Source organism: Leucoraja erinacea, chromosome 3 (genome assembly GCF_028641065.1).
Source record: "Leucoraja erinacea ecotype New England chromosome 3, Leri_hhj_1, whole genome shotgun sequence".
Lineage (NCBI taxonomy): Eukaryota > Metazoa > Chordata > Chondrichthyes > Rajiformes > Rajidae > Leucoraja > Leucoraja erinaceus.
In genome coordinates this window covers 12,657,212-12,719,303 of record NC_073379.1, presented here as the reverse complement: position 1 = coordinate 12,719,303, position 62,092 = coordinate 12,657,212, and the positions used below count along the sequence as shown (strand labels likewise).

At 46.1% G+C, this 62,092-nt stretch overlaps 2 protein-coding genes across 2 annotated transcripts; both read left to right on the top strand.

Moving 5' to 3' along the window:
• The first annotated feature begins 1,494 nt into the window (after nt 1-1,494).
• LOC129695296 (uncharacterized) lies at nt 1,495-20,934 on the top strand. Its single transcript, XM_055632116.1, has 4 exons — nt 1,495-8,332; nt 10,228-10,608; nt 16,893-17,318; nt 18,971-20,934. The coding sequence occupies exons 1-4, from the start codon at nt 8,272-8,274 to the stop codon at nt 19,126-19,128; spliced, it is 1,026 nt and encodes a 341-aa protein (XP_055488091.1). The 5' UTR covers nt 1,495-8,271; the 3' UTR covers nt 19,129-20,934.
• An 11,780-nt stretch (nt 20,935-32,714) lies between these two features.
• LOC129695295 (uncharacterized) lies at nt 32,715-41,478 on the top strand. The gene is made up of 4 exons (XM_055632114.1): nt 32,715-33,091; nt 36,809-37,234; nt 38,551-38,650; nt 40,496-41,478. The coding sequence occupies exons 1-4, from the start codon at nt 32,731-32,733 to the stop codon at nt 40,509-40,511; spliced, it is 903 nt and encodes a 300-aa protein (XP_055488089.1). The 5' UTR covers nt 32,715-32,730; the 3' UTR covers nt 40,512-41,478.
• Nucleotides 41,479-62,092: the final 20,614 nt, after the last annotated feature.

Sequence of the window (62,092 nt, the reverse complement as noted above, 5' to 3'; positions counted from 1 at the left end):
TGGGCTGAACCTCCGGACAAACGACCAATATACGTGCCCCATGTTAAGTTAATCACCTGTTTCGTATATTGATGTCCACCTCAAATGTTGTTGTCAAACGCTGACATTGACAATAACGTCTCCCCTCTGGAGAATTCCCTTCAAATCTCCGAATCACTTCACATATTTAAATGACGGCTGTGAATGGAGATGCCAGGAATGGTCTTGTGGGACAATTACTGAGGCTTGTTTTAATTGGTCTTGTTGTGTCCGCAGCAAGCGTGAAGACTGATCCATCCGTGGAAGCTGAGCAGACCAGTGTTCCGACTGCAATATAACCTGCCTCGCAATGAAGTCCGCCGATCCCACCTGCTTTTGCGGTCTGGCTGATTTTGTCGACCTATGGTTGTCAATCATACTAATTATCCGACTCGCTTTTAATATTTGTGTAATATAATAAAATGCAGTACTTCTAGTTCAAAGGAAAGGTTCTGTACACCGAGAGGGTTTGATATCTGGAATATGCTAGTAAACAAAGTGGTGGAAATGAGATACACCAACATGTACAATAGACGTTTAGACGCATGAACAGGCTCTTAATTAGGAAATAGTTGGAAGGATGGGCAAAGTGCTGCAAATTCCCAGTTGGTTAGAAGGGGACCGGGCACGAAACGTCACCTATCCACGTCCTACAGAGTTGCTGCCTGATCCACTGACTTACGCAAGCACATCGTGTCTATCTTTGGTAAACACCGGCATCAGCAGTTCCCTCTTATTACAAGTTGGAAGGATATGGATCTAATTGAGGCCAACGGGATGCATGTACATAGACAAAGATGGTCATATCGACATGTGTGTCCGAAGGCCCAATTTCTTCACTGTACAATTCTCTGACCCATTGACTCCAGAAGCATGTCCAAACCTCCCTGCTGTGGCAACCCCTGGATCCTGACTAATCTATTTCGAGTCCTTTGCTTTGTAGTGCTCTGCTTATAAATCTCAAATGATGCATTGAGCACGCAGGGAATACAACCTTATTATTAATGCAGTTTGCTTAATTTAATATATTTACAACCTTCGAAGTATATTTTAATGGAAGGGCGATAAATCGAAAATGCTAATTAAATTTACTTATGCAATACATATAGAACATAACTTTAATTTTGAATTCAGTGTGCTTAATTTCGTATATGTATAAATCTCTCAATATATTTGAATGAGAGAGCAACATGGAACAACGTGTATAATGGTTATTAAATTCAGATATACAATAATTATTTGGTTTGCTTTATTTTAATTTTAATACAATGACGTTCTGAATTGCTTGTAACATTTCCAAAGGACCATTCGGCCCATTGGATCCATGGCCACATCGAGCATTTGACTCATCTCCAGTTCTGTTTCTTTGTTACCTGTTATCTTGTACAAATCTCAGTCCATTCCCCGCCATTCTCCAGCCAATCACCGTAGGGATGTCAGGACTGTCTTATGAAGAAAGACTGGATAGACTTGGTTTATAACTCTCTAGAATTTAGGAGATTGAGAGGGGATCTTATAGAAACTTACAAAATTCTTAATGGGTTGGACAGGCTAGATGCAGGAAGATTGTTCCCGATGTTGGGGAAGTCCATGACAAGGGGTCACAGCTTAAGGATAAGGGGGAAATCCTTTAAAACCGAGAGGAGGAGAACTTTTTTTCACACAGAGAGTGGCGAATCTCTGGAACTCTCTGCCACAGAGGGTAGTTGAGGCCAGTTCATTGGCTATATTTAAGAGGGAGTTAGATGTGGCCCTTGTGGCCAAGGGGGTCAGAGGGTATGGAGAGAAGGCAGGTACGGGATACTGAGTTGGATGATCAGCCATGATCATATTGAATGGCGGTGCACGCTCGAAGGGCCGAATGGCCTACTCCTGCACCTAATTTCTATGTTTCTATGTTTCTAGCGCTTGATCTTAGTTTACAGATACAGCATGGAAACTCCTTCGGTTCACAGAATCCACGTCCACCATCGATCTCCCGTTCACACGAGCCCTATGTTATCCTATTTACTCATCCACTCGCTGTACATTAGGTGAAATAGACAAAGGCCAATTGATCTACAGGCCCGCACGGTCTTGGGATGTGGGTAGAAGCCGGGTCTCCCGGAGAAAATCCTCCCGGTCACGGGCAGAACAGCACAGACAGGAGCTCAGGTTGACAAGTTGGTGCCTGCTTTTACAATCATGGAACATGCAAACAGGCCTTTCGGCCCCACTCGTTGATGTTGCCCAAGATGCCCCACCTAATTTGGACCCATTTGCCTGCGTTTGACCCATTATCCTTCTAAATATTTTCTACCCATTGACCCATCAATCACTCACCCTTTCATATATTAGTCGTTTGTGTTTCCCAGGCTGAGCAGGTACTATGGGAATACGGAACCCTAGTGTTTAAATGGAGTGTGGGACCCGTACCCGGGTTAAAATAAAGGATCACACAAACCCGGGGCCTCTGTTTGTCAGAGGTATTACGAAAATGTGGGTCTTGGTGTGTTAACAAACTTTGACCCGTAAACGAACAAAGCAAATTCCAATCAAACTCAAATCACTAATCCCGTGTAAATCCAGTCACACATGTGTCAGTCCCAACCCAGACCTTATATTTTAGAGATATAGCGTGGAAACAAGTCCACGGCGTCCCCGCCGACCAGTGAACCCGGTATTAACACTATCCTGCACATCGGAGGAAACCAACTCGGTCACAGGGAGAACATACAAACTCCGTACTGACAGCACGCATAGTCAGGATGGAACGTGTCGCTGTAAGGCAGCAACTCCACTGTTGCTCCACTGTGCCGCCACAAACTCTTCTTCAAACTTCCGAAGATGGGGTCCAGTGACATTTCCCCCTCTGTCATTGGATCTTCCACTTCCTGACCCATGGACCACAAGCAGCGAAGATATGCGACAAAACATCCACCACAATAATTCTCAACACAGTTGCCCCGCAAGGATGTATTGGCATTCCCCTACTATTCTCCCCATAGTCGCGGTTGTGCGGACAAACTCTGCTCTGGATCATCTACCAGTTTGGAGATGACACCATTGTAGTGGGACGATGTCAAACAATGATGAGCCGCTGGAAGTAGATGAAGGCTCCCGGTTCCCTAATAATTTGCCCTAAGGAACTGTCCTTAGGGCAAATATCGCCAATAATGTGTCCTGGACCAACCACCCTGAAGCTACAGCCAAAGAGGCAGAGAATGGAGGGATATGGATTAAGAGCTGGCTGGTTAGAGTAGGTCTTGGCATCGTGTGCAGCACAAACCTCTAAACCCAATTCTACTGCCTTCTCCTCATAACCCATGACACCCGTACTCATTAGAATATATCCATCTCCGTCTTAAATATATAAATTGACGGCGATCACCAGCCTTCCCTGGCCACGAATTCCATAATTTCTAGAGGTACGTGCTCTTATTCTGGTCCTAGACTCTCCCACTAGTGGAAACATCCTCTCCGCATCCACTCTATTCAGGTCTTTCACTATTCGGTCAGTTTTAATGAAGAGACCCCTCATCCTTCTAAACTTCCCGTTTCCTATTGTCCCGCTGTTTTCCGATTACTGAACGATCCTCCCACAAACTAGGTCTTTTGTCCCGATCTTACAAGCTAGATAAATGTGGACATATTCTCACAATGACGCCCGCCGATCCCACCTGACTTTATCGAACTTTGGTTGTCAATCATATTAATTCTCCGACTCGTTTTTAATTTGTTAATGTCACACAGCCGTTTACTAATTTCTCCAGTTTACCCAGTCAGTTTCAGGGGGGCACTTTAATGTGTCCCCCAGTGGGTTTAAAGGGAGCGAGGGACCTGGGGTCCGGTGAGTTTAAAGGGAGGGCGGGAACAGGAGCTCAGTTTACCAAGTTGGTGCCTGTTGCTCGAGTAATAGAACTTGCAAAGAGGCCCTTCGGACCCACCCTTTGATGCTACTCAGGAGTCCCCGTCCAAGATACACCCATTTGCCTGCGTTTGACCCATGTTGCTCTAAATCATTTCTACCCATCACTCTCAACCTTCTCTTTCTGAGTCCGTTGTGTTCGCCCAAGGAGGTACCATGAGAATACAGAGCCTCGGTGCGAGAGCGAGGGAACCGGTTCCAGGGTGTCTATAATGGGACACTGAACGTCAGAGAAAACTAAATAATCACTGCGCAAAAAGACACAAAGTTCCGGAGCTACTCAGCGCATCAGGCAGGCACCTCTGGAAGACGTGGATAGCTGACGATTCATGAAAAGAGGTGTGTACTCGATAGGCGAATGAACTAATTCCGTTGCTGTGTCTTATAATCGTATGACGTATACATATATGTCGAAATGCCGTTTGGAAGTCATAATCGCATCTGCTTCCATAGCTTCATCCCATATGCAGACGAATGTCTGTGAAAATATTATTAATCGATTCCCTCTTACATCTCTCCAGTCTCACAACCCTCTGCCCTCTAGTTGTAAGATCATCTGTCTTGGTATAAATACTGCGAGCTTTAGTTAATCCACAGGTTTGACACGCTTCTGGAGTCAACGTGTCAGGGAATTGCAGTGGTTTGAAAACTTCAAATTCCCATGAGTCAATATCCCCAGCAACTTCTCCTGGACCACCCATATTGAAGCAATGACCAAGAACGCACACCAGCGCCTCTACTTCCTTAGAAGGCTTAGGAAGTTCGGCAAGTCCCTGACAACTCTCACTAACTTCAACAGACGCGCTTTGGGAAGCATTTTATCATGTGCCGTCGCAGCTTGGTTTGGGAACAGCTCCATCCAAGATCGCCAGAAATTGCAGGGAATTGTAGACGCAGCCCAGACCATCAAACAACCCATCTTCCCTTCTATAGACTCCATTTATACCTCACGCTGCCTGGGCAAGGCCAGCAGCATAATCAAGGACGAGGCGCACCCTGGCCACCTTTTTCTCCCCTCTCCCATCAGGCAACAGTTAGAGGAAGTGTGAAAACGCACACCGCCAGATTCAGGGACAGTTTCTTCCCAGCTGTTATCAGGCAACTGAATCATCCTACCACAACCAGAGACCAGGACTGAACTACTATTTACCTTTTTTTGATGAACCTAGGAGTCTCCTTGGCCGGAATTTGCTGGCTTTACATTGCACTAAACGACGTTCCATATCACGAATCTATACTCTGTAAATGGTTCTACTGTAATCATTTATTGTGTTTCTGCTGACTGGTTAGCATGCAACAAATGTTTTTTCACTGTTCCTCGGTACACGTGACAAACAACTAAACTAAACTAAACTAAACTAAACTAAACTAAACACGCACATCAATGTCGGCCACTAGGAATAGCATCCACTTATTCCCCTGTGTGGCTTCCCTGCTGCCAAGGTAGGATTCCACTGAAGGCAAAGTTTGCTGCTGCGCCTTTCATTCCTAAATAGACTTTGCTCTCTGTTCTGCCTCCTTCCTTTGAGTGATGAATGCCAGTGTTGTAGTTTAGCGGTGTTTGAACATTTTGCAGCAAATGAAGAGAGCAACTTCTACATTTCAGAACCAAGAAAAGAACATTGCGTGAGATCACCGATTTAGCTGTTGGTGAGGAAGTGACTGTGGGGTTGTCTTTGCAGAGTTGTGCTGTCGCTCTCACTGCAGCTTGACAGCGTTTGATTCATTCTTTAGATTCACTTCCTCACAGAAACTGCAAAGTCCAGAAACAATGTTCACAGCCTCGGGGTGAATAGAAACAAACAGGGATGACGGGTACCCGGGAATGAGATACAGCCTGTATTGGACTGAATGGGATCAATGTGGGCTCAGTGTGAATGGTTGGCTGGTGGCTGGTGATGAAACAGGCTTCAACCAAAAATGGCTGCCTCCATCAAATGTTGTACAATAACATTTCCCGTTGTCCCAATGGAACATGGAGCAGAGGGGTCACAGGTGGATGGGGTTACCGGGCAACACAGGGAAATAAAAAAAGCAGAACGCACTCTACCACCAAAGAGGTTCGTTCCATACTCCACGCATCCTCCGCATAGCATCTGTTCATGCAAACAGTAGTGTTGCATGCAACATCGTGCACAGCTTGAGTTGCACTTTTGACCACATCTACACATCTGGAAGATTGAAATTGTGCAAAGTCCAATCTTCAACGCCCGCCGTCTTCCTTTATGCTGGACTTCTACTTGTGCGTCCATGGGGATTCTTCTTGAGGGGGATTAAGTTCAGTCAAACCTGTTTGCCGGATCTATGTAAGTAAATCTGACTCCTTAAAACACGTTCTAATCCTCCCCGTACTTTGTTGAAAGCCTTACTCGCCAAACTTCAACGTTCTCCCATCCCCATCCATTTCCGCTTTCCGTAGAGACCACACTCTCCGCAAACCTTTGGTTCGTCCAACCCTTGAAGGGCTGTAACATAAAGCCGCACTTATAATATTGAAAGTGCTGCCCAATGACAGCAAGCGTGCCATACTCCTTCTTCGCTACAGTACCTAACTGTCACCCCAAAGGCACAGTGTCATTGTACCTCTGGATCTGTCTGCTTTGCAGCACTCTCCGGATGAGAATGTTTCCACTAGTGGACCAGAGGCTGTGGCCTCTAAATAGCAGGACATGCCTTTAGAAAGCAGACGAGAAGGGATATATTTAGACAGAGGTTGCTGAATCAGTGGAATTCGTTGCCACCGAAAGCTGTCGATGCCGTCAATGGATATTTTAATGACAGAGATGGATAATGTATTAGTGCGGGTGTCAGGGTTATGGGTAAAAGGCAACAGAATGGGATTGAGAGGGAAAATAGATCAATTGATGTCAATGGATGAGTTGGGGCGGGTGGGGAATGTGGTGATATTGTCCATACCTAAGTGTCCTTCAGAAGGTGGTGGTGAGGCGCCCCCTTGACCCACCGAGCCGTTCGTGAAGGTTATCTGGTCACGGCTAAGATGGAGGAAAATGCGTATGGAGACCGCCATTCATAAAACAGAGTGAGACACGATAAGCAAGAGGGCAAACGTTGACAGAGAGCCGGCGGGGATATGGAGAGAGGTTTGACAGCAGATCAGCCGCGATGTTCTTGACCGGAGGTACAACCTGGAGGGGCCGACTGGTTTCCAGTCGGGAGAAGATCTAATGGAGGGATTTAACATCGCCTACAGAGAGGATGTTCCCATTGGTGGACAGAGAAGAGATGGTTGGGGGTGATGCAGGGAGCCTAGTTTTGTAGTTTAGCAACTCCTGAACATTGTGCAGCAAATGAAGAAAGCAAATGGGTCTAGAATTAAACAGCCGTGAGAGAGGTGGTTATAGCACTGAGGTGTTGGTGAACAAGTGTCTGTGGGGTTGTCGTTGCTGGGTCCTGCTGTCGCTCCGATTGCAGGGTGACAACGGGTGATTCATTCTTTACATTCACTTCCTCACACAAACTGGAAAACACAGAAGCAGATTTCACAGCCGCAATATCCTTGGAAACAAAGCGAGATGACAGCTACCCTGGAATGAGATACAGCCTTTGATGGGTTGAATTGGATTAAGGTGGGATTAATGTGAATGGGCCACATTAATCCTGCCTAAACCTGCCACACACCTTCCTCGCCACGCTGACTACCCGTGTCGCCAATTTCTGGAAAATGTTAACTTGTGTGCTATTGGGCTCTTTGTTTTCCAGCACTCGCCAGGGCCCCGTCGTTCACAGTGTGCGTCATTACTTTTGTTAAATGACTGGCCTTCTATTCCTTAGCACATTTTCGCAGTTGATCTAGATGATCATTAATTTTGTCTGCCTGTGCTATTACATGTAAAGACTCTCTGACGTTCTTTGCATTCCTCGAGGGTCACTAGGATTATGGGATGGATACTTGTTGGCACATTGTACGCATGCCGGGTTAAAAGGCCTGTTCCTGCACTACACCGCTCCATGGCGATAATGCTGGGGACACGAACATGCAGATCCGGAATCTTGTGCGAAAACCAAATTGCTGGAAAAAGATCAGCGGTTCAGGCAACGCCTGTGGAGGAGAATGGGAAGACGACGTGCCGGGTCTTGACCTCTTTATTCAGACGCCGTCTGTTAATGTCCCTTCACGGATACTGCTTAACCCGCTTAGTTCCTCCATGACTGATTTTTGCTCAGGACCCTAACCCTGCTCAGTATGAAATGACTAATTATCAGTACGTATAGCAGTTCCTCGAATCTTTGCCGGAAATGTAGAAATACTTGGAGCAAGTTCCGCATTTCAGCGTCAAGAAGCTCACAGCTGTGGGTGAGGTGGACTCCACACTGAAGTGTTGGCGATGTGGTCTCTCCGGGGTTGTCTCTGCACCGTCCTGCTCTCCGTCTCAGTCCACGGTTACAGTAGGTGTTTTTGTTGACCTTGTTATCTCCTCATTGTCTCGTCATATCTCCCAATGTACCGGTTCGCACTCTGTCCGCGCTCCTGCCGTTTGTACTTTGGCTGAGGTCTGTCAATAGATGAGATGGGGCGGGTGGGGATTCAGGTGATATTATCCATACGGCAGAGTCTTTCAGAAGGTGGTGGTGAGGCGACTTCTTTACCCACCGAGCCCTTGGTGTAGGTTATCTGGTAACGGCTAAGATGGAGGAAAAATGCGTATGGAGACCGCCATTCATAAAACAGATTGAGACTCTCGATAACCAAGAGGGGAAAAGGCGACAGAGAGCAGGCGGGGACGTGGAGAGAGAATTAACAGCAGAGCAGCCGTGATGTTATTTTCCGGAGGTGCGAGCTGGAGGGGCCGACTGGTTTCCAGTTCCTAACACTGAGGTCGAGAGAAGATTTAATGGAGGGATTTAACATTGCGCACAGGGAGGTTGTTCCCATTAGTGGACAGAGAAGCGATGACTATACAGTATGGAGGTGATTGGCCAAGGAACCAAGTGTGTTGCTGAGGGACATGAGTCCTCGCAGGGAGCGGTTCCACTGGGACGGGGACGGAGAGGGGGCCGGGGGGGGGGGAGGGGGGGGGGGAGGCGGAGACGGGCAAATTTAACCGACGGTATGTGTAAGTAAGGAAGTTGCAGGGCTGTCTGGAGGTTCGACTGGCTGGATTGATGTTACATTGTGTTAGCATATAACCGATGGAACGAATGGCCGTCTCCACTATGCATCTATTATGTGACAGTGATAGAATCCGAAGAATCCATCTCCGTTCCCGTTCCTGAAAAATGTCCAAACATTTCCCCTCCCCAGAATGTAAATAAATCAGCAACATTATAAAAAAACAACTCATAAGTTCATAATTTCATGTTCATAAGTTCGTTTATTGTCACATACACCAATTGGTGTAGTGAAATTCACTGGCCAGGTCAGTCATACAATTTAAAAAGCAGCAGACTCAAAAAAACAAATGTTAACATAAACATCCATCACAGTGACTCCTACATATTCCTCACTGTGATGGAAGGCGAAAATAAAGTTCCAAGTCCTTTCCTTCTTGTTCTTCCTTGGTTGGGGCCTCGAACCCTCCGTTGACGGGATGGTCTTGAGACCTATAGCCGGCGGCGTCGAGGCGTCCAGCTCCTGCAACGGGAGAAGTCAGCTCCCCCGCGCCGGGCGATGTAACCTCGCGTCGGGGCTGGACAAACCTTCTGCGGCGTTGGAGCTCCCGACTAGCCTCTCCCGAGACTGCGAGCCCTTGATGGTAAGTCCGCAGGCCGCGGTGGGAGCGATCCCAGGCAAGGGATCCGCTCCGATGGTAAGTCCGCGCCCCGCGGTGGGGCTCACGACAGTCCGAGGCGGCTCCCAGCTCCAGCGATGGTAGGCCGCAGAGCCCGGAGAATGTGATCCTAAGGTTGATCACATCTCCGGGAACCGCCCCCCCCCCCCCCCCCCCCACCCCCCCCACCCCACCACCCACCCCCCACACACACACACACACACACACACACACACACACACACACACACACACAACACACAGAAGAACTTAAACAAACGCTAAAAAAACCCAAAAAGGATGAAAAACGAATAGACTGCCGGCAGGGCTGCCATCTCCCTCCTCCGGCACCGCCTTGTGCTGACCCGCGGAACAGACGTGATTACACACCCATGAATTGTTGATTATATCCCCGCCCCCGTGTTGATGATTCAGTCCCAAATCTGAAGACATCGCTTGTGACAACCACCCGGGGACAGTGTGGATTTGGAACGCGCACCTGTACTCGTTCCAATATTAACCTCTCCCCCCCACCCCCCCCCCCCTCTCTCTCTCTCTCTCGCTCTCTCTCCAGATGTTTCCTACATTAATTGGTCAATGTCCGGTGCTGATGGGGTGTCTGCCGTGGAAGGGGCCTCCGCTGTGTTGCCGTGTACATTCACCCACCCAGGCATTAATCACAACCTCAGCGGCTCCGTGCTGTGGTACAAGAGGACATCATTGTATCCCAGCATTGCGTTTAACTGCACATTTGCCGGTCCCGGCCGCTCCCAATGCGATGAAGTGACACAGGAGGCCGGAAGTCGGTTCAAATTCGTGGGGAACCTCAGAGAGGGAGATGCCTCGATAATGGTGGAGCCACTGAGACGGGAGGACAGGGATAAGTACCGGTGCCGCCTGGAGCTCAATGTTGGGAATTTTCAATCTGTGATTCCAACGGAGCTGACTGTGGAAGGTGAGAACAATGTTCAGAGACTGTCGCTGCCCCAGAGCTCACGGACCGCGGGTTCCCCCGGTACAATGCTGATCAACACATGTTGATAGTTCAATTCAATGATTCAATGATACTGTATTCTCACACGTGCCTAGGTACAGTGAAATACGTTGTTTTGCAGACAACCCAGAACAATCATGTAGCGGACGTCACCTTGACAGTACACAAGTGTCGCCACGTTTTGGCGCCGACAGCTGCAAAGATTCACCGCAGTTCTCTCTACTGCCTGCTGCCGCTGGTGGCATCGGCCCCACCTCCCCCTCACTGTCATTCTCGGCTGCCCTCCTCGCCCCCCGACGGCCCAACTCACTCTCCGTCGACCCTCCACACTATCAGACGACCCTCCTCACTCTCCGACGGCCCACCTTCCTCTCGGCGGTTGCTCCCGGGTTCCTCTTCGTTCTTGCGGCGCGGGTCCTGTCGTTAGGTCCGCGGTCGGCGAGCCGGTCCTAAAGTGGGGCCAAGCCGGAGAACACTCACAGCCGCGCTGCTGGGCGAGAACCATCGCCGCCTGGCGTCGGGTGGTGTGGGGGTGGGGGATTGAAGTGCCTGAGTTCCTACTCCTGATTCCTCTCCAGTTAATCCGTCTGGCCAGTGCGCTCCTGGAGTAGACGAGACGCCGGCCCTGGTCGACAGTCAAATACAGGTGGGCTGTGTAATCCGAGAAATAGGAAGGTGACGTTATAGACATTAGACAATATGTACATGCATAGAAACATAGAAACATAGAAAGTAGGTGCGAGAGCAGACCACCAGGTCCATCGAGCCCGCACCGCCATTCGCTCATGGCTGAACACTAAACAGACACACTTACCCACAAACAGTAGACACAAGACACAGAACACAAGACACTACCCTCCCCTTTATACCGCTATCACCCCTCTCCACCCCAAGAACCTCGTGATCTCCTGGGGGAGGCAAAAAACCGGATAAAAACCCAGGTCCAATTCGGGAAAAAAATCCGGGAAATTCCTCTCCGACCCCAATCTAGGCGATCGACACTTGTCCAGGAGATCACTCAGGTCTTACTATACTAACCATACCTAGGTCCATATCCCTGCCCTCTCCCCGTAGCCCCTTATCCCCTTGGCAGCTAAAAAACCATCTATTTTAGTCTTAAATATATTTAAAGTTTCTGCTTCCACTGCTCCCTGGGGCAGTGAATTCCATAAATTAACCACCCTCTGGGTGAAGAAGTTCTTCCTCATCTCAGTTTTAAAAGAGCCCCCCCCTTATTCTGCAACTATGTCCCCTAGTTCTAGTTTCCCCGATCATTGGGAACATCCTCGGTGCATCCACCCGATCAAGGCCCCTCACGATCTTATATGTTTCAATGAGATCGCCTCTCATTCTTCTAAACTCCAAAGAGTAGAGTTCCAGCCTACTTAACCTTTCCTCATATGTCAATCCCCTCATTGCAGGAATTAATCTTGTAAACCTTCGCTGCACTGCCTCCAGGGCTAGTACATCCTTTCTTAAGTATGGACCCCAGAACTGTACACAGTATTCCAAATGTGGTCTCACTAATACTGTGTACAGCTGCAGCAAGACCTCCGTCTTTTTAAACTCAATCCCCCTAGCAATAAAGGCCAAAACTCCATTGGCCTTCCTGATTGCTTGCTGCACCTGAATACTAACTTTCAGTGATTCATGTACTAGTACCCCTAGATCCCTTTGCGTTGCATTACAACGCAGCTCCTCCTCATTTAGAAAATAACTTGCCCTATCATTTTTTTCCCCAAAGTGAATGACTTCACATTTATTAGTATTAAATTTCATCTGCCAAGTTGTTGCCCACTCACCTACCTTATCTATATCCTTTTGCAGACTCTTCCTATCCTCCTCATCCCCTACTTTTCCTCCCATTTTTGTATCGTCCGCAAATTTTGATATATTACACTTGGTTCCCTCCTCCAAATCATTTATATAAATTGTGAACAACTGGGGTCCCAGCACCGACCCTTGCGGAACCCCGCTAGTTACCGGTTGCCATCCCGAGTATGAACCATTTATCCCCACTCTCTGCTTCCTATTTGTTAGCCAATCCTCTACCCATGCTAATATATTACCCCCAATCCCATAATTTTTTATTTTTAGCAATAGTCTCTTATGTGGCACCTTGTCAAAAGCCTTTTGGAAGTCCAAGTATACCACATCCACCGGTTCCCCTTTATCCACCCGGGTTGTTACTTCCTCAAAGAATTCGAGCAGATTCGTTAAACAGGACTTCCCCTTCACAAAACCATGCTGGTTCTGTCCGATGAAGTCATGTTTATCCAAGTGCCCCGTTAGTGTTTCTTTAATAATTGTCTCTAACATTTTAACCACCACCGATGTTAGACTAACCGGTCTATAGTTACCCGCCTTCTGTTTACTTCCTTTTTTAAATATAGGTGTTACATTGGCCATTTTCCAATCCACTGGGACCGTTCCTGCCTCCAGGGAGTTTTGGAAAATTATCACCAATGCATCCACAATCCCCACCGCTATCTCCCTCAAGACCCTTGGATGTAATCCATCAGGCCCAGGGGATTTATCCTCCTTCAGTCTCATTAATTTCCCTAATACCACCTCCTTGGTGATCTTAATAGTATTTAGCTCCTCCATTCCTACCGCCCCCTGTTTATCCAGCGTTGGAATATTTTTTGTGTCTTCTATGGTGAAGACTGATACAAAATACTCGTTTAATGCCTTTGCCATTTCCATGTTCCCCACCAACAACTCTCCAGTCTCACCCTCCAATGGACCAACGTTCACCTTAGCCACCCTTTTTCTTTTTATATAGCTATAAAAACTCTTACTATTAGTTTTTATGTTGTTCGCTAAATTCCTTTCATAGTCTATTTTCCCCGTCTTAATTAATCTCTTAGTTATTTTTTGCTGACCTTTAAATGCTTCCCAATCCTCTACCCTCCCACTATCTCTGGCTACCTTATATGCCCTTGCCTTCAGCCGAATACTATCCTTTATAGTTTTACTGAGCCATGGCTGACTGTTCTTACCCTTACCCCTTTTTTTCTTCATAGGAATAAATGCGTAGGCCATTCGGCCCATCGAGCCAGCAGCGCCATTCGATGGGATCATGGCTGATCATCCCCAATCTGTACGCCCTTCGTGCCTTCTCCCCATATCCCCTGACTCCGTTATCTTTAAGAATCCTATCTAGCTCTCTCTTGAAAGTATCCATAGAAACGGCAGAGAATTCCACAGACTCACAACTCTCTGTGAGAAAACGTGTTTCCCCGACTCCGTTCTAAATGGCTTACCCCTTATTCTTAAACTGTGGCACCTTGTTCCAACACCGGGAACATGTTTCCCGCCTCTAGCGTGTCCAAACCCTTAATAATCTTATATGTTACAATATGATCCCCTCTAATCCATCTAAACTCCAGAGTATACAAGCTCAGCCGTTCCATTCTCTCAGCATATGACAGTCCCGCAATCCCGGGAATTATCCCTGTAAACTTACGCTGCACTCCCTCAATAGCAAGAATGTCCTTCTTCAAATTAGGGAACCAAAACTGCGCACAATACTCCAGGTGTGGTCTCACTAGGGCCCCGTAAAACTGCAGAAGGTCCTATTTGCTCCTACACTATTGTTATAAAGACCACCTTGCCATTCGCTTTCTTCACTGCCTGCTGTACCTGCATGCTTACTTACATAGACTGATGAGCAAGGACCCCCAGATCTCGTTGTACTTTCCCTTTTCCCAACTTGACACCATTTGGATAGTAATCTGCCTTCCTGTTTTTGCTACCAAAGTGGTTAACCTCACATGTATGCAAATTAAACTGCATTTGCCACGGTCAGCCACGGTCGCCCCTTATTCCCCTTGGAATCTTTCTTCCTTTTTGGGATGAAATAATCCCGCACCTTCTGTATTATTCCCAGACATACCTATCATTGTCGTTCCACTGTCATCCCTGCTAGAGTATCTTTCCAGTGAACTTTGGCCAGCTCCTCCCTCATGGCTCCATTGTCCCCTTTATGCAACCGTAACACGGAAACCTCCGATCTACTCTTCTCCCTCTCCAATTGTAGATTGAACGACCATATTAGTCACTTTCTCCTAACGGCTCCTTAACCTCAAACTTCTTTCTCAAATCCGGTTCATTACAAAACACTAAATCCAGAATGGCCTTCTCCCTGGTAGGCTCCAGTACAAGCTGCTCTAAGAATTCATCACGGAGGCACTCCACAAACTCTCTTTCTTGGGGTCCAGTGCCAACCTGATTTTCCCAGTCTACCTGCATGTTGAAATCTCCCATAACAATCTTAGCATTACCTTTGCTACATGCCAATTTTAATTCCTGGTTAAACTTGCACCCTATGTTCAGGCTACTGTTTGGGGGGCTGTTGACAAGCCCATTGGGGTCTTTTCACCCTTACAATTCCTTAGTTCTATCCATACTGACTCCACATGTCCTATTTCAATGTCACCCCTTGCAAGGGACTGAATTTCATTCCACACCAACAGAGCTACCCCACCTGTCCAACAGAGCCCAGCTGTCTGTCCTTTCGATAGGAGGTATACCCTTGAATATTCAGTTACCAGCCCTGGCCCTCTTGCAGCCATGCCTCTGTAATTCCTACAAAATCATACTTGCCAATTTCTAACTGAGCCTCAAGCACGTCCACTTTATTTCTTATACTTCGTGCATTCCTATACAACACGTTGACCTCCGTATTCACCTCCCCCCTCGCACCGCTAGCAATTGACCCAGACATTCTCTTATCCCTTTTCGAACTTTCCTTCCCGAGAGTCTTTTGTAATTTCCCCTGTACCAACTTCCCTACAACCGCATCTTTATACTCCCAATTTGACAATCCCTCCCACCCACTATTTAGTTTAAACCCACACGTGTGACCCTAGCAAATCTTCCTGCCACAATGTCGGTCCCCCTCCAGTTAAGGTGTAACCCGTCCCATTTGTACAGGTCACCCCTACCCCAGAAGAGATCCCAGTGGTCTATAAATCTAAATCCTTGCTCCCCGCGCCAGCCCCTCAGCTACACATTCAGATCCCCTATCTCCCTGCTCCTGTCCTCACTAGCACAAGGTACTGGACAAAATCCAGAGATAACCAGCCTAGAAGTCCTGCTTTTCAGTCTGCTTCCTAACTCTCTTAACACGAGTTGCAGAACCTCCTTCCTCTTCTTCCCGATGTCGTTTGTGCCGACGTGCACAACTACTGCGGGCTGTTCACCTTCTCTCTCGAGGATGTTCTGAATTCGGTTCGTGACATCTTGAACCCTGGCACCAGGGAGGCAACAGACCATCCTCACATCTCGCCTGCCTCCACGGAATCTCCTGTTCACAACTCGGATAATGGAGTCACCCACCACTATGGATCTGCCCGACGTCGGTCTCGCAAGTCGAGTCCCATCTCTAGGATTGGAGCCACTGCTCGGACTGGAAGCGTCGTCTCCCCCAATAATGTGTATATATTTTCATTAGGCACAGCCACCTTGGTCTCCTGCACTCCATGGTTACGTCCCTATCTCACAGTCTTGGTTCTTCCCGTAACCTTTGCGTGGCTACCTCACTGTAGGTCCTGTCCAGGAAACTCTCGTTTTCCCAGATGGCCCTGAGGTCATCCAACCGCTTCTCCTGTGCCGCAAAACGGTCCTTCAGGAGCTGAACCCGGACACACATGCCACAGTTGTAGCAGCCAGAGGCTCCATCCATGTCGCTGGGCTCCCACATTCTGCATCACACTGTCTCATCTTCCCCTTCATGTGTTCACCGCGTCCCGTCATCTCCAGCTTTTTGCGTAGTCTCCTCTCCTCAGCCTCCTCACCGAAGAATCTCGAGCCAAAGACTCACACTTTACTCACAAAGCCGCTCCCTCACTGCCGCCCTCCCAGAGCAGCCTTGCTTCTATTGACCAATAAATTGCCTAATTTACAAATCAAATTCCTTAGTGTTCACCGTGTTGGAATCCAACTATCAATGGAAACCGAAGTGTCCAGTGTTAAAGGAGGTGTCGGTGCCCGGTGCCCAATCCCGTGTGAGCGGGTTTCCCTCTCGGTGTGGACTTCACCGCTTCACATATTGAATATTTCCCGTGGAGAACAGTGTTGTGATCCGGGTAGGCGCGGTTTCGCTGTGCCTTCAGCGACGACCAATGACCCCTGATGCAGAGCCATGGGCACCGCCTCCACCCACTCCCACAGGGAGAGGTCGGTACAAGACGATTCACCCACAGAACGCTGATACATTCCGGTGTCTATCCTTCCCTCAGCTCCCGGCGGGGATGTCTCAGTGGTGAATGGGACTGAGGGGGGTTCGGCCACGTTACCATGTGTGTATCGGCAATCCCCGCATTACCCCAGGGCCCTCACGGTCACATGGATGAGGAAGGATCCCTACCGACACATCGTCACGTTCAGACCACAAGCTGATGGATCCTGGGCGGCGGAGAACGGAGCAACTCGGTTCGAGCTGGTCGGGGACCCAGAGCTGGGAAACGCCTCAACCAGGATAAAGCAGCTGAGTGTGGAGGACAGTGACGGCTACCTGTGTCTGGTGGAGTTCAACAAAACTGAAAACGACGATGCGATAAACAACATCCACGAACCGTTCAAGAGCAGCGTACACCCCCCGTATACCCATCAGTACCAGCGTGAGGTCCAGCTGCAGGTCCAGCTCCGGGTGCGGATCACACCCGGTAAGAAACTATCGCCACATTCTGCCGTGTAGAGCGAGGGTGCAGAGGGAGGGAGGAGAGCAGGAACAGGAAACCCTGTCTCTCAGGACTCAGTGGGCGCAGCCTCGCATCTAGAGGGTCAGATACAACTCCAGAGAAAAGTCAACCATAGTTGATCAATGTATTGGAGTCTATTGGCGAGGTGAGGAGTTGAATGCCCGAGAGGGAACAAGGTGCTGTGGTAGGTTTGGATTCTCAGAAGGATCTAGGTTGGGTCCCAGCCAGGAGTTTGGGGAACCAGGTGCGAGAAGGCGGCATTAAGGCAACGCACTGTCAGGGATTGAGAAGCTGTTATCGAGCAGAATGTAGAATGAAATATCTGGATCTCTGTCATGTTGAGAGTCTGCGGCTGGCGAGGGAGGTACTTCACAGTTTGGTTCTTGGTCTCAGCTATTCACAGTCTGCATCAGTCAGTTTGATTGAGAGGGGGGGGGGGCATTGTCAGGTCTGATGATGGTGGTAGTGCCGTGGGACTGAGAGAGGGCAGGAGGACGCGGAGATTCGGGGACCATAGTTGACAAGCTGATTGGAGTCTATTGGCGAGGGAGGAGTTGAATGCCCGAGATAACAAGGTGCTGTGGTAGGTTGGATCTCAGAAGGATCTAGGTTGGGTCCCAGCCAGGAGTTTGGGGAACCAGGTGCGAGAAGGCGGCATTAAGGCAACGCGCCGTTAGGGATTGAGAAGCTGTTATCGAGGAGAATGTAGAATGAAATATCTGGATCTCTGTCATGTTGGGAGTCTGCGGCTGGCGAGGTACTTCAAAAGGACCAGGTCTCAGCTTGTCTGCTCAGTGTCATTGGGGGGGGCAATTGTCAGGTCTGATGATGGTGGTAGTGCCGTGGGACTGAGAGGGCAGGAGGAGTCGAGAAGGGGGTGGGAGCATGTGGAATAAAATGGGCAAATTGTCAAATTATCCGCATCGGGTGAGAGAGTGTTTATTAAATGGTCAGAGATCGGGTGGTGTGGATGTTCAAAAGGACCATATTGTGCTTGTTCTCGTGTCAATGAAGGGTGGAAGAGTCGAGAAAGGCTATAGTTGTTCGGGTTTTGTCAAGAGAGGATTTATATTCAAGGATTGAGATATTTCACCGAGGTTATATAAGGATCTAGCGGGACCTCACCTGCAATACTGGGTCGGACTTTGTTCTTCTTAACTACAATAAAACCACGATTAGTGTGGAGGGAGTGTAGTGAAGATTCCGCCACTGTTTCCCAGAAGGGCAGGTTGATTGAAGATCAGGGGAGATTGATTAGACCGGAGACCCTGGAGAATGCAGGCACAGGAACATTGAGCAGAAAAAAAAAGTTACTGGAGGAACTCGATCGGCCAGGTAGCATGTCTGGAAGGAAATTGCCGAATGACAATTCAATTCGAGATTTGCCTCAAAACTGGAAGGATTCCCGGACAAAACGACGTATTTGGGTTTCCTTCGACAGTTGCCTGACTTCCTGAGCGCTGTCAGCAGTCTGTTATTTCCTCCAGCAGATTAGACCTGTATTCTCTAGAGTGTAGAGAATAAGAGGTGATCTTAGTGAAGCATACACCATTTGTACATTGTCGATCGCTCCACTTTCCAAGTGACCACTCTGATCTCTCTCACTCTCTCCTCAGTCACACAGAGTTACAAGGTTCTGATCCTGTGGATCCCTCTCGGATTAAAAACCATTGTCCTTTTAGTGATGTGTGTTATCTTCTACCGTGACAAACTCAGGTACGTAATGTTGCGTTTCTATGCCTGGAATATAAACTCAATGACCTTTGGGGTGTGATTGAAAACTGTGAGGCTTCCTAGGCCGCGCCAACCATCATCATCCATGCATTAGTTCTATCCTGCACTATAGGGGGCGTTTGCAGAGGACAATTACCCTACAAACCCGCAAGTCTTTGGGATATGGGAGGGACAAAAACCATGCGGTCACGGGGAGCACGTGGAAACTCCGCACAGACAGCACCCGTAATCAGGATCGAACCCGGGACTCTCCGCTGCAAGGCAGCATCTCTACAACTGCGCCACCGTGGTACCCCTGTCACGTTGGCAATACATGGCTCAGGTGCATCATGTACCTACAGATGGAAGAACAGTTTCTTACGCGCTCAGACGCTTTGAGAAATCCCTCAAAAGATAAGAATGTATTCCCGATCCTCCAGTCTACCTTGATGGGGCCCTTGCCCTCTGCCCTTTCTCTGTAAGACTATATTCTGCACGGTTTGGGTCTATGGAATAATTTATCTGGATGACACGCGAAACAAAGTTTTTTTCCTCCTATCTGTGTCAAGGTGACGATAATAAACCAATACCTTGCTGCAGGTCAGACAATCCTCCTCACTGTGAACACAACGAACAATATACGTGTCCCCTGTTAAGTTAATCACCTGTTTCGCATATTGATGTCCACCTCAAATGTTGTTGTCAAACGCTGACATTGACAATAACGTTGACCCTCTGGAGAATTCCGTTCAAATCTCCGTCCGAATCACTTCACAAATGTAAATGACGGCTGTGAATGGAGATGCCAGGAATGGTCTTGTGGTATAATTACTGAGGCTTGTGTTAATTGGTCTTGTTGTGTCCGCAGCAAGCGTGGAAGACTGATCCATCCGTGGAAGCTGAGCAGACCAGTGTTCCGACTGCAATATAACCTGCCTCGCAATGAAGTCCGCCGATCCCACCTGCTTTTGCGGTCTGGCTGATTTTGTCGACCTTTGGTTGTCAATCATATTAATTATCCGACTCGCTTTTAATATTTGTGTAATATAATAAAATGCAGTACTTCTAGTTCAAAGGAAAGGTTCTGTACACCGAGAGGGTTTGATATCTGGAATATGCTAGTAAACAAAGTGGTGGAAATGAGATACACCAACATGTTCGATAGACGTTTAGACGCATGAACAGGCTCTTAATTCGGAAATAGTTGGAATGATAGACAAAGTGCTGCAAATTCCCAGTTGGTTAGAAGGGGACCGGGCACGAAGCGTCACCTATCCACGTCCTACAGAGTTGTTGCCTGATCCACTGAGTTACGCAAGCACATCGTGTCTATCTTTGGTAAACACCGGCATCAGCAGTTCCCTCTTATTACAAGTTGGAAGGATATGGATCTAATTGAGGCCAACGGGATGCATGTGCATAGACAAAGATGGTCATATCGACATGTGTGTCCGAAGGCCCAATTTCTTCACTGTACAATTCTCTGACCCATTGACTCCAGAAGAATGTCCAAACCTCCGTGCTGTGGCAACCCCTGGATCCTGACTAACTTATTTCGAGTCCTTTGCTTTGTAGTGCTGTGCTTATAAATCTCAAATGATGCATTGAGCACGCAGGGAACACAACCTTATTATTAATGCAGTTTGCTTAATTTAAAATATTTACAACCTTCGAAGTAAATTTTAATGGAAGGGCGATAAATCGAAAATGCTAATTAAATTCACTTATGCAATACATAGAGAACATAACTTTAATTTTGAATTCAGTGTGCTTAATTTCGTATATGTATAAATCTCTCAATATATTTGAATGAGAGGGCAACATGGAACAACGTGTATAATGGTTATTAAATTCAGATATACAATAATTATTCGGCTTGCTTTATTTTTGTATTAATACAATGACGTTCTGAATTGCTTGTAACATTTCCAAAGGACCATTCGGCCCATTGGGTCCATGGCCACATCGAGCATTTGACTCATCTCCAGTTCTGTTTCTTTGTTACCTGTTATCTTGCACAAATCTCAGTCCATTCCCCGCCATTCTCCAGCCAATCACCGTAGCGCTTGATCTTAGTTTACAGATACAGCATGGAAACTCCTTCGGTTCACAGAATCCACGTCCACCATCGATCTCCCGTTCACACGTGCCCTATGTTATCCTATTTACTCATCCACTCGCTATACACTAGGTGAAATAGACAAAGGCCAATTGATCTACACACCCGCACGGTCTTGGAATGTGGGTAGAAGCCGGGTCTCCCGGAGAAAATCCTCCCGGTCACGGGCAGAACAGCACAGACAGGAGCTCAGGTTGACAAGTTGGTGCCTGCTTTTACAATCATAGAACATGCAAACAGGCCTTTCGGCCCCACTCGTTGATGTTGCCCAAGATGCCCCACCTAATTTGGACCCATTTGCCTGCGTTTGACCCATTATCCTTCTAAATATTTTCTACCCATTGACCCATCAATCACTCACCCTTTCATATATTAGTCGTTTGTGTTTCCCAGGCTGAGCAGGTACTATGGGAATACGGAACCCTAGTGTTTAAATGGAGTGTGGGACCCGTACCCGGGTTAAAATAAAGGATCACACAATCCCGGGGCCTCTGTTTGTCAGAGGTATTACGAAAATGTGGGTCTTGGTGTGTTAACAAACTTTGACCCGTAAACGAACAAAGCAAATTCCTATCAAACTCAGATCACTAATCCCGTGTAAATCCAGTCACCCGTGTGTCAGCCCCAAACAGACCTTATATTTTAGAGATATAGCGTGGAAACAGGTCCACGGCGTCCCCGCCGACCAGTGAACCCGGTATTAACACTATCCTGCACATCGGAGGAAACCCACGCGGTCACAGGGAGAACATACAAACTCCGTACTGACAGCACGCATAGTCAGGATGGAACATGGCGCTGTAAGGCAGCAACTCCACTGTTGCTCCACTGTGCCGCCACAAACTCTTCTTCAAACTTCTGAAGATGGGGTCCAGTGACATTTCCCCCTCTGTCATTGGATCTTCCACTTCCTGACCCATGGACCACAAGCAGCGAAGATATGCGACAAAACATCCTCCACAATAATTCTCAACACAGGTGCCCCGCAAGGATGTATTGGCATTCCCCTACTATTCTCCCCATAGTCGCGGTTGTGCGGACAAACTCTGCTCTGGATCATCTACCAGTTTGGAGATGACACCATTGTAGTGGGTCGATGTCAAACAATGATGAGATGGTGTACCGGATGTAGATAGAGAGCGTAGTAAAACAACCCTCACGCCCACACCCCTCCCCCGCGCCCACACCCCTCTTTCAATATCAACAAGACAAAGGAGCGGAATGTTTCCGATGCGAAATGTCAGCGATCCACGTCGTCCACAGACGCTGCGTGAGCCGCTGGAAGTAGATGAAGGCTCCCGGTTCCCTGATAATTTGCCCTAAGGAACTGTCCTTAGGGCAAATATCGCCAATAATGTGTCCTCGACCAACCACCCTGAAGCTACAGCCAAAAAGGCAGGGAATGGAGGGATATGAATTAAGAGCTGGCAGGTTAGAGTAGGTCTTGGCATCGTGTGCAGCACAAACCTCTAAACCCAATTCTACTGCCTTCTCATCATAACCCATGACACCCGTACTCATTAGAATATATCCATCTCCGCCTTAAATATATAAATTGACGGCGATCACCAGCCTTCCCTGGCAAGGAATTCCATAATTTCTAGAGGTACGTGCTCTTATTCTGGTCCTAGACTCTCCCACTAGTGGAAACATCCTCTCCGCATCCACTCTATTCAGGTCTTTCACTATTCGGTCAGTTTTAATGAAGAGACCCCTCATCCTTCTAAACTTCCCGTTTCCTAGTGTCCCGCTGTTTTCCGATTACTGAACGATCCTCCCACAAACTAGGTCTTTTGTCCCGATCTTACAAGCTAGATAAATGTGGACATATTCTCACAATGACGTCCGCCGATCCCACCTGCTTTTGCGGTGTGACTGACTTTATCGAACTTTGGTTGTCAATCATATTAATTCTCCGACTCGTTTTTAATTTGTTAATGTCACACAGCCGTTTACTAATTTCTCCAGTTTACCCAGTCAGTTTCAGGGGGGCACTTTAATGTGTCCCCCAGTGGGTTTAAAGGGAGCGAGGGACCTGGGGTCCGGTGAGTTTAAAGGGAGGGCGGGAACAGGAGCTCAGTTTACCAAGTTGGTGCCTGTTGCTCGAGTAATAGAACTTGCAAAGAGGCCATTCGGACCCACCCTTTGATGCTACTCAGGATTCCCCGTCTAAGATACACCCATTTGCATGCGTTTGACCCATGTCGCTCTAAATCATTTCTACCCATCACTCTCAACCTTCCCTTTCTGAGTCCGTTGTGTTCGCCCAAGGAGGTACCATGAGAATACAGAGCCTCGGTGCGAGAGCGAGGGAACCGGTTCCAGGGTGTCTATAATGGGACACTGAACGTCAGAGAAAACTAAATAATCACTCCGCAAAAAGACACAAAGTTCCGGAGCTACTCAGCGCATCAGGCAGGCGCCGCTGGAAGACGTGGATAGCTGACGATTCGGGAAAAGAGGAGTGTACTCGATAGGCGAATGAACTAACTCCGTTGCTGTGTCTTATAATCTTATGATCGTATACATATATGTCGAAATGCCGTTTGGAAGTCATAATCGCATCTGCTTCCATAGCTTCATCCCATATGCAGACGAATGTCTGAAAATATTATTCATCGATTCCCTCTTACATCTCTCCAGTCTCACAACCCTCTGCCCTATAGTTGTAAGATCATCTGTCTTGGTATAAATACTGCGAGCTTTAGTTAATCCACAGGTTTGACACGCTTCTGGAGTCAACGTGTCAGGGAATTGCAGTGGTTGAAAACTTCAAATTCCCATGAGTCAATATCCCCAGCAACTTCTCCTGGACCACCCATATTGAAGCAATGACCAAGAACGCACACCAGCGCCTCTACTTCCTTAGAAGGCTTAGGAAGTTCGGCAAGTCCCCGACAACTCTCACTAACTTCAACAGACGCGCTTTGGGAAGCGTTTTATCATGTGCCGTCGCAGCTTGGTTTGGGAACAGCTCCATCCAAGACTGCCAGAAATTGCAGGGAATTGTAGACTCAGCCCAGACCATCAAACAACCCATCTTCCCTTCTATAGACTCAATTTATACCTCACGCTGCCTGGGCAAGGCCAGCAGCATAATCAAGGACGAGTCGCACCCTGCCCACCTTTTTCTCCCCTCTCCCATCAGGCAACAGTTAGAGAAGTGTGAAAACGCACACCGCCAGATTCAGGGGCAGTTTCTTCCCAGCTGTTATCAGGCAACTGAATCATCCTACCACAACCAGAGAGCAGGACTGAACTACTATTTACCTTTTTTGATGAACCTAGGTGTCTCCTTGGCCGGAATTTGCTGGCTTTACATTGCACTAAACGACGTTCCATATCACGAATCTATACTCTGTAAATGGTTCTATTGTAATCATTTATTGTGTTTCTGCTGACTGGTTAGCATGCAACAAATGTTTTTTCACTGTTCCTCGGTACACGTGACAAACAACTAAACTAAACTAAACTAAACTAAACTAAACAAAACACGCACATCAATGTCGGCCACTAGGAATAGCATCCACTTATTCCCCTGTGTGGCTTCCCTGCTGCCAAGGTAGGATTCCACTGGAGGCAAAGTTTGCTGCTGCATCTTTCATTCCTAAATAGCTCTCTGTTCTGCCAAGAAAAGAACATTGCGTGAGATCACCACCGATTTAGCTGTTGGTGAGGAAGTGACTGTGGGGTTGTCTTTGCAGAGTTGTGCTGTCGCTCTCACTGCAGCTTGACAGCGTTTGATTCATTCTTTAGATTCACTTCCTCACAGAAACTGCAAAGTCCAGAAACAATGTTCACAGCCTCGGGGTGAATAGAAACAAACAGAGATGACGGGTACCCGGGAATGAGATACAGCCTGTATTGGACTGAATGGGATCAATGTGGGCTCAGTGTGAATGGTTGGCTGGTGGCTGGTGATGAAACAGGACTTCAACCAAAAATGGCTGCCTCCATCAAATGTTGTACAATAACATTTCCCGTTGTCCCAATGGAACATGGAGCAGAGGGGTCACAGGTGGATGGGGTTACCGGGCAACACAGGGAAATAAAAAAGCAGAACGCACTCTACCACCAAAGAGGTTCGTTCCATACTACACGCATCCTCCGCATAGCATCTGTTCATGCAAACAGTAGTGTTGCATGCAACATCGTGCACAGCTTGAGTTGCACTTTTGACCACATCTACACATCTGGAAGATTGAAATTGTGCAAAGTCCAATCTTCAACGCCCGCCGTCTTCCTTTATGCTGGACTTCTACTTGTGCGTCCATGGGGATTCTTCTTGAGGGGGGATTAAGTTCAGTCAAACCTGTTTGCCGGATCTATGTAAGGAAATCTGACTCCTTAATACACGTTCTAATCATCCCCGTACTTTGTTGAAAGCCTTACTCGCCAAACTTCAACGTTCTCCCATCCCCATCCATTTCCGCTTGCCGTAGAGACCACACTCTCCGCAAACCTTTGGTTCGTCCAACCCTTGAAGGGCTGTAACATAAAGCCCCACTTATAATATTGAAAGTGCTGCCCAATGACAGCAGGAAAAATAGATCAATTGAAATGTCAATGGATGATGGTTGGGGCGGGTGGGGAATTTCAGAGGAAAAATATCAATTGATGTCAATGGATGAGGTTGGGGCGGGTGGGGAATGTAGTGATATTGTCCATACCTAAGTGTCCTTCAGAAGGTGGTGGGAATATAAATTAAATAAAATGTATTCAGAACAAGTAATAAAACTTTATCAAAAAACCAAACAATTACATTTTGAATTTGGAGACAAACCACAAAAACTATTAGCACGCCAGTTACGAAAAATGGAAGGGGAAAAAATAATTCATAAAATTAGAACAGAGACAGGAGAATTATTAAAAATGCCCAGGGATATAAATGATAGATTTCTCCAATACTATCATAACCTTTATTCAACTAAAACCGTAGCACAATCAGAAGGAATAGCAGATTTTTTAATAAAATGTATTCTAAAAGGTTTAGATTCAAACGATAGAGAACTATTAGAAAGGGAGATTACGATAAAGGATATTGAGGAGTCTATTAGCTCTCTAAAAATGGTAAAGCAGTAGGACCAGATGGTCTAGGTTCCGAATTTTACAAAAAAATTATGATTTGCTTTGCCCACGTTTACAAAAACTGTATGAGTATATCTATACTGAACAGAAACTTCCAGACACATTAAATGAATCTATAATAACACTTATTCCTAAAGCTGATAAAGATCCGGAAGACCCGGGATCATACAGAGCAATTGCACTTCTGAATACAGACCAGAAAATATTAACTAAAATACTAGCGCATAGATTAAGTACAGTGATGAATAAATTAATACACCCTGACCAAACAGGCTTTATTCAGAAACGGTACTCATATTATAATCTAAGAAGATTATTTAATATTATATATTCCAAGAGAATTATTAATGAAGATCTAGCAATAATCTCACTTGACGCTGAAAAAGCATTTGATCAGGTCGAATGGCCTTATTTATTTTCGGTGATGGAAAAGATGCAGCTAGGGGAGAAATTTTGTACATGGATAAAACTGTTATATACAAATCCCACGGCTAGAATATTTACTAACCAAAGGTTGTCATCTAAATTTAGTCTATCTAGAGGTTGTAGACAATGATGCCCGTTATCTCCATTATTATTTGCACTTGCTATTGAGCCACTGGCAGAAAGAGTTAGGGGGCATCCGGAAATAAACGGGTATAACACTAAGGACACGGCGAATAAAATTTCTCTATACGCAGATGACGTATTAATTTACATTACAAAACCAGAAATTAGTATCCCAAACTTATTAAAGCTAATAAACCAATTCGGTGCACTTTCAGGATACAGAATAAATTGGAATAAAAGTGAAATTATGCCAATAAAGGAACATAACAAACAGATAATACAACAATTTCCATTTAAAATAGTAAATGAAAAATTTAAATATCTAGGTATTTATGTAACTAAGATATATACATCATTATTTAAAGCAAATTTCCCCCCATTACTGAATAAACTACATAAGAATATCCAATACTGGAAAACACTACCTATTTCAATGGTTGGCAAAATTAATGCCATAAAAATGATTTTTTTACCGCAAATATTATACCTTTTTCAGACGATTCCGATATACCTGGCAAAAAACTTTTTTAAAAAAAATTGGACTCTATTGTTAATGATTTTATCTGGGATTATAAGAATCATAGGATAAACAAAAGACACCTGTGTAAATCAAAAAGTAATGGAGGCTTGGTTTTACCTAACTTTTTGTTTTATTTCTGGGCAGTTAATATTAAAAATATGAATTTCTGGTTGGAAGAAATAGATCAGCAACCAGACTGGTTAAAAATGGAAAAGGAAGATTGTCTACCTTTTGATATTGGTTCGATATTATTTGCTACGTCTAAATTAAACAAAAAAATTTATAGGGAAAACCCTATAATATTTAGTGCTATACGAATTTGGAAACAATTAAAAAAGACATTAAAATTAGATAGCTTATCACTTTTTCTTCCAATTGTGAATAATCCTTTGCTTAAGCCTTCATGGTTAGACGGGGGTTTTACACAATGGAAGAATTATGGAATTAAAAATATGGGACAACTTTACAAGGAAGGCACCTTTCTGACATTTCAGGAGTTGCAACAGACTTATGGACTTCGAGGAAATGATTATTTCAGATATCTTCAACTTAGAGATTATGTAAAATCGAACTCTCACAATTTTCGAATTAGAAACTCAGAAATTCTTGATGAATGTTGGAACAAACATCCTAATACAGAAAAATTAATATCTTATATATATAATATCTTATTAGACAGTGACATTCCTTCGACGGACTTACATAGACAAACATGGGAAAAAGAATTAAATCAAGTAATAACGAAAGACACTTGGGAAGAAAGTTGACAACACATACATCAGTGTTCATTAAACGCCAGACATTCTCTAATACAATTTAAAGTAATACATAGGTTACATTATTCAAAAACAAAACTACATAAAATTTTTCAACATATTTCACCTATATGTGATAAATGTCAACATTTAGAAGCTACATTATCGCATATGTTTGCAAACTGTACAAAAATTAAAAAATTCTGGGTAAATATTTTTAGTATAATATCTAAAGTAACCAACACACAATTGGAACCAGATCCAAAATTAATAATACTCGGAATATTAGAATTAAATCAAACATTTAGAATAACACAAAGAAACTTTATTGATTATAGTTTAATAACAGGAAAAAAATTAATTCTAAAATTTTGGAAAGGCCCTACGGCCCCCACAATCAAAACGTGGATTATAGAAATGACGGAGACCTTAAACGTGGAAAGAATCAGATTTTCCCTGTTGGATTTTCCCTGTTATTCGTTGGAACATGGTCTCCTTTTATTGATTACTTAAAGGGTCAGAATAGTTCAGCACAGGAACCTGACTAGCACTCGGACTATAACCATATAACAATTACAGCACGGAAACAGGCCATCTCGGCCCTACAAGTCCATGCCGAACAAATGTTTTTTCCCCTTAGTCCCACCTGCCTGCACTCGTACCATAACCCTCCATTCCCTTCTCATCCATATGCCTATCCAATTTATTTTTAAATGATACCAATGAACCTGCCTCCACCACTTCCACTGGGAGCTCATTCCACACCGCCACCACTCTCTGCGTAAAGAAGTTCCCCCTCATATTACCCCTAAACTTCTGTCCCTTAATTCTGAAGTCATGTCCCCTTGTTTGAATCTTCCCTATTCTCAAAGGGAAAAGCTTGTCCACATCAACTCTGTCTATCCCTCTCATCATTTTAAAGACCTCTATCAGGTCCCCCCTTAACCTTCTGCGCTCCAGAGAATAAAGACCTCTTATTCAAACTAAAGATTGGATGAAATACTACACTCTGAAATGTACGAACATATCTCGAACGATGTTTTTAATTTTAATAAATTTTTCCATTCTTCTTTAACTATCTCTTTCCCCCTTTTTTTTTGTGTTTTTCTTGTTTTTGTTTTTCTTTCCTTTCTTCTCTTCCTCTACTTCATCTATCTCTTTAGTTCTATCTAGTTTTTAAAAAATGAAGAAAAAGGCAAAAAGTATTGGAGACAATGTAATAATAACTGACAATATTATCAATTTAAAAATGTAAGACAGTAATGATGTAATTGGTTATGTACCAATCTCCAATAAAAAATATTTTCAAACAAAAAAAGAAAAAAAAAAGAAGGTGGTGGGAAGGCGCCCCCTTGACCCACCGAGCCGTTCGTGAAGGTTATCTGGTCACGGCTAAGTTGGAGGAAAATGCGTATGGAGACCGCCATTCATAAAACAGAGTGAGACACGATAAGCAAGAGGGCAAAAGTTGACAGAGAGCAGGCGGGGATATGGAGAGAGGTTTGACAGCAGATCAGCCGCGATGTTATTGACCGGAGGTACAACCTGGAGGGGCCGACTGGTTTCCAGTCGGGAGAAGATCTAATGGAGGGATTTAACATCGCCTACAGAGAGGATGTTCCCATTGGTGGACAGAGAAGAGATGGTTGGGAGTGATGCAGGGAGCCTAGTTTTGTAGTTTAGCAACTCCTGAACATTCTGCAGCAAATGAAGAAAGCAAATGGGTCTAGAATTAAACAGCCGTGAGAGAGGTGGTTATAGCACTGAGGTGTTGGTGAACAAGTGTCTGTGGGGTTGTCGTTGCTGGGTCCTGCTGTCGCTCCGATTGCAGGGTGACAACGGGTGATTCATTCTTTACATTCACTTCCTCACACAAACTGGAAAACCCAGAAGTAGATTTCACAGGCGCAATATCATTGGAAACAAAGCGAGATGACAGCTACCCTGGAATGAGATACAGCCTTTGATGGGTTGAATTGGATTAAGGTGGGATTAATGTGGATGGGCCACATTAATCCTGCCTAAACCTGCCACACACCTTCCTCGCCACGCTGACTACCCGTGTCGCCAATTTCTGGAAAATGTTACCTTGTGTGCTATTGGGCTCTTTGTTTTCCAGCACTCGCCAGGGCCCCGTCGTTCACAGTGTGCGTCATTACTTTTTTTAAATGACTGGCCTTCTATTCCTTAGCACATTTTCGCAGTTGATCTAGATGATCATTAATTTTGTCTGCCTGTGCTATTACATGTAAAGACTCTCTGACGTTCTTTGCATTCCTCGAGGGTCACTAGGATTATGGCGATGGATACTTGTTGGCACATTGTACGCATGTCGGGTTAGAAGGCCTGTTCCTGCACTACACCGCTCCATGGCGATAATGCTGGGGACACGAACATGCAGATCCGGAATCTTGTGCGAAAACCAAATTGCTGGAAAAAGATCAGCGGTTCAGGCAACGCCTGTGGAGGAGAATGGGAAGACGACGTGCCGGGTCTTGGCCTCTTTATTCTGACGCCGTCTGTTAATGTCCATTCACGGATACTGCTTACCCCGCTTAGTTCCTCCATGACTTTGATTTTTGCTCAGGACCCTAACCCTGCTCCGTATGAAATGACTAATTATCAGTACGTATAGCAGTTCCTCAAATCTTTGCCGGAAATGTAGAAATACTTGGAGCAAGTTCCGCATTTCAGTGTCAAGAATCTCACAACTGTGGGTGAAGTGGACACCACACTGAAGTGTTGGCGATGTGCTCTCTCCGGGTCTGTCTCTGCACCGTCCTGCTCTCCGTCTCAGTCCACGGTTACAGTAGGTGTTTTTGTTGACCTTGTTATCTCCTCATTGTCTCGTCATATCTCCCAATGTACCGGTTCGCACTCTGTCCGCGCTCCTGCCGTTTGTACTTTGGCTGAGGTGTCAATAGATGAGATGGGGCGGGTGGGGATTCAGGTGATATTATCCATAACTAAGCGTCCTTCAGAAGGTGGTGGTGAGGGGCCCTCGTACCCACCGAGCCCTTGGTGTAGGTTATCTGGTAACGGCTAAGATGGAGGAAATGCGTATGGAGACCGCCATTCATAAAACAGAGCGAGAATCCCAATAAGCAAGAGGGGGCAAGGTTGCCGGAGAGCAGGCGGGGATATGGAGAGAGGGTTAACAGTAGAGCAGCCGCGATGTTATTTTCCGGAGGTGCGAGCTGGAGGGGCCGACTGGTTTCCAGTTCCTAACACTGAGGTCGAGAGAAGATTTAATGGAGGGATTTAACATTGCGCACAGGGAGGTTGTTCCCATTAGTGGACAGAGAAGAGATGACTATACAGCATGGAGGTGATTGGCCAAGGAATCAAGTGTGTTGCTGAGGGACATGAGTCCTCGCAGGGAGCGGTTCCACTGGGACGCGGCGCCGGCGGTGGGAGAGGGGAGGGGGGGCGGAGACGGGCAAATTTAACCGACGGTATGTGTAAGTAAGGAAGTTGCAGGGCTGACTGGAGGTTCGACTGGCTAGATTGATGTTACATTGTGTTAGCATATAACCGATGGAACGAATGGCCGTCTCCACTATGAATCTATTATGTGACAGTGATAGAATCCGAAGAATCCATTTCCGTTCCCGTTCCTGAAAAATGTCCAAACATTTCTCCTCCCCAGAATGTAAATAAATCGGCAACATTATAAAAAAACAACTCATAAATTCATAATTTCATAAGTTCATAAGTTTGTTTATTGTCACATACACCAATTGGTGTAGTGAAATTCACTGGCCAGGTCAGTCATACAATTTAAAAAGCAGCAGACTCAAAAAAACACATTTTAACATCCACCACAGTGACTCCTACATATTCCTCACTGTGATAGAAGGCGAAAATAAAGTTCCAATCCTTTCCTTCTTGTTCTTCCTTGGTTGGGGGCCTCGAACCCTCCGTTGACGGGATGGTCTTGAGACCTATAGCCGGCGGCGTCGAGGCGTCCAGCTCCTGCAACGGGAGAAGTCAGCTCCCCCGCGCCGGGCGATGAAACCTCGCGTCGGGGCTGGACAAACCGTCTGCGGCGTTGGAGCTCCCGACTAGCCTCTCCCGAGACTGCGAGCCCTTGATGGTAAGTCCGCAGGCTGCGGTGGGAGCGATCCCAGGCAAGGGATCCGCTCCGATGGTTAGTCCGCGCCCCGCGGTGGGGCTCACGACAGTCCGAGGCGGCTCCCAGCTCCAGCGATGGTAGGCCGCAGAGCCCGGAGAATGTGATCCAAAAGTTGATCACATCTCCTGGAACCGCCCCCTCCACACACACACACACACACACACACACACACACACACACACACACACACACACACACACAGAAGAACTTAAACAAACGCTAAAAAAAACCCAAAAGGATGAAAAACGAATAGACTGCCGGCGGGGCTGCCATCTACCTCCTCCGGCACCCCTTGTGGTGACCCGCGGAACAGACGTGATTACACACACATGAATTGGTGATTATATCCCCGCCCCCGTGTTGATGATTCAGTCCCAAATCTGAAGACATCGCTTGTGACAACCACCCGGGGACAGTGTGGATTTGGAACCGCGCACCTGTACCTCCTCTCTCTCTCTCTCGCTCTCTCTCCAGCTGTTTCCTAAATTAATTGGTCAATGTCCGGTGCTGATGGGGTGTCTGCCGTGGAAGGGGCCTCCGCTGTGTTGCCGTGTACATTCACCCACCCAGGCATTGATCACAACCTCAGCGGCTCCGTGCTGTGGTACAAGAGGACATCATTGAATCCCAGCATTGCGTTTAACTGCACATTTGCCGGTCCCGGCCGCTCCCGATGCGATGAAGTGACACAGGAGGCCGGAGGCAGTCGTTTCAGATTCGTGGGGAACCTCAGAGAGGGAGATGCCTCGATAATGGTGGAGCCACTGAGACGGGTGGACAGGGATAAGTACCGGTGCCGCCTGGAGCTCAATGTTGGGAAATTTCAATCTGTGATTCCAACGGAGCTGACTGTGGAAGGTGAGAACAATGTTCAGAGACTGTCGCTGCCCCAGAGCTCACGGACCGCGGGTTCCCCCAGTACAATGCTGATCAATACATGTTGATGGTTCAATTCAATGATTCAATGATACTGTATTCTCACACGTGCCCAGGTACAGTGAAATACGTTGTTTTGCAGACAACCCAGAACAATCATGTAGCGGACGTCACCTTGACAGTACACAAGTGTCGCCACGTTTTGGCGCCGACAGCTGCAAAGATTCACGGCAGTTCTCTCTACTGCCTGCTGCCGCTGGTGGCATCGGCCCCACCTCTCCCCTCACTGTCATTCTCGGCTGCCCTCCTCGCCCCCCGACAGCCCTGCTCACTTTCAGACGACCCTCCACACTCCCCGACGGAGGTTGCTCCCGGGTCCCTCTTCATTATTACGGCGCGGGTCCAGTCGTTAAGTCCGCGGTCGGCGAGCCGGTCCTAAAGTTGGGCCATGCCGGAGAACACTCACAGCCGCGCTGCTGGGCGAGAGATCCGCGGTCGGCGAGCCGGTCCTACAGCAGGGCCAAGCCGGAGAACACTCGCAGGGGCTGAAGTGCCAGAGTTCCTACTCCTGATTCCTCTCCAGTTAATCCGTCTGGACCGTGCGCTCCTGGAGTAGACGAGACGCCGGCCCTGGTCGGCAGTCAAATACAGGTGGGCTGTGTAATCCGCGAAATAGGAAGATGACGTTATAGACAATAGACAATATGTGCATGAATAGGCCATTCGGCCCATCGAGCCAGCAGCGCCATTCGATGGGATCATGGCTGATCATCCCCAATCTGTACGCCCTTCGTGCCTTCTCCCCATATCCCCTGACTCCGTTATCTTTAAGAATCCTATCTAGCTCTCTCTTGAAAGTATCCAGAGAAACGGCAGAGAATTCCACACACTCACAACTCTCTGTGAGAAAACGTGTTTCCCCGACTCCGTTCTAAATGGCTTACTCCTTATTCTTAAACTGTGGCCCCTGGTTCCAACACCGGGAACATGTTTCCTGCCTCTAGCGTGTCCAAACCCTTAATAATCTTATATGTTACAATATGATCCCCTCTAATCCATCTAAACTCCAGAGTGTACAAGCCCAGTCGCTCCATTCTCTCAGCATATGACAGTCCCGCAATCCCGGGAATTATCCCTGTAAATTTACGCTGCACTCCCTCAATAGCAAGAATGTCCTTCCTCAAATTAGGGGACCAAAACTGCACACAATACTCCAGGTGTGGTCTCACTAGGGCCCCGTACAACTGCAGAAGGTCCTATTTGCTCCTACACTCTTGTTATAAAGACCACCTTGCCATTCGCTTTCTTCACTGCCTGCTGTACCTGCATGCTTACTTACATAGACTGATGAACAAGGACCCCCAGATCCCGTTGTACTTTCCCTTTTCCCAACTTGACACCGTTTGGATAGTAATCTGCCTTCCTGTTTTTGCTACCAAAGTGGTTAACCTCACATGTATCCAAATTAAACTGCATCTGCCACGGTCAGCCACGGTCAGCCACGGTCGCCCCTTATTCCCCTTGGAATCTTTCTGCCTTTTTGGAATGAAATAATCCCGCACCTTCTGTATTATTCCCAGAAATACCTATCATTGTCGTTCCACTGTCATCCCTGCTAGGGTGTCTTTCCAGTGAACTTTGGCCAGCTTCTCCCTCATGGCTCCATTGTCCCCTTTATGCAACCGTAACACGGCCACCTCCGATCTGCTCTTCTCCCTCTCCAATAGTAGATTGAACGACCATATTAGTCACTTCCTCCTAACGGCTCCTTAACCTCAAACTCCTTTCTCAAATCCGGTTCATTACAAAACACTAAATCCAGAATGGCCTTCTCCCTGGTAGGCTCCAGTACAAGCTGCTCTAGGAATTCATCACGGAGGCACTCCACAAACTCTCTTTCTTGGGGTCCAGTGCCAACATGATTTTCCCAGTCTACCTGCTGTTGAAATCTCCCATAACAATCTTAGCATTACCTTTGCTACATGCCAATTTTAACTCCTGGTTCAACTTGCACCCTATGTTCAGGCTACTGTTTGGGGGGGGGGGGGGCTGTTGACAAGCCCATTATGGTATTTTCACCCTTACAATTCCTTAGTTCTATCCATACTGACTCCACGTCTCCTATTTTAATGTCACCCCTTGCAAGGGACTGAATTTCATTCCACACCAACAGAGCTACCCCACGTCCAACAGAGCCCAGCTGTCTGTCCTTTCGATAGGAGGTATACCCTTGAATATTCAGTTACCAGCCCTGGCCCTCTTGCAGCCATGTCTTTGTAATTCCTACAAAATCATACTTGCCAATTTCTAACTGAGCCTCAAGCTCGTCCACTTTATTTCTTATACTTCGTGCATTCCTATACAACACGTTGACCTCCGTATTCACCTCCCCCCTCGCACCGCTCGCAATTGACCCAGACATTCTCTTATCCCTTTTCGAACTTTCCTTCCCGAGAGTCTTTTGTAATTTTTCCTGTAGCCACTTCCCCGTCAACCGCATCTTTATACTCCCATTTGTCGATCCCTCCCACCCACTATTTAGTTTAAACCCACACGTGTGACCCTAGCAAATCTTCCTGCCACAATGTCGGCCCCCCTCCAGTTAAGGTGTAACCCGTCCCATTTGTACAGGTCACCCCTACCCCAGAAGAGATCCTAGTGGTCTATAAATCTAAATCTTTGCTCCCCGCACCAGCCCCTCAGCCACACATTCAGATCCCCTATCTCCCTGCTCCTGTCCTCACTAGCACAAGGTACTGGACAAAATCCAGAGATAACCAGCCTAGAAGTCCTGCTTTTCAGTCTGCTTCCTAACTCTCTTAACACGAGTTGTAGAACCTCCTTCCTCTTCTTCCCTATGTCGTTTGTGCCGACGTGCACAACTACTGCGGGTTGTTCACCTTCTCTCTCGAGGATGTTCTGAATTCGGTTCGTGACATCTTGAACCCTGGCACCAGGGAGGCAACAGCCCATCCTCGCGTCTCGCCTGCCTCCACGGAATCTCCTGTCCACAACTGGGATAATGGAGTCACCCACCACTATGGATCTGCCCGACGTCGGTCTCGCAAGTCGAGTCCCATCTCTAGGATTGGAGCCACTGCTCGGACTGGAAGCGTCGTCTCCCCCAATAATGTGTATATATTTTCATTAGGCACAGCCACCTTGGTCTCCTGCACTCCATGGTTACGTCCCTGTCTCACAGTCTTGGTTCTTCCCGTAACCTTTATAGGTCCTGACCAGGAAACTCTCGTTTTCCCAGATGGCCCTGAGGTCATCCACCCGCTTCTCCTGTGCCGCAAAACGGTCCTTCAGGAGCTGAACCCGGACACACATGCCACATTGTAGCAGCCAGAGGCTCCATCCATGTCGCTGGGCTCCCACATTCTGCATCACACTGTCTCATCTTCCCCTTCGTGTGTTCACCGCGTCCCGTCATCTCCAGCTTTTTGCGTAGTCTCCTCTCCTCAGCCTCCTCACCGAAGAATCTCAAGCCAAAGACTCACACTTTACTCACAAAGCCGCTCCCTCACCACCCTTGAATGTGTCCTGTCCCCTGCGCCCCCTGGCCCACCTTCCCTGGGACCGTCACTGTCAGCTCCACACTGGGCACCGGCTCCACCCACTCCCACAGGGAGAGGTCGGTACAAGACGATTCACCCACAGAACGCTGATACATTCCGGTGTCTATCCTTCCCTCAGGTCCCGGCGGGGATGTCTCAGTGGTGAATGGGACTGAGGGGGGTTCGGCCACGTTACCATGTGTGTATCGGCAATCCCCGCATTACCCCAGGGCCCTCACGGTCACATGGATGAGGAAGGATCCCTACCGACACATCGTCACGTTCAGACCACAAGCTGATGGATCCTGGGCGGCGGAGAACGGAGCAACTCGGTTCGAGCTGGTCGGGGACCCAGAGCTGGGAAACGCCTCAACCAGGATAAAGCAGCTGAGTGTGGAGGACAGTGACGGCTACCTGTGTCTGGTGGAGTTCAACAAAACTGAAAACAACGCTGCGATAAACAACGTCGACGAAAAGTTCAAGAGCAGCGTACACCCCCCGTTCACCCATCAGTACCAGCGTGAGGTCCAGCTGCAGGTCCAGCTCCGGGTGCGGATCACACCCGGTAAGAAACCATCGCCACATTCCGCCGTGTAGAGCGAGGGTGCAGAGGGAGGGAGGAGAGCAGGAACAGGAAACCCTGTCTCTCAGGACTCAGTGGGCGCAGCCTCGCATCTAGAGGGTCAGATACAACTCCAGAGAAAAGTCAACCATAGTTGATCAATGTATTGGAGTCTATTGGCGAGGTGAGGAGTTGAATGCCCGAGAGGGAACAAGGTGCTGTGGTAGGTTTGGATTCTCAGAAGGATCTAGGTTGGGTCCCAGCCAGGAGTTTGGGGAACCAGGTGCGAGAAGGCGGCATTAAGGCAACGCACTGTCAGGGATTGAGAAGCTGTTATCGAGCAGAATGTAGAATGAAATATCTGGATCTCTGTCATGTTGAGAGTCTGCGGCTGGCGAGGTACTTCACAGTTTGGTTCTTGGTCTCAGCTATTCACAGTCTGCATCAGGGAGTTGATTGAGGGGGGCAATTGTCAGGTCTGATGATGGTGGTAGTGCCGTGGGACTGTGAGAGGGCAGGAGGACGCGGAGATTCGGGGAAGGTGGACAAGCTGAATGAGTGGGTGGGAGCATAATGTGGAATAAAATGTGGCAAATTGTCAAATTATCCGCACGGGTGAACTAAACATAAAACAAGAGTGTTTATTAAATGGTCAGAGATCGGGTGGTGTGGATGTTCAAAAGGACCATATTGTGCTTGTTCTCGTGTCAATGAAGGGTGATGTACTGATGTGGAAGAGTGGAGAAAGGCCATAGTTGTTCAGGTTTTATCAAGAGAGGAGTTATATTCAAGGGATGAGATATTTTACCGCAGTTATATAAGGTTCTAGTGAGACGACCCCTGCAGTACTGTGTCGGATTTTGTTCTTCTTAACTACAATAAAGCCACGATTAGTGCAGTGAAATATCCGTCACTGTTTCCCAGAAGGGCAGGTTGATTGAAGATCAGGGAAGATTGATTAGACCGGAGACCCTGGAGAATGCAGGCACAGGAACCTTGAGCAGAAAAAAAAGTTACTGGAGGAACTCGATCGGCCAGGTAGCATGTCTGGAAGGAAATTGCCGAATGACAATTCAATTCGAGATTTGCCTCAAAACTGGAAGGATTCCCGGACAAAACGACGTCTTTGGGTTTCCTTCGACAGTTGCCTGACTTCCTGAGCGCTGTCAGCAGTCTGTTATTTCCTCCAGCAGATTAGACCTGTATTCTCTAGAGTGTAGAGAATGGGAGGTGATCTTAGTGAAGCATACACCATTTGTACATTGTCGATCGCTCCACTTTCCAAGTGACCACTCTGACCTCTCTCACTCTCTCCTCAGTCACACAGAGTTACAAGGTTCTGATCCTGTGGATCCCTCTCGGATTAAAAACCATTGTCCTTTTAGTGATGTGTGTTATCTTCTACCGTGACAAACTCAGGTACGTAATGTTGCGTTTCTATGCCTGGAATATAAACTCAATGACCTTTGGGGTGTGATTGAAAACTGTGAGGCTTCCTAGGCCGCGCCAACCATCATCATCCATGCATTAGTTCTATCCTGCACTATAGGGGGCGTTTGCAGAGGACAATTATCCTACAAACCCGCAAGTCTTTGGGATATGGGAGGGACAAAAACTATGCGGTCACGGGGAGCACGTGGAAACTCCGCACAGACAGCACCCGTAATCAGGATCGAACCCGGGACTCTCCGCTGCAAGGCAGCATCTCTACAACTGCGCCACCGTGGTACCCCTGTCACGTTGTCAATACATGGCTCAGGTGCATCATGTACCTACAGATGGAAGAACAGTTTCTTACGCGCTCAGACGCTTTGAGAAATCCCTCAAAAGACAAGAATGTATTCCCGATCCTCCAGTCTACCTTGATGGGGCCCTTGCCATCTGCCCTTTCTCTGTAAGACTATATTCTGCACGGTTTGGGTCTATGGAATAATTTATCTGGATGACACGCGAAACAAAGTTTTTTTCCTCCTATCTGTGTCAAGGTGACGATAATAAACCAATACCTTGCTGCAGGTCAGACAATCCTCCTCACTGTGAACACATCGACCAATATACGGAACACCTTGTTTCGCATATTGTGTCCTTTTGTGCCTGGAGTGAATAGAACTGTTCCTTTTGTGCCTCCTGAACACAACACAACTAAGACTAAAGAGTGGTAAACTTTGGAAGGTCCAAGCTCCCCCTTCAGCCGGTCAACGCTGCTGGGGCTGACATTGAGGTGGTGCAGACATATAAATACTTTGGAGTGCACCTTGATAACAAACTGGACTGGTCTGTCAACTCTGACTCCCTCTACAAAAAAGGCCAGAGCAGACTCTCTTTCCTCAGAAGGCTCAAATCCTTCAATGTGTGTAGTGATATGCTGCACGTGTTTTACAACACTGTGGTTGCAAGTGTCATTTTCTACGCTGTTGTCTGCTGGGGCAACAACATTAGTGAAAAAAACAACAAGAAGCTGGACAAACTGGTTAAACGAGCTAGCTCAGTGCTGGAGGGGAGAGTAGACTCTGGGATGGATGTGCTTGAGAGGCGTATGAGGCACAAGGTGCAGGTCATCCTGAAAAACCCCGGGCATCCCCTCCATGTAATTCTGGAGAGTCAAAAGAGCACTCGGAACAACAACCGGCTCCCCTCCCTGCCCTGCAGAACGGAGCAGTTCAGGAGATCCTTCACCCCTGCAGCCATTAGATTTTATAATTCGGACCGCTAGGCTGTAGGGGGATGCATTTTTGCAATTTTTAATTTTAAATTGTTAATTATTGGTCTTTTTAAGTATTTATTGCTCTCAGGTAGTGTCCACAGTGTATTCTATGTATTTTCTGTCTGCGTTCGTTTTGAATCTGTGAGTTTGTTGGTTGGGGGCTTCTGGACATCTGAATTTCCCTGAGGGGATCAATAAAGTATTTATTATTATTATTATTATTATTATTATTATTATTATTATTATTATTATTATTATTATTATTATTATTATTATTGTTGTTATTATTATTATTATTATTATTATTATTATTATTATTATTATTATTATTAATATTATTATTATTATTATTATTATTATTATTATTATTATATTATTATTATTATTATTATTATTATTATTATTTATTGACAATAACGTCTCCCCTCTGGAGAATTCCGTTCAAATATCCGTCCGAATCACTTCACATATTTAAATGACGGCTGTGAATGGAGATGCCAGGAATGGTCTTGTGGTACAATTACTGAGGCTTGTTTTAATTGGTCTTGTTGTGTCCGCAGCAAGCGTGAAGACTGATCCATCCGAGGAAGCTGAGCAGACCAGTGTTCCGACTGCAATATAACCTGCCTCGCAATGAAGTCCGCCGATCCCACCTGCTTTTGCGGTCTGGCTGATTTTGTCGACCTTTGGTTGTCAATCATACTAATTATCCGACTCGCTTTAATATTTGTGTAATATAATAAAATGCAGTACTTCTAGTTCAAAGGAAAGGTTCTGTACACCGAGAGGGTTTGATATCGGGATTATGCTAGTAAACAAAGTGGTGGAAATGAGATACAACAACATGTACAATAGACGTTTAGACGCATGAACAGGCTCTTAATTCGGAAATAGTTGGAAGGATAGACAAAGTGCTGCAAATTCCCAGTTGGTTAGAAGGGGACCGGGCACGAAGCGTCACCTATCCACGTCCTACAGAGTTGCTGCCTGATCCACTGACTTACGCAAGCACATCGTGTCTATCTTTGGTAAACACCGGCATCAGCAGTTCCCTCTTATTACAAGTCGGAAGGATATGGATCTAATTGGGATCAACGGGATGCATGTACATAGATAAAGATGTTCATATCGACATGTGTGTCCGAAGGCCCAATTTCTTCACTGTACAATTCTCTGACCCATTGACTCCATAAGCATGTCCAAACCTCCCTGCTGCGGCAACCCCTGGATCCTGACTAATCTATTTCTAGTCCCTTTCTTCGTAGTGCTCTGCTTATAAATCTCAAATAATGCATTTAACACGTAGTGAAGACAATCTTATTATTAATGCAGTTTGCTTAAATTAAAATATTAACAACCTTCGAAGTAAATTTTAATGGAAGTGCGATAAATCGAAAATGCTAATTAAATTCACTTATACAATACATAACTTTAATCTTGAATTCAATATGCTGTGTATATGTATAAAACTCTCAATATATTTGAATGGGAGAGCAACATGGAACAACGTGTAAAGTGGTCATTAAATTCAGCTATACAATAATTATTTGGTTTGCTTTAATTTGATGTTTTATTTTAATACAATGACGTTCTGAATTGCTTGTAACATTTCCAAAGGACCATTCGGCCCATTGGATCCATGGCCACATCGAGCATTTGACTCATCTCCACTTATGTTTCTCTGTTACCTGTTATCTTGCACAAATCTCAGTCCATATCCCGCCATTCTCCAGCCAATCACCGTAGCGCTTGATCTTGGTTTAGAGATACAGCATGGAAACTCCTTCGGTTCACAGAATCCACGTCCACCATCGATCTCCCCGTTCACACGAGTCCCATGTTATCCCATGTACTCATCCAGTCGCTATACACTAGGTGAAATAGACAAAGGCCAATTGATCTACAGGCCCGCACGGTCTTGCGATGTGGGTAGAAGCCGGGTCTCCCGGAGAAAATCCTCCCGGTCACAGGCAGAACAGCACAGACAGGAGCTCAGGTTGACAAGTTGGTGCCTGCTTTTACAATCATGGAACATGCAAACAGGCCTTTCGGCCCCACTCGTTGATGTTGCCCAAGATGCCCCACCTAATTTGGACCCATTTGCCTGCGTTTGACCCATTATCCTTCTAAATATTTTCTACCCATTGACCCATCAATCACTCACCCTTTCATATATTAGTCGTTTGTGTTTCCCAGGCTGAGCAGGTACTATGGGAATACGGAACCCCAGTGTTTAAAGGGAGCGTGGGACCCGTACCCGGGTTAAAATAAAGGATCACACAAACCCGGGGCCTGTTTGTCAGAGGTATTACAAACATGCGCGTCTTGGTGTGTTAACAAACTTTGACCCAAAAACTAACAAAGCAAATTCCAATCAAACTCAAATCACTAATCCCGTGTAAATCCAGTCACACATGTGCCTGTCCCAACCAGACCTTATGCTTTAGAGATATAGCGTGGATACAGGCCCTGCGGCCCATCGCGTCCCCGCCGACCAGTGAACCCGGTATTAGCACTATCCTGCACATCGGAGGAAACCAACTCGGTCACAGGGAGAACATACAAACTCCGTACTGACAGCACGCATAGTCAGGATGGAACGTGTCGCTGTAAGGCAGCAACTCCACTGTTGCTCCACTGTGCCGCCACACACTCTTCTTCAAACTTCTGAAGATGGGGTCCAGTGACATTTCCCCCTCTGTCACTGGATCGTTCACTTTCTGACCCATGGACCACAAGCAGCGAACATAGGCGACAAAACATCCACCACAATAATTCTCAACACAGGCGTCCCACAAGGATGTATTGGTATTCCCCTACTATTCTCCCCATAGTCGCGGTTGTGCGGACAAACTCTGCTCTGGATCATCTACCGTTGTAAACCGTTGTAGGGGGACGATAAACCGTTGTAGTGGGACGATGTCAAACAATGATGAGATGGTGTACAGGATGGAGATAGAGAGCGTAGTAAAACAACCCCCCCCCCCCCCCCCCCCCACCGCAATATGAACAACACAAATGAGCGGAAGGTTTCTGACTCGACATGTCAGCTATCCACGTCGTCCACAGATGCTGCGTGAGCCGCTGGAAGTAGTTGAGGGCTTCCGGTTCCTTAGGGCGCATCGCCAATAATGTGGCCTGGACCAACCACACTGAAGCTACAGCCAAAAAGCTGATATTTTACTTCCTCGGAGGCTGAAACAAGTACACAATGTCCGCAATAACAACCCACAGGGTGGTATGAGCCTGGATGGTTCTGCTTGGCATAATGCTGGAGGCTAATGCCATAGTGGTATTCAGGAGGCTTGTGGATAGGCAGGTGGGTATGCAGGCAATGGAGGGATATGAATTAAGAGCTGGCTGGTTAGAGTAGGTCTTGGCATCGTGTGCAGCACAAACATCTAAATCCCATTCTCCCGCCTTCTCCCCATAACCCATGACACTCGTACTAATTAGAATCTATCAATCTCCGCCTTAAATATATCAATTGAAATTCATCTAGAGGCTTTCTAGAGGTACTTGCGTTTATTCTGATGCGAAGGCATCTGGTTCTAGTCTCTCCCACTAGCGGAAACATCCTCTCCACATCCACTCTATTCAAGTATTTCGCTATTCGGTCAGTCTCAATGAAGTACCCCCTCATCCTTCTAGACTTCCCGTTTCCTATTTACCCGCTGTTTTCAGATTATTGAACGATTGTCCCACATACTAAGGTTTAGTCCCGCGACTAAGGGTTAGTCCCGATCTTACAACCTAGCTTTATGTGGGCATATTATCTCGAATTGTAATCCTACAATGCTCTAAAACTATATTCTGCGCTCTGGTATATTTCTCTCCGAACGACCCATTGCATTTATATATGGCTTGGTTTTACTCGTGTGGAGTATGATTTCGTTTGACTGGATAGCACACAAACAAAAAACTATTCACGGTGTCTCGGTAGACATTACAATAAAAAACCATATCAACATCTCAATGGCCATTGTTTCTCGACCCCAGTTCTCCTGCCAACCGCCACCACGTTTCAGCTCAATCAAAGCCCCTTCCATACTGCCCGCCATTATACTCTACCACCATACTGTCCACTAGTCACTGCTATCCCCCGATCGGAGGTTGCAGGTGGTTGCCGGAGGTTGAAGGTAGTGGAAGCAGGTAGGGAGACTGACAAAAACCTCCGGGAACCTCCGGGAACCGCACGGAAACCTTGGGTGGGGCGCAAAGTCTCCAGAGGTTTCCGTTCAGGTTTCCTAAGTTTGAAAAGAGAAAATGATATATAGTCTTTAACATCTAATCTCGGAGCTGCCTGCGATCACTTACCGAGTACAAGTGTTCCGATGGCGGGGCCTATGTACTTAACATAGAGAAGCCGCGGTCTCAATTAAGAAGCGGACGATTCGCGAACGCGGAGCCGCGGAGTGTGTTTGTATCATCTCCGCGCGGCGGCGGGGGGGGGGGGGGGGGGGGGGGGGGGGGGGGGCTTTACACAGTGCCGTCCGCTATGGCAGTTTCCAGGCTCCGACCACGGGAGAAAAACGGATGAATATTCATTGCACTTTATAGGCTGCCATTGGAGTGAGAAATGGCTGATGTTTATGTAGAAATTAATTGGTGTATGTGAACGTGAACTTGATCTAATTTATCTATGGTAGTAACAGTGTTATTCTCATTAACATTAAGAAGAGGTTGAAATTTTCTGATTTGAAGTCCATGCAGACTTAATGACCATGAGATGTTTTTTTGTAGCCTCTGCCTGACCCTCCACTTGAACTTGATCTAACTTATCAATGGACTTAGCAAAACTTATCAAAAGACTTGGAATCTGATGAAGAATATTCAGATGAAGATCAGATGTAATGTAAACAAATAAATTGGGGAAATAAATGATTATATAACGTTTTATTTTCGTGTCGATCGTTTCACTGTTTAGTTGGTTAAATTATTTAAACAATGAGTGAATTACGTATGATAATGGCATGCTGGTGAATGACAATGCAACAGTCCACCCACTCATCCACACATACATATACACATCCACACACACATATCCATCCGTACGTGCACTTCCATGCATGCACACACACACACACACATACATGCACACACACACACACACACACACACACACACACACACACACACACACACACACACACACACACACACACACACACACACACACACACACACACACACACAGGTGGTGGGCCTGATGTGCCCCGCGGGCCATATTTTGGAGACTCCTGCCTTACATGAACTAAACGAAAACGAAGAACAAACATTGATGACTTTATTGTTGTGATAAGTATAGATCTATTTAAATCAATCTAATAACTTTCTAATGTACGGACAAAGTCTACCTTTTGTGGCAGTGACAGTGCTCTACAACAACACCAGTGAGCAGCAGAGGGAACATCCAGATGCTTTCTTCATAGCAGCTGGGGATTTCAACCAGGCAAGTCTTACATCTGTTCTGCCAAAATTCTACCAGCATGTGAACATTGCAACCAGGGGGAAGAACAAACTAGATCTGGTGCACACCAACATTAAAGATGCATATAAAGCAGCCCCCCTCCCCCATATCGGCAACTCTGACCCCCTAGTGGTTATGCTCACACCTGCATACAGACCCAGGGTGAAACAGGACAGGCCAACGGTCAAAGAAGTCAGAACATGGCCACAGGGAGCTACCACAGCACTACAAGACTGTTTTGAAACCACACAGTGGGCCATTTTCAGAGAGGCAGCAACAGATGACAGTGGCATCAACCTCCAAGAATATACAGAATCCGTCATCGCATACATCAATAAATGTATTGAGGATGTAACGGTGGTAAAAACCATCAGGAGGCGTGCCAATCAGAAACCTTGGCTAACTGGGGAAGTGTGTTCCCTACTGAGAATCCGGAATGCGGCATTCAAATCTGGGGACAACGCAGCATACAAACTGGCAAGGGGTAACCTATCCCGGGGGATCAGGGAAGCGAAGAGGCTGTATGGACAAAAACTTAATAGCCACTTCGCAAATGACAAAGACACACGTCGCTTGTGGCAGGGATTTCATACCATCACTGACTACAAGCCCCCCCCCTGCGGATATGCCAAAACGACCCCACCCTACCAGATGAACTGAACGAGTTCTACGCACGGTTTGAGGTTAAAAACAGCACCCAGACAGATGCACTACTGCCATCTCCCAGTGACCACTCGCTCAGGCTGTCCGCAGCCGGAGTTAAAAAGGCCTTTGCCAACGTCAATCCACGCAAAGCTGCAGGGCCGGACAACATTCCTGGATGCGTTTTAAGAGACTGTGCCGAGCAACTGAAAGATGTCTTCACAGACATTTTTAACATCTCACTCAGCCAGGCAGTAGTGCCCAACTGTCTTAAGAGTGCCACCATCGTCCCTGTCCCGAAGAAACCAAACCCAGCCTGCCATAATGACTTTCGACCAGTGGCTCTAACACCCATTGTAATGAAGTGTTTTGAGCGACTAGTTATGCAGCACATCAAAAATAGTCTACCTGCCGACCTAGACCCACTGCAGTTCGCCTACAGAGCCAACCGATCCACAGAGGACGCAGTCTCAACAACACTGAACCTCGTACTGTCACATCTCGATCGGAAAAATACTTATGCCAGGATCCTCTTCATAGACTTCAGCTCTGCGTTTAACACAATCATTCCGCAGCAGCTGGTGGAGAAGTTGGAGCTGTTGGGGGTTGATGCTGGCACATGTAACTGGGTCCTGAACTTTCTGTCGCAACGGCAGCAGACAGTCAGGGTGGGCAGTAGGACATCAAAAACCATAGCCGTGAGCACTGGCTCACCCCAAGGCTGTGTCCTAAGCCCCCTGCTGTTTAGTCTGCTGACACACGACTGTACTGCTAGACTCAACAACAACTTCATCAATAAGTTCGCTGATGACACAACAGTGGTGGGTCTCATCAGTGACAATGATGAATCGGCGTACAGGATGGAGGTGGAGCTGCTCACAGGTTGGTGCAAATCCCACAACCTCATTCTTAACGTGGGTAAAACTAAGGAGATGGTGGTTGACTTCAGGAGGGCGGGGAAACAACACCATACACCTCTGCACATCGACAGAGCTGATGTGGAAAGGGTCAGCAGCGCGAAGTTCCTAGGACTACATCTGTCTGATGACCTGACGTCCACGGCCAACACAACAGCACTGGTCAAGAGAGCCCAGCAGCGACTACACCCTCTCCGAAGACTACGTAAAGCAGGTCTCCCCACTACACACCTACGGACTTTTTATAGGGGGACTGTCAAGAGCACATTAACCTACGGCATCACTTCCTGGTTCGGGAGCTGCAAGGCGTACGAACGGCACCAACTAGACAGGATTGTGAAGACCGCCAGCAGGATTATTGGTGCTCCACTCCCTTTCCTGCTGGACATATACAGGAAGAGATGTATCAACAGAGCCATCTCCATCATCAAAGACCCTTACCACCCATCGCATGACATTTTCTCCATCCTGCCATCTGGGAAGAGGTACAGGAGCATTAGCTGCAAAACCAGCAGGATGCTCCTCAGCTTCTTCCCACAGGCTATAAAACTGCTAAATGGACTTTGCCCCCTGCCAATATCGCGCACAAACCCCCCGACCTGGACACACTGCAGCAGAGTCACTGTCGTGCCGCTGCCGATCGGAACGCCTGTTGAATGTTTAGTAGAGTGTTAAATTTGTTCATGATACATGTATTTTTTATTTCTATTGATTTTCAATGCACACTGAATGGACACTGGTTGAGCAACGTTGTTTTGTTTCCTCTGGGTATGTGAATACTCAGGAAATGACAATAAAGATATACAATACAATACAATACAATACCTTCCCAAGTGGCGTATCTTGTTCCGCTCCATGTCTGTGCCGCCGCTGCTGAAACTCGCTAACGTGGAGGGAGAGTGAGGTAGCGTCAATTACGTCAATACGTAATTGACGGTCGCTCTTCCTCCACTGGGCTCAAGACACGCCCCCTTGTGAGGCAGATGTGATCGCTGCCTCCCCTGGAGCTTTGTCAATGCAGTTTTATGTGAGACCAGCGAGCACAAATTTAATATATTTATATGTGAAATACGTTACGTGGAATGAAGGGGTTTAAAAACATTACTTTGGTGACATGCATGGGGATGGTAACAGGCACACGCTTATTGCCCGCGCTCCATGCAGTTTCTAAGGGGTTGCGCAATCAGTTCGCCGCTGCCTCACCTCCCATCTCTCCATGTATTTGCAGCGGAGCTGCGCAAATTTGGCGATTTTTACTATAAAAAAAAGATTATATTAATATAGAAATGACATTTATAACAGTGGAAAAATCTTTAAATTTATTTTATTTTATTATTATTTTTCTTTACTTTACTTAACAGCTATTTTCATTGGGAGTATGACAGGTGAGGCTCTGCCTCCCTTGCCTCCCCTGTGGGCACGTCCCTGAAGACAAGAAAACACGCTTAGCTAGAGTAGAAAAAGTGAAATATGGGCCGGAATGAAATCTTTCAATAATCTCCAAGATACCGCCCTCTGCAAAGAGCGGTGTTCGCCATCTGCTCCAAGGAGCAGACGACTGGAGCTGTCCCGGTATAGTGATCCCCGTGACACAAAACCATCTCCTCCCCACCCTACTCCGGTGTCAGAGCGATGGGGATCCTTTTAGCTTGTACCCTGTGTCTCTGTATATGCCCAGAGTACGGCTCACACACTTCCACATTGTTCCGGTTTAGTGTAAATTTGTCCGAGGCTATTTTTTAAATGAACTTGAATCACCATCCGAGTTCAGTTGCTCGCCTCTGATGCCCATTCATCTCTCCCAGTGTATAATCGCCCGGCGTCTTCAGGCATTCGGTGACCCAGAGTCCGACAGGGGTGACCGGGCAGTTTGTCAGTCCTTTACGATCTCCTGCCACTTTCGGATTTGTTCGCTAAGTTCATACCGTTTTAACTCTGGACCCGTGTTCTAACAGACCCAGACCGTGGAAGAGCTGCAGCGGGTCATCGTGGGGGGACCGTGTGTCGTATCGACCAATAAAGCGGACATGACCTTTACGCTGGAAATTCGGGACATGAGAGTTGGTGACTGCGCCAACTATCAATGTCAAGTTGCAGATAGCTGGACCATATGGGGTTTGGATATGCACATTGGAATGGAAGGGCGCATTTAAACGCTATATGATCAGAATCGGCCATCAGAATTAAAGGATTGTTGTATTAGTAACCTTGCTATCAAGTTCAATTTCATTGTAATTTTCTCTTTCTAAGTTATTTAACTGCCGTTTGGTTCCGACGTTCCTGATATTAACCGTGTCTAAACCATTTTATTAACCCATTGAGAGCTCCGTTCCTCAATGGGAACAAAATCATCCACTAGGCGTTTGGGAAACACGGAATATTATTTGTTCTTCTGAAGCACTGGAATAATTGGGCAGCGTTTCCTGTTGCTTTCCGGGTAAAATGGGATGAGGACTTTCTTTTACCGGGAAGACTGAGGGCTGGATCACTGTGTATGACTGCCATGCTTACTATAAAAATGGAGCGGGGGCAAGCATGATTTTCACGCCGGAAAGCATCCTAAAAGCGCTCTTTATATCCATTGCCCAGGAATAATCAGTGTAGTCGAAAATTGGGATCGTGTGACATCAATGTCCGTGTAAGTGAAGCAACCCCAATTTCTAAATTCATCTTGCAAAATGGCCCATGGCAGAGGGCGACAGGTCTGGTGTGAGATCCGAGACAGCAGACTGGTGCACTTCTGAATCAGAAGGGTTGTGGATTTTGATGGACAATAAATGACAGACTTGTCAGCCATGCACGCATACTAGTAAATGGATAAAATAAACGGAGCACCAGAGTGTTGGGGTGCACACTGATGTGCGTCGCAAGTGTTAATGAACAGAAAATGATGGGCTTATACGAGTTCCCCAGATGGGGTTGTTTGGGGAACGGGGAAGACATACCGACTCTGAACGTTCTCAAATCCAAGAGATTTCTGATATGAGGGGTGTCCAATGGGGAACGGTTTTAGGATGGGTCCACGTGCTCTATGAGTGTGAGAATACCAGATGCAATCTCTTTATTGTTTACAATCCACAGAGCAAAGTTGATAGGGCAGACGCTGAGCTGTGCGTTAGTCGGAAATCCCCGCGAAAACAGCACAGACTCAAAGCAACTGACAACTGAGTGCGGGAATAATTTTCAGGAGGGGAAAATATGAACTGTAGGAAGCGAGAGGCGAGGGGGGAAGTACAACGGGATCTGAGGGACCTTGTTCATCAGTCAATGAAAGTAAGCATGCAGGTACAACAGGCAGTGAAGAAAGCGAATGGCGCGTTGGCCTTCGTAACAAGAGGAGTTGAGTACAATACTTAAATACTTCAACAATAAGAACAAACGTTTCCTGACATTTGTAGCGAACAGAATCTCTGTTTGATCGGACATGGGGGTAGAAGTGTCATCCTGTCAAAACTTTGGACTTTTGTGTTTTGGACTATATACTGGGTATCATGCCTGATGTTAAGGGTTTTAAGCGTACAGTACTAAGAATAAGAATAACGTTTTAATAAGACGAATAACCAAGTTATGCTTGCTTCTAGAACGCGAAGGTGAAGATGGAAGAATAGCTAAAGAATTCTGAATGCTGATATATCATGGATGCTATTTTTTGATTTTTGAAATATGTTAATGTTTTATTGCTACCTTTTTAAATATATTGCTACCTTTTTAAATATATTTTATTAATTGCCTCGTTATATACTCAGAACAATTAGGGACCGGTATGTAGTAGCCATTTAGCTAAACTCAGTATGTTATAACTAGAATTAGTTACCTTTAACTTTTATCTGCCTGTGTGGGTGGGGTTTTTCACGGTTGGAGCGGTGTTTGCGGCTGGGAATCTGGCACAGACGTTATAGTAATTATAGTTTAGTTTAGTTTTAAGAAGCATGGGAAGAGGTCACAGTTTGAACCATGCACGAGTTCCACCATGCACGAATTTGACAACGAGTAAGATCAAAATGTACTTAAACAAGAAGACATGGATGAATATCTACTGTTTTTACTACTGCAATAAAGGAACTATTAATTAAGAGGCTGTGTTTGGGAGATTTATCATTCAACGGCATTAAATGTCTCGTGGAGCGCTCACCAATGCGTTTCGATTATCCCCTGAATCCCTGTCTTCAATCAAAGTGACTACAGTAAATATTCCTTGAACGATATGAAAATCTGTCACTACAAGGTGCTCAAAAAGCCTGTTGGCACTTTAGCCTTTCATCAATCACAGTATTGAATATAGGAGTTGGGAGGTCATGCTGCAGTTGTATAAAACGTTGGTGAGACCGCATTTAGAATATGTTGTTCAGTTCTGGGCATCATGTTATAGGAAATATTTTGTCAAATTTGAAAGGGTTCAGAAAAGATTTACGATGATGTTGCCAGGTCTAGAGGGTGTGAGCTGTGGGGAGGGTTGAGTAGGCTGGGTCTCTATTCCATGAGAGCAGGAGGATGAATGATGATCTAAAAGAGCTGTATAAAATCATTAGAAGAAGATACACAGAGACCCTTTCTAGAGTAGTTGCATCGAGGACCCGAGGACCTAGGATTCCTCCTGATCTTTCCCCCTGAATAATGTAAATATGACCACTCAGAAGAGCGTTTCTACTTCATTTTTCAACGGGGCCTACTAGAAACACCTGGAACGAAATGGAAAATGGGTAGATTAGGTCAGTGTATGGGAACTGTAGCTCAAGGTCTCAAAAAAAAAAATAAAGATAGACACAAAAAGCTGAAAAAGGTCTCGACTCGAAACGCCACCCATTCCGTCTCTCCGGAGATGCTGCCTGTCCCTCTGAGTTATTCCAAATGTCTGTGTCTACCTTCGGTTTAAAACGGTATTTGCAATTCTTCATACACACTCCACATCAATGATTTCATCGTATCGTGCGTTGTGACTGATATTTTGTCCGACCTTTCGACAGCTGCAACCTCGTGGAACATATTTAAATTTCGAAATATTATTAGCAAACCTACTTTACAGTTGGTTTGTTCCGTGCGTGATGAATTGGTGCATGTGCAATGAACGACTACCCTCGTGATTGTTGTCGTATAACATCACACGGGAGCAAAATCCGTAATGAATGTCCACAGGGAGGTAATCTCAATAACTCGTTAATCTTTTCCTTGGCTTATAAATGTTCAGTGGTTTAACCTCCCACTATAACATCTGTAAGCTTTTGTACTGCGTTTGCGAGGTCGCTGTGAAGGAGAAATGGGTCGCCTGCAACACTTGCCGGTTGAATATTACTATTACCCAATCCTGGCATCAATTGGAGTGCCGGGTATGTCACTTGACGGTTACATGTGGGATGGGCTGGACGACATTTGATTGGGAAACGGCAATGATGAAAATAAAGTGAAAATACTGTGACAAAACGTGCTAAATGCTGGGTTGCACCATGGAACGGGGTTTGGGGAATAACCTGAATGTATTTATTTCATCGTTTGCCGTTTACTGGGACTGGTATAAAATTGTTCTTGTATTATTGTTTAGAGTCAAGTCGAGTCAAGAGTCAATAGTGTTTTATTGTCAAATGTCCCGGACGGGACAATGAAATTCTTACCTGCTGCTATACCTAACAGAATATGTGAATGTGTGATCATTGTATATAATGAGGAAGAAATAAAAAGTTCAATGACTAACAAATATAGTGCAAATAGCAAATAATAATATAGTATTTTGCTGTTCAGAGCTCATAGCTTATTCGTTGCGTTTAATAGCCTGATGGCTGTGGGGAAATAGCTGTTGCTAAACCTGGACGTTACAGTCTTCAGGCGCCTTTAACTTCTGCCTGATGGCAGTGGTGAGATAAGTGTGTGGCTAGGATGGTGTTTCTCTGTTGATTCATTCACTGTTAGGTGGAATGTTTATTCGTGAGCGCAGTGTCAGGGATCGCATTCAAAACAAAGGAATCCCCGTCCATCACATCCTTTTCACAATTTTAGGAAAGTAAGCAAAATATTAATATACAGCCACCCATCACTCAACTGGAAGTTATTCTGTCCACATAATCACCATTGCTTCTTTCTTACTCCATTAGTGAATCTACTGGCGATTGTGGTCCTGTCCCGAGGAAAGTGCGGTCTCTCCAAATGCATCACTCGTTATCTGGTGGCTATGGCGACGGCGGACCTCACGGTGATTGTCTGCGAAGTGATTTTAAATCGGATTGTAGTTCTTTATTGGGGGAACACAATCCTGTACTACACACCTGTGTGCAGGTGTATTCTCTTCCTGTCCGCAGCGGCCGTAGACTGTTCCGTGTGGTTCACGGTCGCTTTCACATTTGATAGGTTTGTGGCCATCTCCAAACCGAATCTGAGATCCAGATACTGCACCGACAGAACCGCGGCGGTGGTTATGGTGACCCTATGTACCTTCTTCTGTTTACAGAACGTTCCCTGGCCTTTCGCTTATAATTCTTTCGACAGGTGGAATGGTTTACTGTGGGGCTGCCGAATCCGATCGGACTTCTATTACCTGCCCGCATGGATCGCATTTTCTTGGATGGAGCCGCTGTTGACCCCAGTGATTCCATTCTGTTTGATTTTGTTCTTTAATGCGCACACGGCCAGACGTATTTTAATGGCCAATCGGGTCCGCAGGAGGCTCCGCGATCTCAGTCGTGGAGACCCGGAGACAGAAAGCCGTAAACGGTCAATCATTTTACTCTTTGCAATTTCCAGCAGCTTTATCCTGCTCTGGGTCACAACTGTATCTCATTTTGTTTACATATCGATGTGTCAACGGATTTTGGATGCGAGGTTTGACAAACCCATATGCAAAATTTGAAAAAATTGGAGTTCTGCTGCAGCTGCTGAACACGTGTACAAACACACTGATTTACACCGTCACCCAGGGGAAGTTCAGAGAGCAGCTCCTTCACGCACTTCAATGGCCCGTCGCGTTAACTGGAAAGTTAGTGAAACCTATCAAATGGTGTTTAAAATGACATCAGGTAACACGTCACTCGAGTGTTACATTATGGATCTCTGGTGAAGAGAGGGCATTGAACGAAAATCTCACCTATCTTTCAAAAAACATTTAAAAAAATGTCACTCACATTCGGCTAAAACAATAATATCCCCGCACATGACAGCGTAGAGCGGTTTTGGCAGCCCCACCGGTCCCCAGGCCCGCCCCCTGCCCTTTAAATTGAACACCGCCGATTTCCGGGTAGGGCGAACGGCGGGTCCCGATGTTCACTTCTACTGGAGCGGACGCCCGGTATTTCCAGTTGAAAAATCTGCGACATCTCTGATTTCCTTTCAATCCAGCAGCCGCCCTATTCGGCTCTAAATGCAAAACCTTTAAGTTTCCCGATGCGTTCCACGTCCTTCGCACTTGAATTCTTACTCATGTGGGTGCCCAAGTCACAACTTTACTTGATGACATTAACGTAGAGTGCGTCTCCCACATTCCAGCAGCAACATTCAACTGAACGGGAGTTTCATTGTATTCTTTGTGCCCCCTTTCAACAGAACCCGTTATTCCCATTTAGAGGCGCTTTCGGATTACATTGCACTAATTAACTAAACAATAGATGAAAGTAACGAGAATTGCTGATATTCATACAAGCCAGTGTAGATACATAATCTATATTTTTAGATAAAGGAGATATTGACAGTCTACAGATTTTACCGCGGTAATTTGCATAGATATGATTGATATGCAGAATATCTGACGGTTTGTGCACCTAAATGTCCCATCTGCCATGTAGAGATTGGCTCTCTCGCTGTCTCTTCTCTGCTGAATGGATACTGGCTGGTTATATAACCCATTCTTCAAATATCTTTGCAGTATTACACGTTACATCTGAACATTCAAATTCAGGAACCACATGTGGACCAGATTGACGAATCCTGACAGAGCCTCACGATATTCACATAACACCTGGACAAAAATGACGCGTGGTTCTGTGAGGTATTGTCAGCATTTTGCCAGTGACACCGGGCGAGTTATCTTCCCACAGTCACGATTGTTTTATTACCCTCTGTTCTAAAGCGGAACAATGAAGAATGTACTCGCAGCACCACAACAGACAAGTAAACATCATACTGTGCAAAAGTTCCATTATCCGAGGATATGACAGCCCCGCCATCCCGGGAATTAACCTGGGAAACTTACGCTACACTCCGTCAATAGCAAGAATGTCCTTCCTCAAATTAGGGGACATGTAATGTCATGACTCCTTTAATGGAGTTATATTGTAAATGCTTCATTATCAAGAGTTTTTTCCAATGTGCTCCACGAGATGCCGATTTACATTAAACCGTGACATCGGGAAGGGAGCTGTCGCTCTCGGTGAATATGTTCCAGATTCGTTGTTCGTTCGTTTTGACATGCTCTGCAAGGTCCCGTTAAACAGCTCGCAGAACTAATGTTACATAGGAATTAAATGCCCATGACAGACATATGACTTTTTCTCTTGTTATCAACTAAACAAATATGTGTTATTGAAGGTAATGGTTATATTGTGATCAATCTCTTTATCCCAGGAGGTTGCAGGCAGTTCCTTGTGACATAGGAAAACGAATTTACGATGCCGAACTTCATTAACTTCACAACTAATTTCCATCCCGCACAGAATTCACTTGGGCCAATTCCGATATCTCCCGACCGTTTCTTCTTCTCACCGTCTCTATCACAGGGAGATAGACTATCGACGGGCATCTACTATAAACCTACTGACTCCCACAGCTATCTTGACTACCTTTCTTCCCACTCTGCCTCCTGTAAAGACTCTATCCCCTACTCCCAATTCCTCCGTCTGCGCCGCATCTGCGCCCACGTTTAAGTGTTCCATACCATGACATCTGAGATGTACTCATTCTCTATTCACCAGGGTTCACCTCTTACATTATAGATTAGTCCCTCACTGAGGTCTTCTCGATATCCCGCAGCTCTGCTCTTGCTCCCCCACCCCAGTCGCAACAGGGACAGTATCGCCCAGTCCGCACATTTCACCCCATCAGCCATCGTACAAGCATATGATCCTCCGATATATCCGCCACCTCTAACGAGATCCTACCACGAGCGATATCTTCCCATCTTCAACCCTATCCGTTTTCCGCAGAGACCGGTTCCTCCGAAACTCACTGGTTAACATGTCCTTCCCGTTAATAATCTAGCTTCCTAGCTACTTTCCCCTGCAACCGCGGGAGCTACAACGCCTGTCCCTATACCTCCTCCGTCCAAGGACTCGGACAGTCTTTTCGGGTGAGGCAGAGATTCACATGCATCTCCTCCAACCTCATCTACAGTGTCCGCTGTTCCAGGTGTTGGCTCCTATATGTGGGCGACTACAAGCGAAGGCTCTGTGTTCGTTTCGCTGACCACCTTATCTCAGTCCGCCTGGAACTGCCCGATCTCCCGCTTGCCAAATACTTTAATTCCCCTTCCCATTCCCACACTAACGTTTGGCTCCTAGGCCTCCTCCATTGTCAGAGCGAGGCCATACACGAATTGGAGGACCAGCATCTCATATTTCGCTTAGACAGCTTACAACCCAGCAGTATGAAAATTGATTTCTCCCACTTCAAGTAACCTCTGCATTCTCTCTCCCTCTCTCCATCTCTCCCCACCTAAGTCGCAGTTTATTCCAAATCATCTTCTTCAGTCTCATAGTCTACAAGTCGTACAAACCTAAGAAACTTTTTTGCATATCTTAAAAACACAAAAACATAGAACAATAGGTGCAGGAGTAGGCGATTCGGCTCCGCTACAGCCAATATGATGACTGCAGATCATCTAAAATCAGTACCCCGTTCCTGATTTTTACCCATATCCTAGATTCCTATTGCTCTAAGAGCAAAATCTCTTTTGAACACTTCGAGTGAATTGGCCTCCACTCCCTTCTGTTGCAGATAATTCCACAGGATCACAACTAACTGGGTGAAAATATTTTTCCTCATCCCGGTCCTAAATGGGCTCTCCTTATTGTAAAATTGGGACCTCTAGTTTTGGACTTCATCAACATCGGGAACATTTTACATGCATGCAGCTTGTCCAATCATTTAACAAGGTTATATGCTTCTATAAGATCGCCTTCCATCCTTCTAATCTCCAGGAAATACAAGCCCAGTTCACCCATTATTTTGTCATATGTCAGTCCCGCCATACCCGGAATTAACCTACGGCACAGCCACTCAATAACATGAATGTCGTTCCTCAAATTAGAAGTCCACAATTGCACACAATACTCCAGGTGCGGTCTCACCAGGTACAAATGCAGTGGGACTTCCTTGCTCCTATACTCATCCTCTCTCAATGAAGGCCAACATGCCATTAGATTTCATCACTGCCTGCTGTACATGCACGCTCAAGTTCAATGACGGATGGACAAGCACACCCAGTTTTCGTTGCACCTCCCCTTTTCCAAACCTGACAACATAACGATAGTAACCTCGTCCAAATCCTTAATATACAAGTAAATAACTGGGTCCCAGCACCAGTACCCCACTAATCACTGTATTCTTTCATTCGTCTATTCTATATGTCCCAACATCACCGTCTGGATATGTCGGTTTCATTTCTCCTGGCTCCCCTATCAGAAGCACACTGCGAACCTGATCAAGTTCAGTGCCATTGTTTCCTCGCTGATCTTCTGCACATAGACGTTAGAGAAAGAGTGTAGAAACAGGCCCTTTGGCCCACCGAGGTCGTACCCAGGTGGGGTACAGGTGCTGGGACCCAGTTATTTACAATACATATTAAGGATTTTACCGAGGTTACTATCGTTATGGTGTCAGATTTGGGAAAGGGGAGTTGCAACAAAACCTGGATACACTGGGTCGTACCCAGCGATCACATCGTACACTTACACTATCCTACACACTTGGAACAATGTCAAATTTACAGATATCAATTAATCTACCAACCTGTACATCTATGGAATGCATTGGAATGGAATGGGATGGATGGAATGGAATGATTTATTGTCACATGTGACAAGGCACCACACCTTTTCCAAATCTGACACCGTTACGATAGTAATCCGCCTTCCTGTTCTTGCCACTATACTGTATACTCTCAAATATATCCAAATTATCTGTCATGCGTCTGCCCACTCACCCAACCTATCCAAGTCACCCTGCAGCCTCCTAGCATCCTCATCCCATCTCAAACTACCATCCAACTGAGTGTTTGGGATGTCACATTTAATTCCCTCGTCCAAATCTTAATTGGGTAATTAAATAATGGGGTTCCAAGCGCCGAGCCTTGCGGCACCCCACTAGTCACTGCATTCTTTTACTCATCTATTCTATATCTTCTCATCAGACTTCTCACCAGACCTATTACTAAATGAAGTAAAACATCTTTACCCAGTAGTCAAGGCCTCTCGTTAGAAAGACCGATGCAACATGTGGCTCATCACTGTTGCGAGCTATTTTATTTTATTTTTAACAACTCTTTTATTGGCATTCCACGGCAAACACATTTCCATAAAACGGGTTTCAGGTATAATGCTATATGTACACATCATCCATTTATGTTTGTCTTCAATTGCCACTTTTTGAGAATTGTACAAAACAAATATAGAAACAGGAACACTGTAAAAACTACAAACACTTAGGGAGTGATTCTTTCTTTACCATATAATTAACAAATTGTAAAAAAGAAGTCTGGCATATGAGACGTTAAATAGTTAACCCAGTTTTCACAGCGTCACACAAATAATTAGTTTTAAGTTAACATATGTTGTTATTTTCTCCATTTTATAAATGTCCATTGTGATGTCCATCCATGCATTCAGAGTTGGGCTCTCCTGTGATAACCATTTCTTTGTGAGTGATTTTTTTACCAGCTACAATCAATATATTCAGTAAATATTTGTCTTTTTTTCGCCAGTCTTCATGTATGAATCCAAAAAAAAAAACATGGTCTTATTCTCCAGAGACACTTGATATCTAAAAATGTATTGTAAGACATCATGTAACTCTCTCCAAAAACTTTAATAACAGGGCAATCCCAGAGGACTTTAAATCTCCACATTTTCTCCAGTTCCCATAATGGGATTTTTTTTTTTTTAATTAGAAGTAGACATATTATAAAGTATAGTTACATACTATAGTAAAAAAACTTTTCATATACATCAGTCATACATTATTAAAATGTTCAATTGTCGATTACTTCTGCTTCTAGTGGGTTTTTTTTATATAGAAAAAGAGAGAAAGAGAGAAAAAAGAGTCACAAATATAAAAAAAACACAAAAAATGTGGAATGGATTATAATACGTCATTGGAGATAGGTTCGTAGATTATATAGTATGACTTTTCATCTAATCCTGAGTTCAAGTTTCAGTTGGGTTTTCGTGCTGGGCCAATCTATCCCGTCAGATAATTAATGAATGGAGCCCATATTTTATCAAAACGTTCTTGTTTGTCCATTAAGACAAGTCTAATTCTTTCTAGATATAGGGTCTCCGACATTTCTACAATCCACATTTTAATTGTGGGGGTCGTAGGGCCTTTCCAAAATTTTAATATTAATTTTTTCCCGGTTATTATACTGTAGTCGAGGAAATTTCTTTGGCTTGTTGTGAGTGTTAAACTTTGCTCTGATATTCCAAGTATTATAAATTTTGAGTTTGGATCCAGTTTTGTATTAATAATTTCTGAAATTATTTCAAAAATATCAGTCCAGAAATGTTTAATTTTTATACAATTTGCAAACGTATGTGTTAAATTAGCATCTAGATGTAGACATTTATCACAAATATGAGAGATTTGTGGGAAGATTCTATTTAGTTTTATTTTAGTGTAATCTATGTAAGACTTTAAATTGTATTAAAGCATGCCTGGCATTTAACGAACATTGATGTATATGTTGAAAATTTCGTCCCACAAATCTTTCGTTATAGGATGACCTAATTCATTTCCCATGTGTGTCTATATGGTTCCGTCGGTGGTACCTCATTGTTTAGGAGGGTGTTATAAATATAAGGTATTAATTTTTCAGTGTTAGGATGTTTTTTCAAACATTCGTCAAGGATTTCTGGTTCCCTAGTCCTGTAGACATATTTGTTAGATTTAACATAATCTCTAATTTGTAGATATCTGAAGGAATTATTTGAGTGCAGTCCACGATTCTGTTGTAACTCCTGAAATGAAAGAAAAGTGCCTTTCCCATAAAGATGTCCAATCTTTTTAATTCCATAATTTTTCCATTGTGTGAAACCCTTATCCAAAAAGGATGGGTTGAATAAGGGATTATTTACAATGGGAAGGCATAGTGGTATATTTTTCAATTTTAAAACTTTTTAAAATTGTTTCCAAATTCGTATTCCACTATGTATTATGGGGTTTTCCCTATAGGTTTTTTTGTGCAGTTTGGTGGTAGCAAATATGATCGGTCCAATTTCAAAAGGTAAACAGTCTTTCTTTTCCATCCTTAACCAATCTGGTTGTTGATCCATTTCTTCCAGCCAGAAATTCATGTTTTTAATATGGACTGCCCAAAAATAAAACAAGAAATTTGGCAAAGCCAAACCTCCATTTATCTTTGACTTACATAAATGTTTTTTACTTATTCTATGATTCTTATAATCCCAGATAAAACTTGTAACAATGGGGTCGACTTTTTTGAAAAAAGTCATAATGGGATTTCTGAGAAGGCGTAATAAAATTTGCCTTTTCCAACTAAACTCCCTCCAGTTTTGTGAGCTGGTACACTTCCATTGACACCTCCATATTGTTGTCCATTCTTCCTCGGATATGATTTTACTTCGGAGTCACGGGAGTGACTACGTGAAGAAGCCCGTCCCAGGACGCATTGCGGCATTACGTTTCAGCAGGCAACAGCGGCAGGCGGGAGACAGGGCTCCCGCAGAAACGAGAAAAACTAAGTTTAGGTAAGTACTTACCTTTATTTTTACAGCCCCTTTGCGTCTGCTTGTTCCCCGCAGGGCATGCAAGCGGCCCCCTTGGACTCCGGGAGGAGTTTTTTCCGTTGTCGGGAGGGGAGGAAAGACGCTACCAGGACCGCACTCACGGCGGACCATGGATGGGAGCTGTGCCGGTGCCGGTAACTCTCCACAGGGGCGACAAGAGAGCGCAGGAAGACGGCGCTAGCACTGTGTTGGAGGTCCCCTCAGTCCTCGCTCGCCCTCGAGTACTGTCCAGGTGAGGCAGGCAGGGGCGGGAGGAGGCTTCCGACTTTTGCGGAGCCGGTAAGGGGACCCACTGTGCAGTGCTGGCGTGAGTGTGCTGCAGCCCGAGCGCAGGTGAGCAGCAGCCGAGTGCAGAGAGAGAGAGAGAGCAAGGACTGCTAATCAGCGGCCCGCTCCCGACACTGCACCAAGCCCGTCAGCATCAGCAGCGGGCTGGGGGGAAAATGCACCTGCCCGCTCGACGAAAGAACGTCAGTGGGCAGCAACTGGCGGTAGGACCGCTTAGCGGGCGGTCCGCAAACCCGACACCGCGACCGAGCCACCCCGCTAGCGCCTGAGCAGCGGGCTGGATGTGTGTAAAACCGGGCGATGGAGCCGACATCGGACTGGGACGTCTCTCTACCCAGGAGGGGGAGAGACAGCCGCCTGAGCTGCAGGAGCAGCTCTTGGGCATAGGAAAGGTGAGTTTGCAGTTGTGTTTTATTACAGATTTCAGGAACACAACGCAAAAAACTCGCAAAGAGAAACTGCCCCGCTCCAACTCTACCAGCGGGGCAGCAACCGGCGGCAGCGTCGCTCGCAGAGCGTTTTTCGCTGTCCCTGAGACCGAGCCAAGCCAGTCTCGCCAGAGCCTGCACGGCGGACTGGGAAAGCGGCCAGGAAGCCAAACGGCCGGTGGTCTCCGATTCGTCGGAGGGGGACATGTCTCTACCAAAGCAGAGAGAGGCAGCCGCCTGAGCTGCATTTAGCAGCTCCTGGAGGAGAAGGTCCATCGGGAACAGCAGCGCTCCCGGCGAGACAGGACAGGCACCTCCTCCATAGTGTCGTGTCAGGCACTGCCCTTTGCTACCCTCATACCACGGGTTGGAGCAGGAGGCTAGCATTGGTGACCAGGGCAGGGCTGGTCTGCAAATGGGGCAGGCGGACAAAATCGGGAGTATGCATGGGGTGCAGGAACAGGAACAGCTGTTGGGT

Excerpts from the sequence above, each read along its gene's own strand:
- LOC129695296 (XM_055632116.1), top strand. The coding sequence starts at position 8,272 with ATGTGGTCTCTCCGGGGTTGTCTCTGCACCGTCCTGCTCTCCGTCTCA. Across the intron at positions 10,609-16,892 it reads AACGGAGCTGACTGTGGAAG|CTCCCGGCGGGGATGTCTCA; the intron begins GTGAGAACAATG and ends TCCTTCCCTCAG. Across the intron at positions 17,319-18,970 it reads CCGGGTGCGGATCACACCCG|TCACACAGAGTTACAAGGTT; the intron begins GTAAGAAACTAT and ends CTCTCTCCTCAG.
- LOC129695295 (XM_055632114.1), top strand. The coding sequence starts at position 32,731 with ATGTCCGGTGCTGATGGGGTGTCTGCCGTGGAAGGGGCCTCCGCTGTG. Across the intron at positions 33,092-36,808 it reads AACGGAGCTGACTGTGGAAG|GTCCCGGCGGGGATGTCTCA; the intron begins GTGAGAACAATG and ends TCCTTCCCTCAG. Across the intron at positions 37,235-38,550 it reads CCGGGTGCGGATCACACCCG|TCACACAGAGTTACAAGGTT; the intron begins GTAAGAAACCAT and ends CTCTCTCCTCAG.